The sequence below is a fragment of the Pseudomyrmex gracilis genome, unplaced genomic scaffold (genome assembly GCF_002006095.1).
Source record: "Pseudomyrmex gracilis isolate BER0280 unplaced genomic scaffold, ASM200609v1 scaffold_119, whole genome shotgun sequence".
In the NCBI taxonomy this organism is placed as follows: domain Eukaryota; kingdom Metazoa; phylum Arthropoda; class Insecta; order Hymenoptera; family Formicidae; genus Pseudomyrmex; species Pseudomyrmex gracilis.
The window spans coordinates 438,209-504,194 of record NW_018020703.1 but is presented as its reverse complement, the minus strand read 5'-3'; the positions used below and the strand labels follow the sequence as shown (position 1 = coordinate 504,194).

Sequence of the window (65,986 nt, the reverse complement as noted above, 5' to 3'; positions counted from 1 at the left end):
AGCCTTGCGACGAAAGACCGGTGACGCGAGACAGCGCGATTAGGCCGTCTCACTTTAAAAGAAGGACGGAATAACTTAACCACTGAGGGCGCCACTTTCCGGGCAGGGACCCCAGTGCGGACTTCGGGTCTTACTCCAGGACCCTCTTAACTAACCCACCAAAACGTAATCGCGACCACAGAAAGATGGCTGGTTCTTTCAGCCCTGTGAGAGGAATTCCGTTTTGCTTAGCGGCGCGAATTTTACTTTTCTTTCTTGCGTTTCCCTCGCGCGACACTCGTTTCGCGCGTCCCGTCTAAAAATAATTCGGGATCTTATCATTTGTACTTTGCGCTCGTCTCGCCTTACGTCTTCTCGGGACAGGTTCATGAACGGGCGTTAACGAACCGCGGCGATTAAAAAACGCGATAGAAATTTAACTCGAGTTTTTCTCTGATGTTCGCGCGCATCGAAGAGATCTTTAAATTCTTTTTAGACTGCGGTATAAATTACAGCTCCAATTTTGCTCATTACACACAATTTTAAATAACGCGTGTGCTTTAGTCAGTTTTTCTTTAGTAAGATGTGCTATCTTTTATTTTAGTATCTAAATAGCGCTATTTTTCATATGAGAAGACTGTGTCGTTTTTTAAATAATTGGTTTCTAAATAATTTTTGGTATTGGTCTAGTATTTTATCGTAAATTAATTTACAAGTAACAGTAAAATTAATCTATTTTTTATTTTACATAAAGTTCCATTTTTTACGTAGAATTTTCGAATTCGCGAGATTTTCTTGTCAGAGGTAGTAACAGTCGCCAATCGAAACACTCGAAATTTTGAAACTTTATGATCAATGGAGCGGTAATACTCGCGAATATCAAGATACCTTTGATCCAGCGCCTCAAGATATGCGAACACACATCAATGACGCGGAGTGTGTGCACGCATAACTAAGCCGAGTTTATCGACATTACATACACACAATCCGTGACGTCGACAGCAGCAGCGGCGGCGGCGGCGGCGGCGGCGGCGGTATCGCGCTTGATACTCTCTCTATCTCTCTCTTTCTTTCTTATTCTCTCCGTGATTCGTGATGACGTCAATGGATCGCGAGCCAGACAGCAAATTAACGCGCTCCACGTCATTGCCTGGCCCCCGTGGTCGCGTGCGTATTTGCTCGTTCGCTCGTTCCGCGACAAGCTTCGTATTTCGCGCGCTACGAAGCAGCGGCGAGCAACGACGTGACGTCATAGGTCGAAGTCATGGGACGACAACGCGCGCGCAGAGAGGTAAATGACCTCGTGGACTGAGTTCAATACACCGCGGCGACCACACAGAAAGAGAAAGACAGAGATATGGGCTGCGAAAGAGACAGAAGAAGAGAGAGAAAGAAAGAATGAGAGAAAGAGAGAGAGAGAGAGAAAGAGAGAAACCACGACGGTGAGTTCCTTCGTCGTTATTTGTAATGTTTCGCTTCTGTCTTCCTTCCCGTGTGGAAGAAAGGAATCTCTCCTCCTCTCTTCTCTTGCGCTTATCGTCTTCTTTTTTACTCCGCGTTACGCACGAAGTGTGGCACCTTGCAACGAGGGATGAGAGCACTTTAATGAACTCTCTTTAAATTTCTCAGAGCGATTCTCTCTCTCTCTCTCTCTCTCCGAATAAATGAAAATTCATTTTCTTTGTGTTAATGAAAATACTCCGAATCGAAGTATCAGTATTTTAACTGTCGTGGCGTGATTTTTCATTCGTTCGGAGCAAGGTTTGTTCCGAGAAGTTTAGGAAGAAGTTCCTTCGTGAAAATCATTAAAATACGCGATTTTAAAACGCGGTTTTTCCCAGTGTTGAAGCACAAAAAGACCGCTTTGTTATCTTTCAACGTTTAACATTTCAGGAATTAATCTTGCGCAGAAGTGAAATTAACTCGTAAAAAAAGCCACTTCGTAATTCTTACATTAGCGTAATTAAGCGAGTGGTTGCGAAGCTGCGGAATGGCGGTATAAGCGGTATTAATTTAAATCTGTTGCAGAGCAGCCGACAGCTCTCTCCGGAGAGAAAGAGAGAAAGAAAGAGAAAAAAAAGGAGAGAGGAAAACGAAAAATCACAAATTTCGCGTGTGTATTTTAGTTACAGAGCTCTGATGGTTTGCAGAAACTTTTGTTGTCTCCTTCTTGAAACACAGTCGTGTTTATTTCTCGCGATGGTTTCAAATACCGCTTGAGTTTTAAATACCGAAGAATTTAATTTTTTCTATAGAGCGCAATTTTAATTTCCAAATCCGGCAAGTGTATTTTATTACTTCGAAGCACGCGAACGTTATAGATTATTTATTAGATATCTCTTGGTTTTTTTTATTTTCAAGACACACGTACACGTCGCGATAAGGAAAACTCTTCAAGCCGTAGATTTGCATTCAATGTTAGCTTAGGTAATCAGCAACTAGGTTGACTTAGAAGATTGTCTATGTATAGAATAATAGTTTATTTATAATTTCCGTGCGTAAATAATCATCGATATTAGATCAGACAATTTGCGTTATCTTCAGTCGATTATTTTATCGTTGTTTATTACACGATTGAAGAAAAAAGATACGAGAGAGGGGATAAATAAATAATTTTTCATCTGTACATAAATGTTTAAATTTCTTGCGCACAACATTAACGAGTATTTTTTGTACGGCGTGACACGTCGGTTCGCAACTCTTCGGTAATTGATTCGCTCGTGATATGCGCGACACGCGCGGCAAGTGCACATTCTTTTTTTTTTCTGCTCAACGTAAAGTTCGTTACATTGCTATTCACGTTATTTATAGATTCGTGATTAGCGTAAGTTCGAAATGGAGTGACTGCACGTGCGTGTTTGCGCTCGCATTTTTTTTTTTTTATTTTTTTTTTTACATAATTAACCTTCGCACGCGCATACATTCGACGCTGAGTGCGCGCTTCTTACACACACAGGTATACGTTGCATATATACTCGCCGCTTACGCGATAACCGGCTTTTCTGGGATAACGGGTCCTCACGCGGCCGTCGCATTAATTCATAGCGAACGATGAATCGTTCTGTGTCCGAACAATCTATTTTTTTCGCACGCCGCATTGTCAAGCAATTCGTTTCCTGTTTTGCAAATGACGATTTCGATATTTTCCTCAGGTTTGACGCACATGTTTGTAAGAAAGATTTTCCTCAACCGCGCTTTGTTTGCGCATTACATGAATGTTGTTGCACTGTTTTTTTTTTCCTTCGCAAGATTTCCACACGCCAGAGTGTTTTGTAAGTCAAAGCGAGAGATCGAAAATAGCGGTGCTTTAAGCTTATCTTGGTGTGCGGTTTTGTGCGTAAATTGCTGTAAATTCGCGAGTTTGTAAATTTGCAGTTTTTACGATATTTCTATTATTTTTGTCTATTTTTAATCGTCGCGTGCCAATTTTCGAGACGCTCCTGGTCTCGATATCATGTTTTATGTTTTTATGCCACGTATGTTTTTTAAGCGAGAATTGTGTTATCCGAAGAAATATTTGTGCTACCGAAGAAAACAAAATACATTTGAATACTGGGGCACATTTAAATAACTGAAATGTTTCGCGCCACAATAGAAAGTTTTCAATATCGCCGAGAGAGCTTGGTGCATTACAATGCATATATATAATTCGTACGTTATTTAAATACGCTTTATGATGATAATCGAACAATCTATAAATATGTGTACACATGTAATTTTCTTCTCTCTCGCGAATAATAAAATGTCAAGTAGCAAAAACAAAAAAAAAAAAAAAAAAAAAACTATACGTACTTTTATATAGAATAAACCGACGCGAATTTATTTGCCATCAACTGGCAGTCGCGCCATCCAAGAGAAACAAAACCGGAAAATACCGTTGTGTGTATTTCGGTAACGACGGTTCCGGTAACAGGGGAAGAGAAGACGGAAAAGGGTCGAAGAAAGAATCTTAGAACCGCTGCAGAATTTTCGAGCGCCGTCTCTATCGCTGCAGGAGTAGAATTTAAACTCACACGCGCACCCATGCGCACAAACACAGAGTAGTTTCACGAGAGGAAGATTCAAAACGCCTTTTCCCCTTCTCCACGTGTGTATCAGACGTATAATCAGACGATACTCTCGTTAATAATAGGCTCGAATTCCACGTAGAAATTCCAATTCGCTCTTGATATCCTCCGCCTACATTGTCTACGCGCGCGTAGTCTATAAGAAATTTCTGGCAAAAACTTACCAGCCCATTTTGATCGATTATTTTTGGGGGAGACAAAGAGAGGAGAAAGATAAAATATAAAAATTAAATACACAATATATCAATACACATCTCAAGACTAATTTTTAATTGCGTGTAGTTTTTACTTGAAAACAAAATTACAAGCGTAGCCTTTTCTCATTAGTACCACGACTGTTACCATCTCCGACAAGAAAATCTCGCAAATTCGAAAATTCTACGTATAAATGGAACTTTATGTAAAATAAGAAATATATTAATTTCTCATCGAACATTTGTATTTATATTTTTTTGCGTGTTCTGTATGTGAAAAAAATCCCAAAGTTCGATACTAATGTTATAATTTTTTGACGGATACAAAAAATTGCGCTATATATTATTTCAAAATACAAGGATTTAAACCTGACCCGAATTACAGGCCACGATCCGTGCTCATAAGTTGCACGTCAAACTGTTATGGCTACAGGCGGTCTAATAGTCACCCTGCGAGCGGGTCAATTTCACGTCCTTGTATCCCCAAAAATCGCCATTCTCGAAACAAAAAACAAGAAAGAAGAAAGATTTTTTATCACGTGATTCTCCGGAAACTCTTTTGTCGCGCATACAATAAAACCAAAAAAAGAGCATCCTGTAGTTGAAAGAAAATATCTGTACTTTTGTGCGGAAAATTTTCAAGTTTTCGATTTAGGCACAAATTGTGTGTCGTTAAAATTCCAAAAAAAAAAAAGTGTCCCAGCATCATTTTTCGCGATGCATTCGCTGGCTCGCGTTGTGTTGCATCGCGAAGAGGGTGAAACGCCGCGCGTCGGGCGGTGGCTCGGCGACGAATGTCGCCGCGTGCTGCTCCAAAACAGGGCCGTTACGCATGCGCGTTTTTCCTCTTCGGCTCGCCGCCGTTCTCTGTTCGCGTATCAGCCCGCAGTGACGAGTCTCGCGGCGGAGGGAAGAGAGAGGCGAGAGACGCCTCCTAATCCCAACTTGCCCTACGCGCTCGGCCGCCAGCCCGCGTCAGTCGCGCGAGAGCCTTCAACGTGTGGAGGTATTTTATATACCCGCACAATCGCGGTGCCGCGTATCGCCGCGGTTCTCTCTCTTTCTCTCTTTCTCTTCTCCTCCCCCGCGTTTTTTCCCCAAACATTGTGTGGGACGAATAAAAAAAAAAAAAATGCATCACTGCCACTAGGGTGTAAAATAGTAAAATCGCCAACACTGCCCGACGGAGTTGTGGGTGCCGACGCGTGCCGATCGTATAATAGCGATTCCGCGATATATATATCGTGAAACGGTAAAGAGATCATCGTTCGGAGTGCACTTCACGTCTCGCAGCAGTAAGCAACGAGTGGACGCGAGTGCGCTCGTTCATACTGCAAAATACTCGTGCTTGGGCCCACGAGTACTGCCCGCTCGGTTCTCCCCGTGGTGTTTGCGTGTCTTTCTCTCTCTGTGCTGTGCTATTATAATAATACATATACACTGCCCGCGCGTATTCGCGCAACCCGCATAAACGGCACCCGACGAATGCGTTTTATCGGGGCCATGAGGCGTCACTGAACGTCTCAACAACGTCGTCGCGCGCGTTGGAGGAGGAAAGAGGAAGAGTGCTGCAAACCGCAACAGCAAAAGCAGACTTCAGCATCAGGAAGAGGACAAGAAGAGAACGGTGAGAGAAACGGTGAGAGAGGGAGAGGTGTGTGTGTGTGTGTGTGTGTTTGTGTGTATATGCGCGCGCGCGCTTTATCGGAGCGTATTGGAAAGAGGAAAAGCCGGAGACTAACACTCTCTCAGAAACTCAGGCGTATTGAAATTTAAACCAGCACTGCCGCCGCCACTGCCACCACTGTGTTGGGCGATTTAAATGGTGAGTGTGTGAAGGCAACGGCGCGTCTCCCCCTCTTTCCTCCCTCGAGTTTGTTCTCTCTCTCTCCGCGCTTAGCTCCTCGTTTATTACCGTCGCGCATCCCGCTGCAATCACACAGTCGTCGGACATTTTACTCCTACATAATGTATATATAGCTCCTTTTTTTTACAACCCCTCTCCCTCTTCTTTCTCCTGCTCGTTATCTTAGGACGGACCTGTGCGCGCGAATTTTTGGTTAGTGCTCCGATCGATGTTTCGGGGGACGACGCTTTCGTGTACGCCCTCGGCTCGCTTCCTCGCTCGTTCGTCCTTTGACCCTTTCACCGTGCAAGCGGCATGCGCGCAGGGCGCAACTCTTCTTACAGGGCTCCGGTCGCCAAGCGCCGAAATATCTAATCTTCCCGTCTCGTTCTGTCACGTATACCTACCACACTTTTATAAAGGATGCGGGACATCCCGTATCTATTCGCTTGAAAACGAAAGTGATATTCTTCGCGCCGCTTAATGACAAATTTATATGTTCCGAATATGTTGTATTTTTTATACGTAAAGCATAAAGTAATCTTTTCAATTTGGCTCAAATTTCATATTTTGCTGCGAACTGTTCGATCATACTTGTGACTGTACCTATCGTTGACAAACTCGAGGAGACTTTCTCTTTGTTTTTTTTTATTTGGATGTTCTAAATTTTGTTTATGGTTTTAGTTTTTTGTTTTTTATAATTAATTTTAAGAGTCGCGCGCGAGTGTATGTACATGTGTGTTTTAGCGCATTAATTTTTGTCAATTATTTCTGTCGTGACATAAATCTCATATATTTGGAGCGTGAGATTTTTAATTTTACACATGTATTATATATTATTTTGTATAAATAATTTTTGTGTGCACATCACACAAAGAGCGAGTGTTTTGATATTGTGAAAGCATTGGAAATAACGGAATTTTTTTACATTTATATACATAACCCTTTAGCGCAACCCTTGCACTACTGACCTTGTAATAATAAAATTCGTGTTGGATTTTTATCTTATTTCACGAACATTAAATTCGTGACTTGTGTGTATATTTGAATAACAATTCAGAAAAAGTCGTAATAGCGAATACGTTGTGAAGCGGGCACACGCGACAAAACACGCACGCACACGCGCAAAACTAATGTTTTAAACACACTCCGTTCTCGTTTGTCGTGCAAATTAAGTTAGGAAATCGGTGAAAAATTGAATGGGAAGAGGAACTAACTTTATATCTCTGATCCTCCAACCGTTTTGTAATTTTAGTCGCCATATAATCGATAGTTTTGTTTGCACATGTTGAAAACTTAAACACTATTCCTTTTTATAGTATTACACTTCTGTTATAATTACAAATTTAAAAACTGTCAAAGTTTTTTTTCCCAGGTTTTTGCTTTTTTCTACATAATATGAATCAAGTGACGTGTAAATTTATTTTATCGTAAATATCTTTTTAAGAAAAATGTATTATTTATGGCGATACACTTTAATTGAAAAGGACACGAAAGTAAGTTTGTCAAAGTGATAATATCTAACTATACTCAAAACAAGTACAGTGCCATTTCATTGCCGTGGCATTAATTACTATGTGCGTTTTGTTTTCAAGTATAATGCAACAAGTTGTGGAAGTATCGCACGTATTCTCGCTGATAACGCACGAATAAAGGTCGAAAACTATCGGCAACTGTCAATCATTTCGAAACGGCGGAGGTGCATATTAAGTCTTTTTTTTGTTTTTTGTTTTTTTGCGATTTGTTCGCTCGACTTTGAAATAATCAAGCAACATGTACAAACCAATGAGATAGCAATTGAAGAAAGCTCGGAAAAAAAAATATTTTTTATGTGTAAATAATTGTAGTTCTGATAAGTACGCGCGTTTAATTTAAAGCCGATCTCGCGTACCAACGTCGAAGGAGAAAACGATCGAAGCAATGCGCAAATCCCGCGGGAATAATACACGTGCAATTACTTTCATACAGAAGAGGAGGAGGAGGAGGAGGAGAAGAAGGAGGAGAATGAAGATACGTTTGTACTCAATTGGTAGTAATGCGCTCGCGCGCGTTCCGTCCGAAGCGAAGAGTCGAGGATGATACAGGTACTAAAGAGGAAAGCGAGGCAGTCGTTGACCTTATCCTCTCCGGCGTGATACACGTACACGTGCATACACAACACGCGCTGCGTTCAAATGTATTTTCGGCAAACATCTTATCGCTTGTGCATTATCGCGCAAAGCGGACGCAGATAAAATATAACATTTGTCGCGCTCCGAAATTGTATAAAATTTCACAAAAACAAGTGGAATGTTTTTTATTTATTCTTCTCTTTTTTTATTATACAAGAGAAAAAAGCTTGCGAAAACGTTACATTTCTCGTATAACATCATTATTATTTAGAAAAAATGATTTTTCTTTGTTGAGAAATTTTTTTTATTTAGTTTTTGCTGAGAAAAAGAAAAAGTAAATGTTCTACAAAAAAGCTCCGCGATAAGAAAGAAATTTGATAATTTTGTGACATTGTTGTTACGTGAACTTGAGGAAAACCGCTAAGCGGATCTCGCGATTTCTTGAACTCTCTCGCGGATAAAAACAATGAAAAATAAAATAAAAACAGCTCTCGCGTTGCTTATCTTCGCGAGCTGTGAACGCGCGCGAGAGACCCCGATCTTATCTCGATTTTATCAATTTTTCTCGTCCGCGTATACGCGTTTTCGCGTGGATAACCGACAGTTTCCGGCACGTTCGCGGAATGCTGTTCGCACTTAGTCATCGACTACAGTTAACTTCCTGCTCCGCCATCCTGTCCGATTGCGCGCGTGGCTGTTTCGCAGATGAGTGCCGTGAAACGTGCTCGCCTTTTCCGTAACTCACAAGAACTCGTTTTGTGCACACATGCGCAAGATCGGCAATTTCTGTAACTCGCAGTTGGTTTTTTCTTGTACCGATAATAATAACAAAAGACATTTAACACACCTACATAAGTAAAATAACCTTTCTCGAACTCATCATCTATTTATTCACGTTTTCCGCCATGGCGGTACCAACATGATGCAAAAGGTTAAAATAAAAATGAATCCTCGTTTCACATTAAAAAGAAAATACAAGTCGCGAAAATGAATTTTGCCTCGCAAAAAACACGGTGTAAGAACTTCGTGCCCGAGGGTCGTTATCGAACACGTTTTCGTGCAATTTATTAATTCTCGGGCACACATTCTCCCGCGCGCCTCGCTTTAATGCGCAAAGATGTGTGCTATAAAAGTAGGACGACCGAAAGTGAATCTCCCGGGCGCAGTCGCGCGACCCTGACTATTTCGCTGTCGTTCGCCTGTCGACACCGCACCACACACACGGGGGGAGGGGTTCCTGTGCATCCCGAGTCCCCGATAAAAGAGAATTCGACGAAGGTCCCGGAAACTGGTTCCGTGTCTCGCGTATGTTCGAGCAGCAGCGCACGTCGAAAAGAACGTGTACGGTACGAAGGACCCGTCTAACGTTTCTACGGGGTCTCCTCGAGTGAGCTCTATGTCGGCCACCTTCCTCCACACTTGCAAATTGCTTAGAAACGTCTTGTGCTCGTTTTTTCGTTCACGCAATTGTTCATATACTTCTGTTTTATTAAAACAGAAGTATTGTTGTTGCAGCTACGTCGGAGTTTATTTGTAATAAAAAACATCGGACACTGCGAATTTTTATAAAACGCTCGCGGCGTTTACGTTGTAAGCGCGCGATTCGCGTACGGATTTTATTTGTTCTCACGAAAACCACTTACAAATTCAATCACTGAATTGCAAACGCACACACGCGTTACTTACGATCTTTTCAAATCATTCGTGGAATTCGTTTGCGCACGATTCGTTCGGATTTTCACATTCAATCCACCTTTATCCATTTCGCGAACACCACTTGATTCATGAACAATAACAAGAAAAAAAAAAAGAAAATTCTCCTTGGCTGATCGTTGAATTTATAAGATATACGCTTAAGAAAAAAAAAAAATGAAGTTTTTTTTTATTCTTCTGAACAAGAACGCGAACCGAGCGACTGGTCGGTCGACAAAACTCGCACATTCTTAAACGTGAGGTTTTAGAAGTGAGTTTTCATGTCAGGTCTCAGGTCTGGCCCTTTTTTCCCCTCTGTCCTTTTCTCTCCCTCTCCCTTTATGTTTCTTTATGTCCTCTTCGTTTTCCTCTCGCTTTCTCTTTTTCGCACGCGACGGGCCCCGTGGAAGTGACCCTGAAAGTTCAACAGCCCTCCCTCCGATGGCGCTCTTCCCTCAGCCGTGTTGCACTCTCTTGCGCTTTCTCCCTTCCTCTTTTCCGCCCCGCCGTTCCTCTCACGCTTGTGCCGCTTCTTCCCTTTGTGTTGCTCGCCTGATGATACCTAACTTCGCTTAGACTGGCTCCGTCGCTACGCTACGTTGTGCGTGCGATTCCTTCGCTATGAGCGTACAGTTTCTAGAGCAAAAAAACTGCACAAATAAAAACCAATTTACACCGTACAACGATAAAAATATTATACTGAATTTTAATAACTTTTTATGAGACAGACATTACGTACGCGTGTGTGTGTGTATGTAATAATTCGAGTCGATTTAATTTGCACTTCGTTTCGTAAAATATTTATTTGAATCTTTGCGCTAATTAATCACATAATTTATTCTAAACGTTCACAGTTTGAATATTTTACTTCGGTAAACACCGTTTCTGTTTGGCACACCCGGTACAGGTGGCTTGTTCGATAACAGTCGGCTGATCGATATTCTTCGTGCTGTGCACACACTCGCGAGTATCGCATCTAAATTCGGAATGAGATTCGTCTCGACTTCGAAACCGACGATCGAAACCGTTATGATTCCGGTGGAGAGAAGAGTTTTGGATAACGCGCAGAAACGTGGCGGAGAATTTTTAAGACCTATTTAACAACCTCACAGACGCGTAGGAAAAAAAAAAAAGGACTAACTCACCTGACATTTGTCAATCGGTGTACGGTAAAAATCAGTGTGCGGTAAAAAAAAAAAAAAAAAATATTCGCCTTCAAACGTCGAGCTTCTCTGCCTGAGTCAAATGTTTGACAAATATGGAAGTAAAAAAAAAAAAAAAAAAAAAAACGCGAAGCATTTTGCACAAAGAGGTTTTGCAAGTTGTTGCAAAATTTTTGTGAAACAAATCTTATCAAGTAATTCTCGTCTCTCCTTCTCTCTCTCTCCCTTCTTCCGTTTATGACGACATTTCGATGGAGCAAAACTCTTCCTGTTTCGTCTGGTTTTTCTTGTCAGCTGATGTGATGTCGCAAATGTGTGTGTATTTGTGAGCGTGTGTGCGTGTGTGTGTGTATAATGTGTGTATATACAGCCGTTCTTTATACGCGCGTGATATGCATGTACTTGAAGGCCTCGTCCTTCGCTCTTGTGCGCGCGCTCGATGCATGCATCTCGCATGTAACACACGCTCACATACACACACCGCACACACGTACACGCGGTACATTGCCGCATTCTACGAATGCGTCGCGTTGCACATGCAACGCGAGTCGTCGCGCGCGGCGGGGGGAAGACTTGTCATCGCAACGACGACGCGTAATCAGCGCTTACGTCACCTACGTGTGCGTTACGCGTTGTGCGTGCGCGCATGCATACAGGCAGGAGGAGCACGCTTTTCATTGTTCTCCGTTGTCTTCCAAGTGTGCTCGTTGTGTTCGTTACGTACAATATCGCGGGTCGAAAAATATATTTCGATATATTTTTGCAGACTTTCGTCGTTTAATTCAAATTTTTCATTTTACCAAAATTGTAATTATTACGAATTTGGACGTATTTTTATTGTAACATAAATTATATGGACGTGTATATTTTTCAAATTTATCTGAAAAAAACTTGCGCGAGTCTAAATCTGTCGAAGGAGTTGAGAAAAAAAAATGTATTGTTGACGTTATTGTGTTCGCTATTTTTGCGGAGCAACATTCGCAAATTACATATTTATCAACCCTTTTGTTATCAGGGATTATTACCCGCCACAAAGCGTTACATAGTTAACTATGTAATGGCGGGTGCGTCCCCTACGTTTTAGCCTGTATCCCCTACAGACCTCTTTTAGAAAGCAACATCGTGCAGTAATTTTGTGTAGACACGATTGACAGAGAAAATACCACCTTCTTTGAATACGTTATTTCCAACTCGATAACTGAATTTCTATGAAATGTCTCAAACGTTTGTATTAAATTACGAAGTAATTACACAGGAAGAGCTCATTGCCGCGCTACCTTAGCGTAGAAACGCTTCATGGTCAGGTAATGTTATAGCAAAAGAGTCGTCTGTCTCTCTCTCTCTCTCTCTTTCTCTCAGAAACGAGGCCTTTGCTCCGCATTTTGTCTTGGTCGTCTTTCCAGTTTTTTTTCTTAACAACCCCGATAATTATTGCGTGTGCCGCTTGCATAGCGGCAATAACGTGTCGTTTGCGGTCGATTAAGAGACACGGTCGTGTCTCGCGCCAAGTTTACACGCAACCAAGTTCACGTGCAACGGCTGGACGGTCCGTGACTCTACGGCGGAGCTCGGAATACCCCGGGTTATACGGGTGCCCGGCTCGTTATTCATTGCACATTCAAATCGAATTCGGACATTCATGTTCGATTCGAGAACGAATAAACGGAAAAACGCAGATAAAATTATTTAATAAAATTATTTAATTATCGGTATATTTAATTGCAAGGTATATCTTCTCGTTATAAATTTTTTTTCCTTCTCATCCAACGAGCCGGATGTTTTTCCTCGGTAATGAGATTAACGGACACGTTTTAATTGACAAAGCCATTACACACGTGTGAAAGAGAAGGATAGGAAAGGGAATGTGAAAAAGAGGAAAAAGCGAGAAAAAAAGAGAGAGAGAGAGAGAGAAAATTGCGTTCTATCGAATAAAGTTTGCATTGAGCGTACACTCTATTTTTTGAGATACGCTAATATGAAAGTTGTCGATAGATAGTTGCGAATTGTCCGTAATCTCCAATAAAATTTTACCGGCGATAAAGACTTCGTTTTCAAAACAATTTAAGTTATATGATACGTCAATCTAATTTAATTTCTAAAACAACATGCGGAGAAAAAATGGGAAATTTGTGTCCGATGGGAAATTAAATTTTCACGTATCGTTTTCAACCAGTTTTTATATTGTTTAAAAATTTTTTCCAGCCATCACAGTTGTTCCCCCGTCGCCAATCGAAAGGGAGGATGGTGATTTTTTCCGGTTCGTGACCGCGAAGGGGTGAACATCCTCTCTTGCCCTCGTCGAGGCTGTTCGTCTCCCTCGGCGTCGTCGGGCGTTAAAGCCGATATGGCATTCTGAGTATTGACCCGTTTATGTGTCGCCTTTCGGCGCGTTGTGTCTGGAAGCTGATTCCGCGTAACTCGATAGTTTTCGCAACACACTTTTTGTGTTCAAACAATTTGCTGCAATTTAATTTCCTTTATCTTTCCGTTCGCGTGATACAACACAATGTCTAAGAATAGTCGAAATTCGAATTGAAACAATTGTCTCTGATCGACAAATTCTTTTTCACAAAACGAAAAAAGACGTTGCATCTAATTTATATAAAATCGGTAAAATTTACGTGATTTAATAGTGTAACTAACCACAGAGATGTCGCGAAATAATAAAAAAGAAAATGTATTATTTGCATATTTTCTTTTTCACCGCGAATTCAGAATACACGAAAGATCCCGTCGCGTATTTCAAAATGGGCGGCTCGTATTTCCCTAAACTTTAAAGTTTTGAACGCGAAACGAGAGAGAAATGACCGCGTTCCTCGCGTAGTTGAAAGTGCACAGCGAAAACGCGAAACTTACACATTCGCGGGGAATTCATCCGCGCGCGACACACGCGAAAATCGATGATATTCCCTCCAGTTATCTCTACCTACTCTTCCTGCAACCCCCCCCGTCAGACAGAGACTCGCGAGCGTCCCCCTTCCCACCGAGTGTGTGCAAGTTGGGCTAGGTTAGGTTAGGTTGTGTGTGCCGCCGGCGGCGCATTTGGGGTGTTACGATATCATAATTGTCAGTTATTTACGCCATAATTGTCACTATCTTAATCGGAATAGTTTAAAAACTCTTCCGGAAACAACAACAAGTTTTGTGACGTTACTTAGGTCGTTAATTTATGTTTAAATCATTCTTTGTATTTTTGTCGATTAAACTTTCAGATCAGATTTTACAGAATTATATAGGATCTAGACGACGGAGTTTAGAACGTCTTTTTCGTTATGTTTCACAAACAGGCTCGGAGCTAAAATTAGCGTTAACTTAATATCGAATTTGTGATATAAATCAGACTTAAAGTTTCGGGGTGCAAAGTTACTGCACGAACAAGTTAGAAGCGTGGTCTTCTTCTCCGTCCTAGGTCCTATCTTCGCGGCACTTTCGAAAGGTACAAAGAAGATCCGATGAACCATGTGAATCTGCCTTCGAGATCCGTTAGAGGGATTCTGATCGGACAGAAACCGAAGGTGGGAGGAAGAAAGGAAGGACGCGAAATAAGACAAAAACCAGACAAAAAAAAAAAAAAAACAAAAACTTAACCACCAGGTCCATTTTGTGAAGGTAGCCTTTCGAAAAGATCGTGACGAAAAACGACCGGTTCGTTACCAGAAGAACTCTTTTAAAAACGTTGTATTATGAAGAAGAAAGAAACCGCAAGTGAGAGAAACTGGCGCGTTTATCACGGCAGATGAGAGAACTTCGGTATTGGAAAACTTCTCTTCAGTCGCGCGCGCGCGCTTAACAAGTTCGTAATTTTTTTTCTCTCAGTAACAAAAAGATCAAAAATTTCTCTCCTTCATGAGTATTGTTGATATGTACAAACAAAAGATAAACAAAAAGTAAACTTATCGAGACAAAAACTAAGTTTTCCAATTTAAAGAGGAAAAGTGTGCGATAAAAATTTTATTAACAATTATTGAAATTATTAACGCAAATACGTATGTGGAAAATAAAGTAAGAAACGTGGTAATTGCAGCGACACACTTTTGATAAAAAAAAAAAGAAAAAAAAAATTCAATATATGTATTTCTCTCTTAGCACAAAGACGAGAGATCTGAAAGTCCACCGCGTACGTAGGTTTCGTAAGCGCGCAAAACACACCGCGGTGTATCATCCTCCAGCTGGTAAACAGCTGCCCACATCCTGTCTCGGGCGCTTCCTGCGTCCCGCTCTCACCTTTCTTCTTCCTCTTCTTCCCTCTTTGGTGTCCTCTGTCCTGCCGCGCCGCGCCGCGCCGTTGCGGCGAGCTCCGCGGAGAAATGCCATACGGGGCCCCGGAGAATTGGCCCAAGATGGTGGACAGGTGCATTCCCCGACTCGTTGCGCTCTGGACGCGCTTGTGGCACACGCTCCTCTCTCCCTCTTCTTCCCATTTGCGCTTAAACGCTGTGAGATATTTTAGTACCCGCTCGTGTAAAAGTGCACAAAGAGGGGAGGCTGATCGTCCTCGCTTATTATATTACGATAAATTCTCATGTCGTGCAATTCGCATACGATATAACGAACTTACGAAACAACAAATAATGTTTATTTTTTTTAAATACTTTTTTTTTTTAAACAAATGAAGTATGTGAACTTTACTTTTAGTAATGTTGTTTAGAGAATATCAAATTTTAGATTAATTTTATATCTTTGCAGCTTTTATAATATATAAAGAGAAAGCTAGTAGTCACACGCGCACACGCACGTCGGATCTTTTTCCGTTCGATTATATTCGAGACGTAACTGTAAATCGCGATGCCGATGATCGTCGTCGCACAATAGGAATACATTTGTGCCGCCGTATCCATAAAAGCTCGCATCACCTGCCGCGGCTTCACCATTCGAATCGGTGATCAAAGTCCGGATGTGTGCGAAAAATAGCATTTTTGAATCGAAAGTGCGCGTACAAAGAGCATTATTAAATTCATCCTTTGCCGCAATGTGAAATGAAATTTATCGCAACTGACAAAAAAAAATAATGAATAAAACGCGAAAAAGCTCGCGAAACAATTATAAAAATAACGAAAAACACAAAAAAAAAACACACATACGAGCGAATAAAAGCTCGAGAATTTTTATACAAATATCTATTAAAATTTTTGTGTAAGAGAGAAAGAAGAGTACATTCTAGAATTAATTACATTCCATTCTTGTTTGCTCGTAGACGCGACCTTTTATTTATTTCTACCGTGAAAAGAAATATTGTACACCGTTACACACGAACTCGTTTAATACGCGTATGTGTATAAAGAGAGATGATGCGTCGGATAAAATTTGATTCGATAAAGAGATTAAATCGCAAATTGCATTGATTAAAAATACGCAATCGCAGCTTTGCGTTCTTCGTTGTACGTTCGCGCGAAAATCCGAGGAAGTCTACAACAAAACGATTTTACGCACAACACTAGTAGTAAAAGAAATCGTGTTATTTCCGTTTCTCCAAGAGAGCGGACGTCCGCTCTTTTCTTTTATCTGTTTCGAAATCGTGTATATTCTCCGTATAGAACGCCGATCGGCGCCGCGGCGCGCGACGAGCCACGTTGCGCGGGCGCCGCGTTGTGTTTGGTTCTTCTTCCGAAGAGAGTTCTAGTTACAAAAGATAATGCAACGATCTGTGTACCTTATATTCCAACGCTCTCGAACACGAGGCTCTGTTATCTAAAATCTTCAAACGGGTCTTGCGCGCGCGAGCTATCTCGTTTTTCTCTGTGCTCGCTCAACGCTTTGGTATTCAGCTCGGCTGTTTTTTTTTTTTTTTTTTTTTTTTTGTCTTGACGCGCATTGTTTATTAATTACGAGTTTTCAATTTTTTCGTTCGAGAAACAACATTAACGAATGGCGATATTTTTCCGTTCGAACAAAAGCAAAATTCCAGGAGGGAACATATTATTTTTGCAACTCGCAAATACGTTCGATGTGATCTTTAATTAAATGATAATATTCGAATGATTTAGACGGAGCTCTGTTTAATTAACCGCTTGAGAATAGCGCTCTCGCGACCTTGTAATCTTGCCAAGAGGGTAGCGCGATTCTCAGAATGAAATGTGCATAGATTTCGAGCCCGCGAGCGAACATCCGTGCGAGAAATGACCGAGTTATCGGGGGTTTTTTTTTTTTTTTCTTTATCGAACGTCCTTCTCTATTGTAATGTAAAAGCTTGTGCGATATCATGCGCGCGTGCGTTAAGTAGTTGTAAAAATTAGAATGGTGTGAACTTTGAGAGCTCGTAAATCGGTCTCGGTGTCTTTGTTTTCGCGCATGGAGAGAGCGAAAACATGAGAAAAAAAGTGACCAAAGAGAATTCCCGGTATCATTGGCGATCGACGGACACCTTGTCCAACAAGATTTAGTTGTACCGCGTGTGCGCATACACCTGCGTGTGCTGGTTTGGCGCGTGCTACGAAAATGCATCTGTTGCTCCGGTGCACTCAGGTGCATGCGTTCCCGTTTCGTTCGGACGTTCAGTTTTTCGAGGATATAAACAACATTATTATTATTATTATTATATTCCGCCGATATTTTAAGTTTTGAGAAACGAGGGAGAAAAGCGCATAAAATATATTCGTTGCGCTGCCGCACACAGTATAAAAATGTCACAAGACAAAGTTTTAAAAGTTAAAAAACACTACGAGGAGATAAAATTGATAGGCCTGCGAATAAGAAAACTAACTTGTATAAAAAGTAAGACGCGTAGAAGACTAAAAAAAAAAAAAAAAAACTAAAGAAAATGTAATAAATCGTTATCAGTAGTGGGAAGAATATCAAAGAGAGATAAAAAAAAAAGTAACATTTAAAGAACAGTTGATAACGCCGAGTTTCGTCATTGTTGAGAAAATGCAGTGCGCAAGTTAAAGAATATACTTTATCGGAGGATACTGTTTTCGAAACAGAAACGGAGTATGGATTTTCGTGTGCGTATTTGGAAAACTCTATTGAGTATAAATTTAAGAGAACAGAATTAGCATTCGCGCGCAACGCGAATCGAGAGCGATGAATTTGCTCTATCGCGCTATATATCTCGACGTGGTCTCTTTAATTTTATCTCTCTTTAAGTTTTGCCTGTTTGATGTGTTTTATATCTCTCATTTATTGTATTTCCTCGTGTTCTTTCTACGTACTTTTATTCTTAACACAACATGCATTAATCTTCGCTGTAAATATTTTTTTTTTTTTTCATTTCTAAATTTAAATTTGATTTTAATCTAAAGTTTTCGAGAATTTTCTAGTGTGTGTGTTTTTTAAGTATTTAATTCAGCTTCGGAGAGCAAAGCTCCGTCTCGCAGTCAACTGTGTACGATGTGTCTAACTGATGTTAATTATTATTGATATTCACTAGAAAAAAAGAAGGAGATCGATATTCAATACTTTTTCTCGCCAATCGCAAGAGAAATACGCACACGCTGTGTTTGTGTTCGCCACATTTGTTTGATGAACGACTTAACGCGCGGTAATATTTCGAAATATAATTTCCAGCTGCAAATTCATGACCTTCTGTAAGTAGGCTATGTACACGTCGCTTATCTGCACGTTCGCGCAGATACTATCTTCGTTGCGCGGCAATATCGCTTTTTTTCTAAACATTCGGGCGCTTCCTGATCTATTTTTAAGTCGCGTCCAGAGATAACGCTCCGCGTATTCGGGTCATGAACTGTGTCGGTTGTCTCTGTTGTTCCGGCGCGAGAATTAGATCTCGCATAGAGTCCGTTACGCAACTCGCGTGCTCTGCACAAGCGGCGGCGACGGCGGCGGTGGCGGCGGCGGCAACGGCGGGAAGCGATGATCCCATTGTTCATCACGCTGCGCGACTTGGCTCGTCTCGGTTCGCATCGGTTTTCACGATGCAGCAGTGAAATGAATAGGGAAGTCCGTGTGCGCTATCTATGTTGCACTTTGAAATAAGTTGTTTATTTTTTTTTCTTGAGTACTATCGAGAAATTGAAGAACAAAAGACAGGATAAGAACGCTGTATAATAATAAACCGCAGTTTCAAAATCATTTCTATTACAGAAAGAGCTGATTTTGAATCCAAGGCCTCGTTTCTCAGTAATACCGATTAGATTAGAAGGTTCGAAGAGAGAAAAAGGGAAAATAGTTGCGTAGTCACATCTTTTTTCCATTATCTTTATACTATCAATTTGATTTGATAAGAAAATATATATATATATATATATTTTAGATATCTATATTTATCCATGTATCTATATATATATATTTTAGATATATATATATTTTAGATATCTATATTTATCCATGTATCTATATATATATATTTTAGATATATATATATATATACATAACTTACAATTAGATACATATATATATAATTAGAAAAAAATATATATATATAACAGGAAATTTATAATGTCAGTGTGATATTAAATTTGTTCACGTACTTGCGATCTGCGTATGTGTTTTGAAACAGTTAGACGGTTACTGGTAAACAAAAGAAAGATGGTGTTAGATAGTGGTACGTACTGAGGAAACAACTCGCTGTGAATACAAATGCACCAGACATTACTGCATCTCGGTGTACCGTTGCACAAGCCGCATCGCGCGGCGCGCAAGCCTGTACTTGTGTGCGTATGACTGTCGGTATTTCTAGTGATGACGGTACGATAATGCACATTGCAAGAGCCTTACCGAACCCTCTAACTCGCGCCTTCTGTCACAATGCGCAATCTTATTCTCGGATAGTGCTGACTCGTAGTGGTACTTTGTTCGAGCGGAATAAAACAAAAGAATCTTTTCGTGTGTGTGTGTACGAAGATGAGAAAGAAAGAAAAAGAGGGAGAGAGGAGAGAGGAAGAGAGTACTGATAAGATTTGACGTAAGTTCTGTTAGAGAGAAAGAGATAATAATATCCGCCTTAAACGCTAAATAATCCGCGATTCTAAAATCTTATCTGAATTCTAAATCGAAGGAGGAGCGACCCATCGGTGTCGCTCGTGTCTGGAAAGTTGTGGTGTGGGTCTCTCTTAACGGAGGAAATTGCCAACAAACGGACGAGTCGCGCGCGTTTTACTCTGAATCATACTTGCATGCGATTAATTTATGAGGTGCTAAATGGCCGCTTGCTCGCTCGAAGGGTGCATTAAAATGCACCCTAATGCGCCGGAGCTCGCGACGCGACACACCAACGTCTCTCTCTCTCTCTTTCTCTCTCTCTCTCTCTCTCTCTCTCTCGTGTCCAGGAAATTCGAGGTGTTACGCGATAATGAGAAGGTCCCGGACTTTGCGAGATCGTCCTTAATGATATCGCAACACTCTCTCTTTTTCTCGCCACTCGCACGTCACATAACCCTAACGACTCCATTTGTAAACCCCCTCCCTTTCTCTCTCTTTCTTTCTGTTTTACGTTCGCAACACTTCACGATCGTGTTTCTCGCGCCTTCCGTATTATATTTAGGGCGCGCGCGTACACACACACACACACACACACATCTTTGCCACGCAAAGTCGCAATCTGGGTTACCCCCACGATTTCTCCCGTTTTTTATAATATGCAGAGCGTAAACTAATGGAAAACTAACCAGTTGGAATTCGAATTTCGATGACACTTGGTTGTCCGCATGTGAGATTGGTGGCCGTGTATCGCTTTGTGAAAACTCATACTCGTGCGATTAAAAATGTTTCGCGCCTTTCAGTTTCCGATAAATAAAACTCTGAAATATTTAACGAAATTTGAAACATCGAACATCTCGCATTTTTATATGTACATTTGTGTATTTTGTAAGTACGTGGTTAAAAATTGAAAAATACTTAAAGTATTGAAAATTGTTTGATTGTTTGTTTACACTCATCTAATAATTGTTACTTTGATGAAAGCCTCGTTATTGGTGCGTGTCCGATTGTTGGAACATTTGCCTTAACGCAAATATCAATTCGACTGAATGATTTACTAGCCGGTTTTTTTTTTTTTTGCAATCTTCTCTCTCTCAGCATCTCAATATCTCGGTGCAATCGATTTATAGCACCACGCGCCAGTTTTGCAAGAAGTGAGCGAGTCACTGACATTTCTCTTTCCGTTCGGCTCTCGACGCGCGCGTCGGCAGTGACTCATTGCCGAAGACAACAAACCCCGAAAGGAAACGAAGTGAGTGAATGAAGCGATGAATGAGCTTTCTTGTGAATGAATTTACCACCGCGGTGGTGCTATCTGTTCTTTCGCGTGAACGACGAAGACAAACGACGGAGGCGTCGATGACCGATTTCTCTTTTCCCTCGGGTTTTACTGTTTTATCTCATTTCGAACTTTTTTTAGCCATTTAGATTTTGAACAAAACGTTTACAACCGCGCGTCAACTTCTTCCTGATGGAAGTACATGGATCTTCATAGTTCGACATAAAACGCTGACGCTTTTAAACACCGATCGACAATGCGACCTCATGAAAACGCAGGTCGCGTTCGGCGAAAGGTGACGGCGTGGGCAGCTATTTAACCTTTTCACAACATTGAAAACTTTCGATGTGCCACGCATATGTCATACCCTTTGCACTTAATGCGATAAAACGCGTTGAATCGGATACTGTTTTTTTATTTTTTTTATTTTTACTCGCTTGTTTTTAAATAACGGAACTCTTCGAAGTTCGTTTGAGTCTGACACTATCCCGGTATCCGAGTTATTCGAGATATTCGAACGTTAGAACGTCAGATCAAAAAGTTTGGCCGCAAACAAATAAAAATCGTCGAAACTCAAAGCAAGTTGAATAAGAAGAACGTAGAACAGTGCGGTTCACATAGATCTTAAACACGAAGAAGTTGCGGTCAGATTGGTTAGATTGATTAGATCGAGTTAGATCGGTTAGATTAATGAAAAAAAAAAAAGAAAAAACAAACAAACAAATAAAAGACCTTTTAAAATTAAAAACATTGAGAAATTCGGTCACGTTCACTTTGATTGTAAAAAGGAGGAGGTTATCACTTCGGTTTCTGAGAAGGTTTTTACAAAACCTGGGAGTTCGTGAGGGTCGAAAGGGTGGAAAGTTCATATCGAGCGTTGATATACGGAAACGCTGTTAGACACGGCGGCGGTAATCGCACGCGGCCGCGCGCGCGTTACGTCGCTCGTGTTTCATAACCGCTCGCGTAGGATAGGAAAAGTGTGCCATAATCCCACTCTCTGTGAAAAGTGTGTCGCGCACATACAAACATGCGAGGTTTATATAACTACGACACGCGCGTGCCCGGTTTAGCGGTGCATAGACCAAAGTTGGAATGAGGTTGTATTTTATTTCTTCAAAGGTCGTATATTCCGCGTCCTGTTTCCCACTCGGAAACGCCGCGCCAGTTCTTTGTGAATTGATTCTTATTTTTTTTTTGGTTTTGTTTTTTGATGAATTTTTTCTACGGTTGTCAGCGTGACCGTGCGTCGGTCACTCGTATATATAATGATACGTGTTGGTTTGTGCCTAGCGTCGTTTGAACTTTAATGATCTAACGGGACCGGTGTTTTCGAGCAACGTTGGCCATATTGCAGCCGATATAAACGCCGCGGAAAAAGTGTGTAAAGTTACAGGAATATCTGTAAAAATTTACACATAGAGAATAATAAAAATGTAAATGCGATTTTAATGTATAACGGCGAAAATTTTACGAAATTATATCAATTTACGCGCACGAATATTTATATATATTTGAATAATATCTTTTGGAATGTGGAGAAGAGAGGAAAAAATCAGGTTTTATACCAGCAAGATATATAAAATTAATATTTTTTTAATGCGATTGTTGGAAAATAAAAGTGGCACAAAAAAAAATGAAAAAAAATAAACAGCGCATATTTAATAAGTTGGGAATTGTCGTAGTAGGGAATGTGCGCAGGATTGTTTTTTTTTGTATAAAAAAAAATCATATGGCGAAGACACTTTGCAAGGGGGATTTTCGCAAGGGAGAGATTTTCTCAGGAAAAGTTAGCGAAGCGTGTTATATTAAGAAACAAGCTCTTGTATTATATTATACCGTAGCTATTGTCCGTTCATTGTGGCACATATCACTTGGTTTTTGCACGCATATTACTCGTTTCCTGCTTTCCGTGTATGCACTCATGCAATCGATACCGGCGTGGTATCGATTGCAAGTGCTGGCTCGCGATATATCATTCACAACAATTGCTGTTATGCACATTGCCGCGCCTCCTCTTCCTTTTCTTCCTTTCTTTCGCCGGGGAGTTTCGTTGTCGCGTGACAGCGCTATATACTAATCACTTCCGGCGTGTCCACCTTCGCCACGTCGCGTGAACAGGGTGGCAATGTTCCGAGAAACGGGAGGGCGCAGAATAATGCGAAACAATCTCGTTTCGACAACCGTAACGTTTCGAACAAAATAAATGCGCTTGCGACAATTATTATTACAGCTAGATCATAGAATTTTTGACAAGTTGCAATTTACTCGAGCTCTTTGCTCTTATTTTTATTTATTTGCATCTTGTATAAGTAATTTGAATGTATATATTGTGTTTTTGCAGGGCAATAAAAGCATTCCGGCAGGTGCTATGGGTGGAACCGGGATTTCCACGGGCCTGCGAGGTTCACCTACGGCTCGGCTTGATGCTGAAGGTCCACGCTGAGTTTGAAGCTGCCTTAAAGCACCTCACCCTTGCTCTGATCGATGCCACCACACCTGCTTCTTTCTCTAAACTCGAGAGTAAGTAAACTCCGTTTACTCTCTCTCTTGTACTCTTTAATCTAGAAAGCACCCCGCAAATTTGTAATTTATTTTTTTTTTTTATTTTTTGAGTTCGATTCTTTCCGACCGATCTTCGATCAACTTTCTCCGTTCGCTCTTTTTAAATTTGAAGTTAAGATTTAGAATCTTTTATCTGATAAAAAAAATCTGAAGAATGTCGAAGAATGAAGAAAATGTTTTTATCACATTTGAAATTTTCCTGAACCTGTTTACCGTAATGTCGATGTGATTACAAATGTGTTAATGACTAAGAAGTTCAAAAAAAAAAAAAAAAACGCGCAATAAGATGATTTTCCGTTTTGCTGACGAAATTGACGACTGTGAATTACAGTTTTTTTTATCGTTCAAATTAAAGTCTCAACTTGTGAAGATTCCACGTGCTCTTCAGTTACACATCCGATTTCTGATGACACGAAAGTTTTTCGTAGATGATTCACGTTGATGACCGCGACTGATTCATGACTACTAAATTGCCCGCGTTCTCCGCGAGAATGATGATTCGTGAAGTTTCGTGAAGTCGTTCGTCGTACAGATGATACTCGGAATTGAAAAATACGCGGGAAGAATGATTCTTCCCTCCGGAAACCGCGCTTTTAAATAACGTGCCGCCGATCATTTTCGCACCAGTTGCGCGCACATCTCCTCCGCGCTTTGATGTGTGCCATTTGAGTTGCGAGAAATTTTAACCCCGCATCGGACGCGTCAATTTTTAACACCGATGTAAGCGCGTGTTGCGCTCTCTCTGCAGTATTGCATTATGAAATATATATGAAATCAACTGTTGCGCTCTTTTCGAATCTAAATATATCTTCGTTTCTCAGCATCGATTATGTATCCGACGTGTGTATATCTCACCCAAGCGGTGCAATTTATTTTTCATTTCGTTTAATTAGCAGTTAAATTGAACTTTATCGACGAACGTCGTTCTCTCGTGTTTCAGTTAAGTTTCACGTCGCGCATTTGTATGAAGTTCAGGGCAAGTATCGGCTGGCGAAAGAGCGTTACGAGGCGCTGTTAAAGGAGAAGGTCCTTCCGTCACACTTGAAGGCCGATATTTATCGTCAATTAGGTGAGTTTTCCGCTTATCAATAATCGGGACACTGAATAATTATACTGAATGAGGAGATACATATATTGCATATGTAAATAAATTTAATTATTTATTTTACGACCGATTTTTTAAACATATATCTGACTAGAGAAGTTCTAGTGAAACAAACACAAAATACAAAATTTATTCTACTTATATAAATATATATATATTATTTCTAAGAAAAAAATTATAAAAACTTAAAAAAAATCGTACAAGGAGAACATTAATACTTGCATGTATGTAGATGCGTGTAAATACTGGAGCAACTGAAGTGTAAAATAGTTAAATGTGTTGTCGGTGTGTCACTTTGACCAAGTGCACTCTTATTTTTTAAAAGTGCCCAAGGGGGGTTTCGATACGCGCTACGGGGAGATTTCCTTTAGCATGTACTCACTGTACCCCCGTTGCGAAACAACGACGGTACATACACGCATAGGAAAGAAGGAGAAGCGAAACGTGGAATAGAGCAGGATACGAAGGTCTAGGATAGTTTTCCCACAACTCGGTAGTCGTTCTCTTTCTTTTCATTCCATTCACCGGGGGCCCTTTCCTACCCTCTCTATCTGTCGTTCATTCAATCTGTCCCTCCTTGGCTCTGCCTCCCCGACTCATCTCAACCCACCCTAACCCCGGAATAAATCAATACACGTGCCTGCTGCTACTTGGCGGAAGTGCAGCCGGCCGGACGGGAGTCTTAGGCCGAATTTTGAAGCTGAATCGCGACGATTGAATCGAACAATTGCTGTTTGCGGCTCGCATTATCTTTGAGGATGACACTTTGTTATCTACCTTCGAGAATCGCGGGCAAATCACATCAGATCGGAGTTGATGATTTATTCGTTCGCTTCTTGTACCTGTGATAGTAACAAAAATATTTTCATGTCTCTTCAGATTGGTTTCTAGAAACGTCTCAGATACAAACGTATCTCCAACGTTCCTTGCGCTTTTAGATAGTTTCGATGTCCTCGTTGCTTTTCAAATGACAAAACCACAAAAAACGCTTTTCACAGTGTTAGTCCTGACATTGTTATTTTACTTGAAACGAATTAGTTCTTAGGAAATCTGGAACGTTCCTTTGCTCGAAGATACGTTTCAAACGCATTTTTCCAAGGATGCAGTGTAAACATCGATATTACTATATCGCCTTGAAATACTCTGAGACGTCTCCTTTATAGCTTGTTTATGGGTCTTGGCAGATCAGCCGACTGTTCATTGTTTATTCTTTTGTGAAAATTTCGTTTTCATGCCTTACTTTGTCCGTTGCGTCCTTTCTTTTGATTTTTTCAAAAACGGAAAATTTGATTTTCTCTATTCACAGACCAAATAAGTTACATTATATTCCACCACTTATTGCTAGCTAAATTTGCACAAGCGTATGTGAAGTAAAATGTAGTAAAATGTAATAAAATCGTGAAAAAAATCATTTCTCTGAAACGAACTTTATTTTACATGCAGTTAAGTAGAACTTTGAATTAAAAATATGCGATTTAAAAGTAAAAATCAAAAGTCACAGTAGTGAAACGGAGATTCTTCTACGTTTTTCGGAGAGAAAGCGTGTCTGATGTCTCATATCCTTTGGTTTGAAAAAATATTACGAATTGTCAAAAAAAAAACAAAAAAAAAAAACAAAAAAACGATCGTGTCTAATAAAACTTTGTCCAAAGGAAGGAATTTCGTAAAATATTTAAGTATTTGTCAAGGTCAAGTATTTGTCATAATCCTAGCTGTTGTTACCGTAGCTCTTATTGTTTATTTAAGAATGTATCGATAATTTAAGTTGGTTTCGTGAGTGAGCGTCGGGAGAGACTTTATCGCACACATATAGGCATTAGATTAGATTAGGTCGCAACCGAGGGATGTGTACAATACAACTCTCTGCACCTTTTTTTCTACGCAAAATTTGTTTTACATCTTTTTCTAAGAAACATTCTTTAATTTCACATTACACATTACATTTCTTTTTGTAAAATATACATAAAATGTGTTTTCTTAAAAATATGTACATATTTTTGTTATTTTTTATTTGATGTCACATCAATGTCAAGACAGAGATAAAAAGTAAGAAACGATTCGTTTTTCATGAGAAAGCAAAAATTGTGTGTTTTATATTTGCATTGCTGCGCCTATGTTCGAAGGGGAGTAGTACGTAATTCGAGAACGGAACCTTATAGAGAGAAGGGACATAGCGAATAGGAGCTGTTGCTACCCTAGGTGGTTTAAATTCTACGTCTTGGGATCATACCTGAGGATCTATTCTATCAGAGTTCAGTCACTCGTTGTCTAGCGTTCAGGCACCGTCTAGTCTCGTCGCGTCGGGTGTACCTTTAGTAGGAGTGAGTGTGTGTGTGTGTGTGATGCGTGTGTGGTGCGTGTGAGAGAACAGATGGAGGTTTAAAAAGAAGTGTAGTCAAGCTTGTTCCACTCGTTGCTTACAGGATGGATGTGCCACGTGGTTGAAAGTACAGTGCTGGGCATTAACAGACAACAAAAACAGACTATAGCTATTCTTTACCTACAAAAGTCTATCGAAGCGGAGCCCAAGAGCGGGCAGAGCCTTTATCTTCTGGGACGTTGTCTTGCTGCTTCAGGGAAAGTTCACGAAGCTTTTATCGCGTACAGGTGTGTAATATACATCAATATGAAGTGTGTATATATATTTTTTTAATTAATATTTCGTCTTTTTTATTATATAATTATCTTACATAACTTGATATAATTATATACAGGGTGTCCCAGAATAGCCGTACAATCTCTCGTAGGCAGATAGAAGGAATAAAACTGAGTCGAAAAGTCCTGAACCATTTTTTTCTATTATTTATAATAAAGGAGTAATTATTGAGTAAATCAGGCCAATCAGCGCCGATCTTTAGCCAGGCGCACGTCAGTAAGCGCTCACAAACACCAGGCGCGCGGCTCACTGACGTGCGCGTGGCTAAAGGTCTGCGCTGATTGGCCCGCTTTACTCAATAATTACTCCTTTATTATAAATAATAGAAAAAAATGGTTCAGGACTTTTCGACTCAGTTTTATTCCTTCTATCTGCCTACGAGAGATTGTACGGCTATTCTGGGACACCCTGTATAAAGCTTCTTAGAATATTTTTAAATTTACCGTACTCTATGTATAATTTTTATATTTTTCTTGATAATTATATCTTTTACATAAAAAAAAAGTTAAAGATTTAAGTGAAAAAATTTCTATTGTTTTACGATTCATTGTTTATTTGTTTGACAGGAATTCTGTCGAGAAGTCGGAAGGCAATGCAGACACTTGGTGTAGTATAGGTGTTTTGTATCAGCAACAGAATCAGCCTGTGGACGCGCTGCAGGCCTACATATGCGCCGTACAGCTCGATAAATCCCATTCGGCCGCTTGGACCAATTTGGGTATACTGTACGAAAGTGTCAGTCAACCAAAAGACGCGCTGGCTTGTTACATTAACGCATCCAGGTGTGTGTGAGTTGCGTTTTAGAACTTACGATATTTTAAGAACTTTGTTTTTTTTTTTTATAAAAACTACAGATACTGTTATCTGTCTCTTTGACATCAAATTAACATTAATAAGCACATTGTCTTTTATGTTTATAATGATAGTTTTGTAGGTGTTCACAAGCTGAGACTACACTTGACAATTGTGAAAACCTAAATTGATCGCATACTAAATCATTTCCGGTTTAACTTTCGTCTCTTCTTCGCATAGAGGGAACAACGCCGCAGCGAATTGCACGGGTGCACTGGCGGGTCTGGGTGGCGTCAAGTCCGACGGCAATAACCCGATGAACCCGTCCCTCCAACAGCGCATCAACTTTTTGCAAAGTCATCTAAGCCAAGCACCAATGCCTTCTGTTGCTACTAAGTGAGTTCTCTTATTTAAAAAATCAAATTCGACAAAAAATTACACTAGCTCTTTGTATCAGACTACTCCTTGGTTTTTTAAAGAAAATTTGATTATAGTTAACAAATTGTTTCTGAAAAAAAAAATTCTTATAAAATAGAATTTAAATTTACAACAGAAATTAACAGAGATTGCAAAGGCTTGTTTAATTAAAAATTTACATGAGTCTCTAAAAATTTACAAGTCTTTAAAAAAATCGAGAGTTTTCTTTTAACAATCTTTGTTATTTTTGAATTATCTAATCTCGACTCTAAAGAGATAAAAAATGCGTTAGAAAAATAGCTGTTAAATCACTGTTAAATTACTGTTATTAAATCCATATTTGTAAACAGTGTTGCTTTCGACAGATTCCAAAGTTGTGTGCGCTAAGAGATAACATATAACTTTACATGTTAGAACATGTATTTTATATATTTTATATGTATAAATTTTATTATAAAATATTATGTATTTTTATACTGTATAAAATGTTTTATATAGTATGCTGTAAAAATATATAGAATGTTTTCTATTTTAATCGGCTTATATTTCTTTGAAGTCAGAGGGATATCAAAATGAACTTTTATAAAATTATAGAGTACGTGATCTTTATTTTTAGTCATCTTGCTTTTTGCAATAAACTATAAGTATCTTCACAGAAAAGAATTCAATACGATGCGACGTTCGACAATCTAGGCCAGTTTACAGAGTGACCTATTCTAATCCGAGTTTCTAGAAATATTTCACACAGAATATTTTACAACTTTTATAAGTTGACACTGGCGCATCACTTGGTTCGAGACACGCAGTTTATCTCGACAAAGGTCCAACGCAAGTAAAACTATCGAAACCGTCAAGTAGGCATTGATATTATTTATATTATTTCATTTCATGTATATACGTGCTCATTCAAGTCACGAACACACTAAACGTCGATGTCCTTATTTACCTGTCAATAACAAAGACCGTTACGAATTGTCAAAATAAATACCGTATTGGCTAAATCAAATCAGCCAATACGGGAAAAGTTCGTTCCACTCCGCGTTCTTTCCGCTCCGTACATCGTTCTTTCCTTGATATTACATTTGAACGGATTCAGTCGCAGAAGTGTTTACAGACCGAAAAGTTGTATTTATGGATGGTCGGAAGACACCCGAGTAAGTGCTTATAAAGAAATCAAATCCAAAGAAAATCGATGCACAAGAACAGCTATATTTACAATAATGCTATTTCAGTTGATTCTGAAGTTTATTTTCTATTTGATTGTTTATTTATTTGTGAGAAAATAAAATGATTAATACGCAATGAAGTAAGAATAAAACACGTACATTTCTCGTGAAAAGTTTGATACGTAAAGAGTAAATAAACGTGTGTTTATAAAATTAGAATAATATACAAGCAAACTGTGGATTTTACACTTTACCGTTACAAAGTTTAAAAATAATTTTTTTTTGTTTCTTGTTTTTATTATAATTGTTCTTTCTTTGCTTAGGAGACGGCAGTTGCCGTCGATCGAAGAAGCGTGGAATCTGCCGATCAGCGCAGAAATGTCGAGTCGGCAACAACAGCAGCAGCAACAACCCGGTGGACAATCGTATAAATACGGAGCAACTCCCACTGGCCCGCCGCCGCCTTACCCACAAAATCAGGCGCAGACCACTAAAAGATTTAAGGTGAGTTTTTTTAAAAAAAAAAGTATGTCAGAAAAACAGAAATATTCTATTCTTCAGAAATATTTGTGAGTTTTATTACTTAGTTTATTTATTTTATTTCTTGTGTTAATTATTTTAGAAATACAATAGTATAGTTGATAAAGAATTTGAATTGTTAAGAAAAAAGAATAAATATATACAAACTTAATCAAATTCATAAGGTAATGAAATGTCTTTAATTTTCTCTTAACACAGAACGATGACTCGATTGCGACCGCGCCTCAACAACGGCCGCCGTTCTACCTTACGTCACAGCAACTACAACTGTTGCAATTTTTCCAACATAGCAATGTTACTCTTACGCCTCAGCAACAAAGCATGTTCCTTCAACTCCAGACTCAGTACCGTGCGATGCAGCAGCATCAGCAGCAGCAAATCAGGTTACAGCAGCAACAAGCAACGCAGCGGGGTTTGAGACCCGGTCAACCCGGTTATCCCACAATCTTCGGTGGACATCCTCAAAACATCGGCCAGCCGTCAAATATTATCAAGAACTATGGCATACCTCAGCAACCGGTAAATAATATAAATAATAATATCTTTTTTTTTTAAAAACGCAAGACAAGTATAAAAATGTTCAAACGCAAAAAACTTTGCAAAATATCCACAGACAAATAATAAATATACTCCTACTTAAAATAAAAAGTTAACAGTATATTCGACACAAAAGAATTTTCAGAATTGATGTTTGACAAATTTGATTTTTAGAATTTTAGAAAGGAATTTTTTGAAAATAGATAAAAATTTTTATTAAAAAAAATTAAGTTTTACTTCCAGAGAATTTAAAAATTGTAAATTCTACATTGTTAAATTTTACATAAATACGCACATTTTGTGTTAAAAGTATACAAATAGTTTGACGTATTATAATTCAGTTTCTTTCTAAACTATCTTGTTTACAAGTTACAACAAGGAGGTACCGTCGCGCTGCAGACGGGCTTCTCTGATACCAATGTCGGCTACAACACAGCGGCGACCGGGAATACTACGCAAACACCAGGAATGCCTTATAAATCGGCTTCTGATCCCACCTATCCGGCTCAGAGGCAGCAAATTACTACCGGCGCTCAATACGGTAGTCAGTATCAGCAACAACCGAATCAGTATACTACTCAGGGCTATACACAAGTATCGTCAGCGACTAGCAATTTTCAAGAAAATTCCGCAACGGTCGCGACGACTAAGGACAATCTAGGTGTGACCGATCAGGAGTTGCAGGCATTACTGTCGCAGAAAGACATCGCCACGTCGCTAGCGGAAGATCTTCTCAAACACTTCGGTTCTGAGGATTTGGATACCGTTGTAAAGGAAGAACCATCGAACAGCGGTGTCACCAATGACACTGGTACACTAAGTTCCGGTCCGTTCTCACCATCGAATCCCGAAGAGGCCGCGGCTGACAAGATGAAGGAAGTGGTGAAACTAGAGAAGCCAGAAGAAACTTCCGAATCGACACAGCCGACGACGGAAAATGTAACGACGGCTGCTATAACGACAACTGTGACAACAACGACGGTGACGACGCAGCCGACGATGATGATGACGGAGTCACCTGTGAAGAGCGAAGCGACGTCATTGTCTTCCAACATGACAACAACAGTGCCGGTAACAAATAGGAACGAGGTAGCCGCTGTCCCCAAGACGGAACCTACGATGAATTTGCAGCTCGAGTCGTTGTGCGAATCGCAACCGGAGCAAAAATTCAGCATTACTATGAGCGCCAGAGAAGTGGTCGAGGCGTGTAAGGGTCAGGGACTCAACGGTGTGCCGAACTGTTCGATACTCAGCGATCGTTCGCCACCGCCGGCGCCTCCCGATCCGCCCAGTCAACGGTTGACGAAGGAGCAACTTTCGCCACCCGCACCGAGTATCTTCTTGGAGAACAAGAAGGATGCCTTCAATCCGCACTTGCAGGAGTTCTGCTTAAAGCATCCGATTGCTGTGATACGTGGTCTCGCTGCTGCTCTCAAGCTCGATCTAGGTCTTTTTTCAACTAAAACTCTGGTCGAAGCGAATCCTGATCACGGCATCGAAGTACGAACACAGATGCAGCAAACCAGTGAGGAAAACTGGGATCCGATGCTGAACAAGAAAGTTTGGGGTTGCATAAGTCATCGCAGTCACACGACAATCGCCAAGTACGCACAGTATCAAGCTTCTAGTTTTCAGGAAAGTCTGAGGGAAGAGAAAGCGCAGGGTAGCTCGCACTCTAACCTATCGGACTCTGACTCAAAAGACAGTACTGGACAAACTGTAAGGCGCAAGAAGAATAGCTTCGGTCTGACTGGTCGACCGGGCACCAAGATGATCCGTTTCGGTACTAATGTGGATTTATCGGATGAGAAGAAGTGGAAACAACAATTGATGGAATTAATGAAATTACCGGCATTCACCAGAGTCGTGTCAGCTGGCAACATGCTCAGCCACGTGGGACATGTGATCTTAGGAATGAACACTGTGCAGTTATACATGAAGGTATATATAGCCAAAATATTAATGTAATAAAGTTTTCATACATAGTTACGGTAGAACGAACTTTACATGTAGATGTATAAGTTATATATAATTGTATATAATCGTATTTAGGTACCTGGTAGTAGAACACCTGGTCATCAGGAGAACAACAACTTCTGTTCTATTAATATCAACATCGGACCGGGCGACTGCGAATGGTTCGCAGTGCCGGACGCTTATTGGGGCATAATATGTTCGCTCTGTGAACGCAACGGCATTAGTTATTTGCACGGCAGCTGGTGGCCGAACATTGCGGATCTGCACGCGGAAAATATCCCGGTGTACAAGTTCGTTCAACGACCCGGTGATCTCGTATGGGTGAACGCTGGTTGCGTACATTGGGTACAAGCGATCGGTTGGTGCAACAATATCGCTTGGAACGTCGGTCCGCTCACCGCTCGGCAATATCAACTCGCGATCGAGCGTTACGAGTGGAACAAATTGCAAGCGTTCAAATCAATCGTGCCAATGGTACATCTATCGTGGAATCTGGCGCGTAATATCAAAGTTTCGGATCCACGACTGTTCGAGTTGATCAAGAACTGCTTATTGCGGACAATGAGACAGTGTTGTCTGATTCTGGAGTTCGTTCGGAGTAAACGCATCGAAATGCGCTTTCACGGCCGTGGTAAGAACGAGGCTTCGCATTACTGCGGCCAATGTGAGGTGCGTTTCACTTGGAATGTTTATGTTTTATTTATAAGCAAAAGAAGAGATGATAATATAAACTCAAAACTGTCGATATATTGTCGCCAAAAAATTATTTTTATTTTATAAAAAGTCGAAAAAAAACCTTTTTTTTCAGATTGAAGTGTTCAACGTCTTATTTATCCGCGAGCAAGAGAAACGCCATGTAGTGCATTGTATGGACTGTGCTCGAAAGCAGGCTCCTTCGTTAGAAGGGTTCGTCTGCTTGGAAGAGTATAGTATGCGTGACTTGATGGATGTCTACGACGGGTTTACTCTGTACACACCTGTGACGACTACAGCGTCCACTTCCTCGTCGTCGTCGTCATCGTCAACGTCGCAGGCGCAGATTGGCCAGGTTTCTTGAGGTTACATGCAGCACAGATATTTGGACTTCCTGGCCACGTTGCAGCAGCAGTAATTTTTGCTAGGAAGTGCAATTTCTGTGTCGATGATGAGAAACGAGAAGACGCTTTATACGATAAGCATTATTCGTGTACCTGAGAGCTACTTGAAAAAAGCCGAAACTGCTTTATTCAGAGCTCCTCATAGACGATCGTCCGCGAACATACTGGTTGAGGCAGCGTCAGAGCGTGACAGTAACTTTTTTTTTTTTTTTTTTTTAAAGTATCGATTTTAAAGAATGATTACAATTTTTACTTATACACAAAAGTACGCGTATAATAAAAGTATAATTTCTTAACACATCTATCGGACACTCGTCATTTTGGTCTTTAAAGAAAAATGTGAATTACTATTCTATAAAGTATTCCGTAACTGATGATACAGACGACACAGAGGTTATTTTATATAATGAAAATATATAAATCGAAAATATAGAGTAAACGTTTTTGTAAAAAGTTTTGTTTTCCAAGAATAATCGCTTTTAAAATCAAATTCCAAAAACGTCTCAGTAAATTTCAATTTACTATACAAATATGTCAAAAACAATTTTTAATTTTTCAAGTTATTTTCTTGAAAATATACGTCGAAAAACGTTTATAAAACGTTTTACAAACTTATGTGAAAAAAGTTTTATTCCAGGTTTTTGATCTGTTTTCCAGTTACGGGATACACGGAATGTTATAATACACATACGTACAATGATTGTACTATATACATTTAAAGATTAATCATTTTTTTGTATTTAAAGATCAGAAAATTGCGAGTGATCCTCGATGTAATAAATGACACATAGAACATTATGCCGACTAAAGTTATAAAGATGATATTTCTTATTCTTAGATCACGTCTCAAAAAGATATCGATAATCTTGTTACGTAAGTTCATTGTTAATTCGTATCGATCAACGTTTATTGTTATTCCAAATTTAACTTTCGATGACGATTTTTTGCTGCGCTGTGCTTGTTTTGCCTCAAGAAGCTATCAATTGCGCATTCTTCGTGTGTGCGTATAAACGCAATGGATTTTTGATACATCATTTTTCTCGACATATACACACACACGCGCGCGCACCTATTATAGTCACTTCGAAATGCTTCTCTTCTCTTACGAGAATCGATATCTTCTGAGATAAATAGTTTGGGCACGCTTTACGTATGCGTCATCCTGTATATTGTGTATAAGTTCTTACCTCAATTTGCGTGCGACAGCCTTCAACGTGCACTCTTAACGTGCATTATAGTGAAATTAACGGGTAATCGCATTTTAACTCGAGAGTAAAGAACGCGATTATCGAGATAAAAGCTGGTCTTGGAAGAAAAAACAGAATGTCCCCCTTCTGAAAGAGAGGGAGATTCTCTTATTACGTGGTGATTGCGAAAAAACAAAATTGTTCTCTAGAATCACTAAACCTTCTGCGACTCGCGCTCACTCGTTAACGCTATTTGTACAAATCTAGTTCGCGCCTACATTACGAAAACGAAAACAAAAAACAAAAAACAAAAAAAACACCACCGATTGCGTTTATTTCTTTCTGTAAATATGTAACGACTTTATTTTGTGTATAGCTCGCGCGTGTTGAGACTAGAGAAGACTGTTTTCGACTGTTCGTGTATTATATAATAATTATTATAGCATGCAATTGTGCGATCGTTTCTGGGTTTTTGTTTTTTTTTTTTTTTTCGTGCACATCGCGCACATCTTCTCTTGTCGGATTTTGACCAGATGTTTATCAGTGTTGTATCATTTGTAAATAATTTTGACTCGTGATATTAATCAAAACTATGTGTTTTTTTTTTTTTTTTTATTTTTTGAAAAGAAAAACGCGCGTTTTTTTCGTTGTAAGATCAAAAATTTAAATCTCTCACCGAACTTCATTCGGTTTTTGTTCCTCCTTTTCTTTGCGCTTAGTTCTGAATACAAGACTACGCGGCAACGCTACTCACTACTTACGAAAATGTTCAGATAAAAAAAAAAAAAAAGAAAACAAGTGGAAAACTGGGATTTCCATTTATGTATTTATGTGTATATTAAAAAAACGCAAGATATACAACTTGTCCTGAATTAATCGTTGTTAGAGAAAATACGTATGACGAGACAAATTACTCTTGTATGCAGAACTGCTCAAAATATTTATACGTGTTTATATATACAAAAAACAAAATCGAGATTACGCGGCGGAAAGAAAAACGAAATTAGCGAGAACGCCGTTAGAATGACCCTCACTGCCACTCGTACATGTCATCTCCATTCGATGAAGTGTTTTATCGCGTGAAATCATTGAACTCTCGATTTTAAGCTGAATTGTAGAAAAAATTAATTTTGCGTAATAATCGGTATCATCATAGATAAAAAAAAAAAACAAAAAATCCATCATTGTAAAGTAGAATTAGATATTCGCTAGAATTATTCCGCTATCAGTTACCAAGACAGGAAATTCCTCGGTCTCAAACGAGGTAATCTAGCCGCTAATCGAATCGTTGGCGTGTTCTTTTTTCGTAATTAAAAACAAAAATCATTAGAGAGCATATCGCGATCATCTTGTCAAATTCGCGATGACTGTCTAGTTAGTGATGACGAAGACGCATTCAAGCTGTGAATAGGTCAATATTGAACGTGGCCGCGTTCAGTGATATTCGGCGATTTGTGCTTATTGTTTGTGGATTGGTTTTGTTTCTTTTAAAATGCAAATGTAAAAGCGGGATGCCAATGACAAAAACGATAATCACAAAGCGTTTATCACCGAGAGTCGCTCGCAGTTCTGCCGAGCGTGGCCAGTGTTGAACGACTTGTGTTCAACGTCGAGCCGATGAAAGAATTTTCGGCTGCGTAAAGATAAGAAAAAAAAAAAAAAAAGAAAGAGAAGTGTCCGCGCATTTTATGTTTCTGTTTATCGTGAATAGATAAGACGCAATAGAAAAAGACGCAAATTCCGAAAGGCCGTACACACAGTTTTCAAATTCAACGAGATAAAAAGCATAAAAGTTGAAAGCCGAATCCGGTGGCTAAGTACAGGTGGCTGAATTTAACATCTTATATGATAAAGAAAAATCACAATGGACCACTAGCGATCTAAATAAAAATCTGATAAACACACCTGCTTAAAATTTTGTTACATTCGCGTGTGAGAAAATTTTCTTCCGAAAAAATTAAACTGAACATCCTCGTGCTATGACGAATAATGCGTGAATGAATACGTATTGGTGGAACTTGTATTATGAAAATTTTTATTGTTAATAGAATTTTCGCAAACAAAAAAAAAAAATTGCGCCGTTTGCGAAAAGAAGCAACGATCACGCGATACGAGGAGAATGTGAGAAAAAAAGCTTCTGTCTTTATCAGATAACCACGTATTTAAGAAAACACAACGTACCTTTTATTCACAATCCTCCTTGTCAATTGATCACGGCGTTTTTAGCCAATTATATATTAGAGCGCCACCTTGTATATTAACGCAATTCTCTTAAGGAACTTGAAGATTAAGAATAGCCATTTTTGGTGTGATTCAAGACGAAAATCAGAGAGAGAGAGAGCAGAACAACAACACGCTTGAGTGGTCTCTGTCTTTCTCATCGGCTAATTAGTTTACTAGAGTTTGTTAAAAATTTCACTGGAAAAAAAAGTCGTGTATACAGGTTTACCTCGCGCTGTAATAACAGTCAACAGTACAAATTGAAAGATCGCTTGAAAAAAAAAAAAGAAAGAAAATAGAAAAAAAATAGAACGGTGTCGGCACTTTGTAATGGAAGTCAAGAAATAGAAGAAACTAGGAAAAAAAAGCGCGAAATTATTGACACGCGATGTAATTTATTGATTGAAACGTGATGTAATTTAAAGTGTAATAACGCTCACACAAAAATTAGTTACGAATGTATGATCTCATCTTCTTACATACGTATACTTTGATTACTACTTCTCTTTGTCACCTACGTGATCAAGGGAAACGCAAACGCAAAATAAAAATAACGGAAAAATTGCAGAATTGAGAAAAACTGACATAAATATATATTACGTTATGAAACGAAGTATATTATATTTCACTGACTGTAGTCGGGTAGTCAGTCAGACAATAAAAAGAAACAATAGGTTTTCGAAATATGTTCGACAAATGAGTAAAATTCTCGATCAATTGCGTTTTCGGAACTTAGAACGCCGAATAGGTTTCAAATAAATTTTGTTTTATCATGATTTATATCTTGTGCGAAATAATATCAAGAAATTTAAAATCACGAAAGTTTTTCAATTTAAATCCTTATATGGAATCGGATTTAAATTTCAGGATTGAAATTACAAATTTTTTGTTTTGTAAATCGGATCAGACATTTATTGTAATCGGCTTTTTTATATGTATATATATATATAAATTAAAATTACACATATATAACTAAATATACATAACTATTTGTACGTGTATATTTATGTATATATTTTAGTTACATATATTTAGTTATATACGACACGAAAATATGACTGCTATCTTTCTGTGCGTTGCGTTTTTTTGCCAAAAGTTTATTTAATTGATCATGACTAATTTATTAACCAATAAAACACAAAAGTCCTACAGTTGCTAAGCTTTTAATAAATGATGATTTTATTGTTTGAACAATATGATTTGTCTATAGTGCAATGTATGTTTTTATGTTCTTTACGTGTAAAGATACTCTCTCGGAGATAATCTAACTGCAATATGTAAGAGTAATATCACCAGACGTGCTCGTGTCTTGTGCCAAGTGTACGGCAATTCGAGCCGAGCAATTCGCGCGCGGCTCGTGCAATTTTGTGAAAGGTATATCTCGCACCGTCAAGTATTTGAGAAAGACTCACAAAAAACGGTAGAAATCTGCACACTCGTGCTTTATTTATTTGCTTATTCGAAACTTAGACAGAGACAACATTTCAGCTTGTCCGATAGATAGATTTGATCTTTGTTCTGCTTTAACCGCGTAAAACGGAATACATTCAACTTTCGGAACCATGAAACTTTTATAACAGCTTTTACAAAAGAGAATGCGAGATGAGATGTATCTCTGTGTCAAATCTTAATTGGCCTTGAGTCTCTTCATTCCGCAATCTTCGCTCCGAACAAATTACGCGGAATAACAAAAAAAAAAAAAAAAAAAATTAGTATTAACTCCTCGCGTTACGGGAGATCATTCGCGAGATCAGAAGCGATGTATTTTTTATTATCTAGGAAACGTTAGAGTCCGCGACAACGGAGCGAAGATTTGAACAAAAAAATAAAACTGCCGTGTATTCCTCTTAATTTTTTCTACACGACTGCGTCGTTAGATAAGTCATAAATGCTGTAACATTCACTGAACGCTATCTGTGCGCTTTGTATTTAGTCTCGTGTTCGAAAGGACAAATCAATTCTCAGCGCTGCTTTCGTCGCACAGCGGCCGCATGAATTGAGAGAGCACTAAACACGTTCAGAGTGCCAAATTCGAAAAGATTTTATTATAATCTTGTCTCAAATGTACATAGAAGAGGGTGAAAGAAGCAGGATCTCGCGTTCCAGACTGAGAAGGATGAGTCAGTGTGAGCTGTGTAAAAATAGAAGAGAATTAAATATCGCATTAATAAACAGTCTGACACAGGTCCTTCTCTCTGGTTGTATAAGATCGAAAAAAAAAAAAACGTCCACAGAAAAATGTTTAACTCGATGTGTGAAATGTAGTCGAGAAATCGTAGAACTTTATCCGAGCTTGTTCGATATTCCGAAGTTACGATATCGAATGTTTACACAATTTAGAGAAGCACCTCTAGAGAGAAGAAGAAAAACTTATTCTGTATTTAAAAAAAAAATTGATGAAATTTAGGAGAAAAGAGCTGTAGAAAGGTTTTCGCGTGAAAAATGAGAACACACAAGTCAAAAAGGGGGAAGGGAACAGACGAAAAATTATTATTAGAATATTGGCATTGTATAAAAAAAAAAAAAAAAAAAAAAATGTAATTTCAAAGAGATCTATCCAATGAAAGAAGAGAACGGAGAGGAATGTTAAAGCATTTTTGACGTAATTAGCATTAACGATAAATAATAATAACGATAATAATCACACGCGCGACTTGCAAAGCGAATTTCACCTTTGGAAACGAAAAAAATTTCGAGAGGAAGAAATGAGATTCACACACAAGTCGAGATGACGATAGGCAAATAAAAAATGAAAATATCTTTATCAGGAAAAACGTGTATAAACAGCTTTTGATATACTTTAAAATGCAAGTACACTATACAATCTACCATGATCTCAACATTTGCGCGATGCCGATAGGAAAAAAAAAGTGGAAAACTATCGATATGTACATATATATGTACATATATATGTATATATATTGCGTATTATTAATATATTCCGCCGGCAGAGCTGCAAATTATGTGAACTGATTCGACATCTTTCTTTTTAACGCTAATTTGTAAATTATATATGCATATATAATTGTGTATATATAAATATACATATATATATATATAAATATATTTAATATAAAGAGGGTTAAAAAGAGGGTTAGGCAAATTCACACACAAGTAGAGAAAAGCTTCTTCGTAGTTAATGAAACAATTATGAGACCGACCGTTCTGTCGCGATCGTGCGCGTTTGCTCAATAAATTACCGTACATTTAAAGCGAAATAGCATGTACGCGAAGAAACATGTTATGTGCACCCTGCTTTGGATTCTACTCGCGTATTAGTTTCGTTACGAGCCTCTCAATCGCGATTCTTGCAAAACAACTTTTCATATCGCATTAAAAATATCAAGATTAATTTTGCGTTCACACAGCGTGTACATGTGTTTCTTTCGTATGCGTGTTTGTGTGCGTGTGTGCGCGTTTCGCGCGAGATGATGTTTCTTCTTCGACATCCATTGGATGTACGTCATTGAAATTCGTCGAGTCGAGAAGTCGTAAATTATTTCCTGTTCTGTGTGTGTATTTTGTTTACTGTTAAGTTATAATTGTTATTTAAAGTTTGGCTGGATTTTTTGGTCAAAAGCCAGCGTCGCTTTTGAGGAAAAGATGTTACTCGTCTAGAGCCGGTGTAATTACGTGACGCGAATGAAGAAACGCTTCTCTCTCTTTATTACAAAACCGGATTCGGAAGAAATACAAACGCGTACAAACGACTCTGAGTGTTCTCGACAAACGCGCACATATAAATAATTTATATATACAAAACAACTAAATCCTCCATATATGTATATATATATACACAGTGTATACATATATACAGAGAGTCTGTAATGTGATTTCAAAGCGAAACTAAAAGACCTGCAATAAAAAAAAAAAAAAAATCGAGCATCGCTTCTCGAAAATAATTTCTTCCATGGAGGATTTTAAATCGGTCTCAGAAGAAGAAGAAGAAGAATAATGTATAAGAACATATTTTCGCTATAAGCTACAACAACAACTACTACTACTATTAATTTTAAGTTACACATCACCCCGTAAGGTATCGAGTCGAAAGAACAGATGCAGATTTAAACGAGAACTTATTTTTGGTCCGTGAAATATAATATATAGCGAATATATAATATTTTTCTCATCGATCCAACACAAGTGTGTATATGTACTCAAATCTCTGTATAAAGAGCATGCGTGTGTGCGTGTTTGAGTTCGTGCATGTGTGTGCACATGTGCACAAAATATATGTACACACATACGCATATATATATATAAATATATATATATATATATGTGATTATGTATATAGTGAGTCATTATAGCTAGAGCAATCTCGTAAATAAGTAAAATATAGGTGTGTATAGCTTCTGAGAAAAGTGGTCGAAAAAAAAACACTATGTCACTGTAAGTTATATTTCTTATAACGACACCAACAACGTAACAAGAAAAAAAAAAAACGTTCACTGCCAAGTTGTGATAAACGTGAGAAATCCCACCTTTACTCCAGGAACGTTTTCTTGACTTTTAATCGCTGACGACCAATCCTTTTCGCGCATCATCCCGCGTTTTTCCTGTCCACAACAATCTCCTCCACGAATCTTTTCCCCATAATTTCTCTCTCCCCTTGATAATAATTATACGATACACACAGTTACCGCGCGCATCCAATCCCGATCATAGTCATCTATTTTTCCTTAAAACAAGAAGCTAGACTAATTTAGATAAAAGTGAAAAGAGAGAAAGAGAGAGAGAGAGAGAGAGAGAGAAAAAAAAAGAGGAGAAATTAGTCTCGACCAATGCAGCTAGAAATGAAGGAAAGACCATTCCTTTATTTTAAGAGTCGTGATTTAAACAGTCGTATTTTAAACGACGCACACAGATTATTCTTTAGAGCGAAGCGATATTTTTCAACAGGACGCGTTTTACTGTCGCGAGAAAAAAAAACAAAAAAAAAAGAAACGGACGAAAGGTAGTAGAAAACAAAAAAAAGGGGGAAAGGAAGCATCATCCAGACCGCCTTTTTAGCGCTCTTGTAATTGTATATTCATTACGTGTACAGTGCCTTTGTATCTTAATAGAAACACAAGTCCCCCTTCGTTCCTCGGTTGAAGCAATAAAAATTTGCGCGCGACTAGGAAAATTTCTTCGAAACGATTTTTCGAAATATCTCGACGAGTAAAAAAAGTTTTGTCCTCGTTTGTCTCAAAGGAAGACCGCGTTTGATATATAATTAAATATAATATTTATGAAATCGAATTGGTTAGATCTTGTGAAATGTTTTTTGAGATTAACGTTAGAAATTATTCTAATTAAAAAAAGTGTACTTATATATATATATATTTTAAGGAAAAGATTATTTATATATTATATTATTATATTGTATATTTTTTACTCTCTTGAATAATATTTATCTTATTTTACATAATGAAATTGGAAATGTTGATCATGGATGTGGTTATATGAGAAAAACATATATAATTTATCTTTGTCTCTCTTTAATAAGTGTTCAATTTTTTATCATCCCGCTGTATTAAATGTGATGTAAAAGTATTTTTCGTGATGTTTTTTTTTTTTTTTGACTTTTTTAAGGTCGAAGAGTAACGAAATTTTTATTGACGATAATCGACGCGAAACGAAAGAAGCGTGTGTGTATGTGTGTGTGTGTTATCCGAGGGAAAAAAGGGGGCGGTCCTTCCTATATATGTCGTGACATTCTTCTGGCTAGGTTCGTAATTATAATGAATTATATCTCTAATAATTAATATGTAAAATTAGATTAATTATTCGAGTATGTTGTAAAAGTCGTGTACAGTCGAATCGGCCGATGGAGGTCGAGGAAGCAGCGGCATCCTCGAGATCCACGCGGCAACGGCAGCCACTTTGTAGCTAGCCTTATTATAATTGTCATTATATTGCCATTATTATCATGGATTATATTATTACGATTATAAATATTGATTATAAATAAATTGTGTTTCCCGTAATAATGTAATATACGAAGTTACATGGAGCCCCATCAAAGTGTTTTACATTCTTACCCATCACGAATTACCGCAACGATACGAACAAAAGTGCAAATATGCTCGCTTCTCTTGTGTTCACTTTGTTTCTACTTTATTTCCACATTAACAGATTCTCATTACGTCGTGTTCATTACGTATGTGAAAAAAAAAATATTTTTAACCTTTTCTTGCACGTTTCTTTTTAAAATATTATCCAAGATAATAAGATATTTTATTTTTGTGTGTGTGGTACGCGTATACTCGATCTCTTTAATGTTGTTTTTTTTCACACGCACTAATTATTTATGTCATTATCTTATATTTATCGGTATGCTGCTATTTTTGATGAAGTAAGTGGCGCGATTTTATAATAAAAGTTGCACACAACACATGTGACACACATTTTGAGGAACGATAGTCTAGTAATGAGAGAACAGATATGTAAATCATTGACTCTGTTTTTTTTCTTTTACAGGTTTTTTAATGTGCTTTTTAGGCGAATATAACACGCAGAGTGCAATTGAGCATGATCAAAGACAAAATTTACAATCCGCTTACATCGTGATGATTAATTTAAGTATCTTAATGTTTATACAGTACAGTCGCGGGGTTTTATAAGTAATTTATCTTCTGTAAATTCTACGCAAATATATCTATGGTTTAACGTTTTGTCTTATTTTCTATCACAAAGAGCACACTAGAGCGACACACAGTTTGGTCCGGGAATTACATCCTGTACACACATACACATATACATATATATATATATATATGTACATGTATATTTAAATATTTTAAATCTCTCTCTCTCCGTATGCATGTTTAATAAGAACGGTAATTTTTATTATACGAGAGTGCTATATACATTCAAAACATTTTTTTTTTTTTTTTTTAATATTAAAATGGGGAAAAATAGAATACAATCTTTTTTTCACAGCGAATATTTAATTATAGTTGTACTGATTTTATGTTTGCGTGTGTATGCAATATTTTTTATTTTATTCTATATTAACGTTATTACGCCTATAATTAGTTTTTCTTTTTAGATTTGTTAAAAAGAGAGAGAATGTTGAGAGAGAAAAAAGCTCTCCCTGAATTGTATACTCACTCGCACGTGACTAGCAGTTTGATCGTCAGAAATCTAAAAACTATCAGTGTCATTTTTTTGATTCTTTTCGCACACTTCCACTCGACTCGGATACGACGTGATTGCTCTGCACCGGCTCGTCTAACATCAGTGGCGCGCTATACGCAATCGTAGTATCCATTAATAGATTCTCGAGTCTCAGTAAATTCTACGTTCTCCGCATAGCTTGCTTTCTAATCTGCTTGCGGCGCGCCTGAACCACCCCGTAGACCACCGCGGCGAGACTGCGACAAGTGCTCCTGTGTCTCGGGGTGCCTTCCTGTTGCACGGTGCTCTTGCCCAGCACGAAGTACGTCTCCATCGTGCCCTTTCCCTTCACCTCGATCAGTCCGCGTTTCTGCGTCTGATAGCCCCGTGACTCCAAAAACTGCGATGCAATTTGTGACATTTATGTTTTAGAAACAGAAGATTGAAGGAAGGAATATTTATTCAGTTAAATGTTAACCGAGAAACAAAATTTGGAGCATTTAATTTAGGATTTGTAAAAAACAAAACCAAGTAGAAAATTGTTATTATTACTCTGGCAATATCGTGCGGGACTTGGATCTTTCCCATCACGCCGGTGGAGTCCATGCGGGAAGCCTCGTTCACAGTATTGCCCCAAATGTCGAAGACGGGCTTTCGAGCCCCGATCACACCGCCCACAAGCGGTCCGCAACTTATACCCACTCGCAAGTCGAAGTTGTTGAACGAGTGAACGTTCACGTCCTCAAGACGATGGCGCATTGCCACCGCGTAATCCACCAGTTTGCACAGATGTCCCATATCATCAGCTTTGTCCTGTCATGTTAATTTGATTTTTTCTAATCTCATATTGTCATATAGAAAGAAAAACTTTTTGAAGTTATATATAATTGATATGTATTTTTTATATTAGTATATACGACGTAATTTTAATGTATTTTTATTACAGTTTGACTGGGGTTCAGGCCTGACGCGGCCATGTAAGTGGCGCCGACCGTTTTTATCTTTTCGATGCATTGGAACGGCGTCTCGTCCAGCAACTCGTCGAAATCAGCTGTAGATCCATTTCAATATATTTCCGATTATAAAATTATTTTTTTACATTTTGCCTTTCAATATATTTAAATGTTCAATATATTTAAATCAAATTATTGTTACCAATTATCTCGTTGAGCAATCGAATGCACTCCATTCCCTTGTTCACATCCTCCGAATAGAACTCGGTGAAGTTCGGCACGCTGGCGAACATCACGCCGACCTTGTCCCGCGATTGCGAGTAGAGTTCCTATTAATAGATCGACGATTTATAACGTGCGCAAAAACATGCTCCCAATGTATTTATATGATTTATCAAGTAGAATAAAAACGACTGTATACTTCCGGCGCGCGATCAGCCGTGAGGAAGTGATGCGCCACGTGATCCGGGAGGATGTTCTTCAAAAGCTGCATATTGTTGTGTCGCGACTCGATCATGTCGCTCAGCTCCCGCTCGGCCTGTTGTTTCCACAGGAAGTCCAAACGTGACGTCACTTCCACCAGTCTACCGTGATACGTCACCATCACGAGGAACACCGAGAGGAACGTCAGCATCTGCGCCGGTAGAGATATCGCCGATCTGGAAGAAAGATTAAAATCAATCCTACAAATCTATTGTCAAATAAACAATATCATAAACATCTCCTCTATCTATGTATTATCATATATATTATCATTTTTATATATTTGTGTACATATTCTATTATTATTAAATATCTATTTTTATACCAATGAATGAATATAAGGCCTTACGAGCCGTTCTCAAAGTGTTGAGCGAGAACTTATACATGTATATATATATATGTATACACATGTAACGAATTCACTTGTAAATTTTTACAAGTGAGTTTTTCGAATTGAATTCTNCCCCTAACTAATTATTAAAATATTGCGAAAAAAACTCCTCGGCCAGGAGTCGAACCTGGAATCTCCGGCTTACCGTGCCCTCGCCTTCCCTGTTAGGCCACCGAGGCACTTTAGCCTTAAGTCTTTATTAATCTATTTTTATAATGTCATATGTTATTATATTATACATCATGTCGAATTTCATATCAAGTGATTGCGACACTTACGCGTTTCTCTCCTCAGAAAACATGTCCTTGCACACGATCAGAATCAGCACCGCGTATACAAGGACGATCACAGCTGCCAGCGCTGTTTTGATAAGATAGTACAGCTTTAGAGCTGAGGCAAGTGCAACCAGACACAGGATCCACGTGAACACCATGTATTCCGGCCGGATGCAACTGGTCTCGTACGAGATGGGCTCGTCGATGCTCGTCAGAGGCTCCGAATTAATTTTCTCTTCGGCGACGGAGAGAATCTTCCTCTGGAAACCCCCGGTGTCACGTTTGCGCGCGACTCGCCTGTAACGTCGATTTCCAGACTCCGGCTGGTCGTAGTGTTGTTCATATCTGCAATATTTCAATAACGTTTTTTTATTATTTTATTTTGAATGGAGATGGCGATCTGTTAACGCCATTACACCGACCTGTAGAATCTGAAGAACTCCTTTCTGCTTCTTCCGGGCGCCCTGTCGTTCACCACCCGCGTAAGCTTCAGCTCGATATTGCTGGAACCTTCCAGAGTGTTATTCTCCGCAGGAACGGTCTTCTGCTCCTCGGCGGGCTCGTCGCTCAGAGCAGCCTCCAGGAAGGTCAACACCAGGTGGTCCATGTGTGACTTAGAGGTGGTTCCGGTCAGCTTCTCCGCCACCGGCAGAGCCATCGTGGTCGGTTCTTGTTGCTGACGTTCCAGCACTATCATTTCCGGATAAAGACGCACGGGAATGTAACACGTCAGCACGCCGATAATGGACGTCATTGCCATCAGGCTGATAACGCTGCAGATAAACGCGGTGCGATATTTCTTGTTGTGCACCAGCATGGACGACGTGTGTTGCAGATACGTCGGCATGCCCTTGAACTCTTCCGCCATCACCAGTATCGACGATGTCACCAGGATCACCGTCGTCACCAGCAGGGAGATCAGAAGAATTATGCAACTGTTAATATTGTAGAGAGAAAAAAAAACATTTATAAGTTTCCGTTTCAGCGCACACGATTGAACTTGAGAGATCGTGCACTCACTTGGATAGAATTATGGCCTGGCACACGGCAATGAAGAGCCAAATGACGAAGCAGCATATCATGTTGGACTTGAACATGTCTTCCCGCAATTGGTCGAACTGTGAACACACACAATGTACGCGTGATTAATCACATTTTATTTAAGATTTATTTACTTATTCTATTTAATGTAATCTGTTTTGATAAATTGAAACAAAGCTGCTACTCTTTTCGAAGATGATGGTGCCGATGAAATAAATGCAACAGATTTTCACCTTGGATTCCAGACTCTCGTCGTTAAAGCGCAAAGTCCAGGCATTTATATTCGCCGATCTCATGCGTTTGTTACTGGCAGTTTCGATGGCGTTCTTCTTCTCACTGGGAGTCGTCGCGGCCGTTTTGTTGCTCGGCTTGACCGGTTGACCATTCTCCTCCTCGAGATACTCGGACTCCAAGTTGCTCACCGACGTAGCCGTATTCAACTGCGCGCGCAAAAGCACGATAGAAATTATTTTTAAACACGGAAATTACAAAGAGAGTTTCGTAAAATAATTTTATTATATATCGGTAAAATAAATTTTGCTCACATTCTCAAATGGGATTTCAGGTGTCCAATCGATTCCGATGGTGTCATCTTCCAAGCTGGTGTTCTGAGGCGCGTTCGCGCCCGTGTGGGGGTTGTTCAGCTTGAAGCTCTTCTTGTTTCTGTTCGCAGCCGCTTCCTCCTCCGTCAGAATCTTCGGTTTCGACGAGGCTCTTCGTCTGGATTTGAGCGGCTCCACCTGTTTGATGAGATATGTCACAACGTTTCTGTCTTTGAGATAATTGTCTCGCTCGCTACCGTATCCGGGCTCCACCTCGTACGCGTCGTTCAGGCACTTGAGCGTGTCGGCGGAAATGTGCACCCTTCTGTAATGACAATTACTCTCGTTTTATGAATATATGAGTATCTATCGATTTATGTTCTTATTTATATGATATTTATATAAAAATTATTTTCTTTCAGATTTCGAGTCAGTCTGAAAAAAACTCGATTTTCGATAAAAAAAAAAAAGGATATATCGTACAAATTATTACGTATTTACGTACGTATTAAATTATTAATTGTTTAACAGAAAATTATATTATACCCCGGTATTCCTCCGCTCTCGAGATGATTCGCGAGTGTGACGTCGTACGACCACACGTCAAATTGCCACTTTCGCAAACCAAGAACCCCGCACAGCACCGACCCGCTGTGAATTCCTATTCTCATATTTAGATCCACCTGGGTTAAAAATAAAAATTAGAAAATTACATATCTCGGCACAAGGACGTTAGGCGTTAAAAAAAAAAACGAAACGTCATTACCTTCGTGGTGTATCTAACATCGCGTATAGCTTTTATCATGTGCAAACCCATTTCGACGCAACAATGGGCGTGATCGCTTCTGGCGATTGGCAAACCGGAAATGCAATAGTAACAATCGCCGAGTAGTTTTATGCGCAGACAGTGGTTTTCCGCCGACAGTTTGTCGAAGCGAGCAAAGAGATCGTTTAGCACCTTGACCAGCTCCTGGGCGCTGCATTGACTCGCCAGAGCTTGAAGGTATTAAAAACAAAATCAATTTTGTGAACGTTCGTTATTTTCGAAAAAGAAGTTTTTTTCTCAGCAAACAAAATATGTACCCGTGAATCCCTTGATGTCGGCGAACAGAATGCTGACGTTCTCGTAACGATGGATGTATATCCGATGAAATTGATTCGGCGTGAATGATATTGTACCCCCTCGGGCGGTTTCGCGCGCGATGTCGCGTATCATTTCTTTGGCAACAAAATCAGGTAACACTGTAACACAGAGATCAGAATGTATTACAAAAAATTAAATATTTTGTTTTTCAATTATACATTTTTTTTCTTTATTCTTTAATTAATATATCTTGCGCGTAAATATAATAATTCTCTCAAGTAGAAGGGAAGAAGTTTATTAAAAATTTATCGTATTTAAAACTATCTTACAACTAAACAACAAGAACTCAATTTTAGCGTCAATCCGAAGCTTGCGATTGCCAAAAAGTTTTCGTCTCAAGTTTAATGATTCATACTTTTACGTAACGAACGAACGCGCGTTGCAACGTTATACATGTTGGTATCAATCTCTGCAAAAAGAAAACATTCGTGCGACACGTCACGAACGAGTGATAGTGTGGGTCAAGTGGTATTTATGTAATCCAGTGTAATCTATTCGACGACAGATATTTTCGTATCGTACTCTACGAGGAGAGCATATAGTGGATCGATATATCGGGTGTGAGATCGGCGCGGTGTTGGCTTGCGACATAACGCAAAAGGCTATCGGAAAAACGTGCGTCCAGCGACGCAATCGGCCGAGAGAGTGTCTAGTGACCCTTTTTGACACTCGGCCGAGCAAGTTACACGGGCGAGCTGTCCACCGCGTGTTACAATAAATATGCACATAAATATCCCCAGGTACGACCCCACACAACAACTAAAGCTCTTCTCGCGCGTCGCTTTTTCCTCTCTTCGAGAGTTCCGAGAGCGAGAACTTGTCGAAGCGCTTTTCAATTTTAGACGATTTGATGAAAGACAATCTCAAGATTGTCTTCTTAACAATGCGCAATCGCGTGTATGTTTTTTTTTAAACTCTGATCGGAAAGCGTCGTCGGTCCAGTCGCATCAGTTTTTTGCGAATGTTAATTTAGTTTTACTTGCTCTTAAAAATTTTTGCGCACCTGAAAGCAACAATTTTTCCTGTCGATTGTTCTCGTTCTGCGTGCGTTGACGCGTCTCCGTGGAACGTTGCGTCTCCAGGAAGGCCTGTCTTTGTCCCCGATCTGTCAGATACTTGGTGTACATACCGGCCAGATTCACGGCCAGATACAGCAACACGTTCGTCGTCAGCATGCGAATGATGCACATTATGTCCTGCAGCTATATGGGAAAATTGAAGGAATTTGATGAAACCAACACCCAAACTTAAGAAAAATCAGAGAGTCGTAATAAAAAAGAGATTGAAAGTAAGAATTAAAATTAAAATTACATGTGTCAGTAATTAGGAGCAAGCAAGTAAACGCGCGTGCGTATGACGTAGAATAATAAGTATAGGATTTTATGTTGTGAAAAAAAAAAAAAAAAACAAGAAGAAACAAATACGTTGCATGTGTGGGTTGGAGACGCGTCAGCGATGTATATTTGAACTACAAAAAAAAAATCTTCTAAAAAACAAACTACATTTTTAGTCAAAATAAATACACAGTTTTGAATTTTTGAAGGGGAAGAACAGCGTTGAATTCGTGTTCTATTGGTTTTTTTGCTGGTGCGTCTGAAACTTACACACATTAGACGATAAACACACAGAGTGCTCGGTTTACCATTGACGAACAAAAGTAAACCTCTGCCAAAAATTAAGAAAATTATTAGTTTCTCCTCACATATGTGGAATCCCGCAAGAGACTTATACCGGCCATAACCATGTGCGTAAGCGCCGTTCCGTAGCCGGCGAGGACGCACCACCTCAGTGGCAACGGCAGCATCGCGTACGGCGCGTACACCACGAAGAGTATGTACCACATGAGTCGCTGTTGCGTGATGAAACTCAGACCAGCACTTATGAAGCCTGCGGACGATCCGGAACAGACGTAGTAGAAATTATACTTCAGGAACTTTGCCAAAAATCTTGTCATTTTCAGAAACAGAACGTTATTATTTTTGCCTCGGGAACTTCATTAAGTTAACGGCTTCGGTCTTCGCTTTTTGCTCTACGCTCTGCCGAACATTTCGCTCGATTTTAGCTGATCAGTAGAGCAAGACGCCATGCAATTCAACTGTGCGAAATTGATAAAACTCAATATATCGATTCTCACCGGGGAAGTTAAACTGGTATACACAAGTTTTTTTTGTTGTTGTGAGCGAAAACAAAAGAAAATTGTTGTCATCAGAACGGGTGATTTCTAGGTGTTGTGTGTTTTTTGTTTTTTTAAAAACAAACGTTCTAAACAAAGGAGAGCGACGAAGAAAATATTTATTCGATGTGTAATTCAAAGCCGGGAGTGATTATTAAATTACACCGGGTTTATAATTACGTGGATCGATTACGTCGAAAAGAGATGGTCACGTGGGCCTTACCTTGAGAATTTATTAATAACCAAGTAAATATCGAGGCCCAGTACAAGTAATTGTTAGAAAAGCAACGCCACCAGCCGAGCACGCAGACCATCAGATTCGCCGCCATGCAACATACAGCCCACGACAGACCCTCGATAAGACCTCCGCTATTTGGGTCCCGTTGCGAAAGCCAGATTGCTGTTAATGTAATCTGTGTCACGATACAACAATTTTCAATTTAAACAATCTGATGAAGCACACTTCTTTTAGAATGTTTGTGCTTTGTTTCGTGTTTTTGTGTCGTTTCTTGTGTCGACACATAGAGAGAATATATATTTATTATATTATTTATTTATCAAGTACATATAAAAAACATCATATAATTTTTTTTTAGATTCGAGATAAAAAATTACAATCTTCTGACGAGTTTAATTTAGAAAAAAACAATTCACGCAAAGCGTGAAATCACATCTTGTCAATTTATTTAAAGAGAGATCCCACACGCGATCCTACACTAATCTAATAATTGTTATCGCGTACGTAAATTACTTTTTGTGTCTCTCTTTAAGTCTCACCTTCAGGCCGAGATCCACGATATTCAGCATCAGCAAAGACTTCTGTCTCTGCCGATTCGAATAAAGAAGATAGGACGTTTCCAGCTGCTTGTTGTGAAAGCTATTGGTCAGCGAGGGCAGAAATATTCCTTTGTACAGCGTTCCTTTCTTGAAGACATCTAAAAATAATCACGCGATTCGCGCACATTCATTTTCGAGGAAAAACACACATTTGCGGCCGAGATTGACGGATGTGACTTTCGTACCGCGTTGCGTCGGAGCCTCCTCCTCGCTCACAGCCTGCTCCGCGGCTTCCGGTTCCGCTTTCGCGGCTTCGACATCCTCGGCGGGCTCCTGACTGGTGTCCTTGGGTTCAATGACGATCTCGGGATCCGCGTTGGACTTCCGATCCTCCCACGCCGCCAGCCCTTCCCGACCCAGTCTTTCGGACGTTAACTTCTTCACCGCCTTGATCCATAATTGTTTCCTCGGTGAAATTGCCGACCTGTGCTCGTCAAAAATCGCCACAACATGTCGATCGTGACAAATGCGATAACGTTGTAAAGTGCGAAATTCGTTTTCGGCAAAAAATGATCTGATTTAAGCGCGTGTTCTAAACTTTTAATGTCACAATTGTAAGAAGTGATTTAAGGAAGTAATGTGTAAACTTGTTAATTATGCGCGTACTACGCGCGCAATCAGATAAATGCATCTCTCAACACATCTCTTTTTTATAAGAAAACTATTCTGATTATGACGACTTCTTATATTTGCTTTTTGCCGGATCAAACAAATTTCACACTCTTCAGGTGGGGGCAAGGTGAGAAAAAGAACCGGCCACTCACTCGTTGATACTCGTAATATCGCTGTCCAGCATCATGGTCCAGGTCTGTTCTGTAATCATTATCTCCCCGAGATGATCCGCGGATCACGACTGACTGCTCACGTTGTGATCGTCAGTGAGGCAACAAGTGCCTTACTAGTGTCATCCGGCATTGTTCACAGACACCTTGAATGAGAACTGACTGCGAAGAGGCGACGATCGCGATATGTTTTTTCTTTCAAAAAACAATCGTCTCAACGAGACTGGCGGATCGCGGATCACGCGAGAGAAAGACAGAGAGAGATCCTGGCCCGTGAATCTCTCTTGCTTTTTAAGACCGAGGTGAGATGCAAGAGGCGTCTGGTCGAAGTGTTGTGTACCTCTTCCTTTCTCATCGGCGTATCGGCTCGTGACGAAAACGCCTCCACGAGAACCGCCTACGTGATGTTTTTTTCTAATACTTTCAAGACTTTTCATGGCTCCGGATTTAATCAATTTCTTTATCGTCATATTATAAACTTTGTCAACATTAAATCGGGCAGCGTTACGTGAAAAGATATCGCGAAAACGAAACGGTCTCCAAAACGGATTAATATTCGGCTCGAGCGATTTTTGTTTAAAAGTACGTGGATTTCAAAACACTCTTTTTCTACGATAAAAATCGAGAGAATTGAATTTTTATTTTTAGTCTAAAATAATATTAAAAAAAAAAAAAAAAAATCATTTGAGAAAAGACGAGTTTATTTTGTTACGACTGTGGACGAGCGAACACTTGTTGTTCGCGAACGAATCAAAATCAGTTATAAAATTTGCATTGTTACATTTTCGTCATGGCTCGATGCATTTGCGTGAGAAAGGAAACAAGGTACCTAGTATTTGATCGCGATGCCAAAAGTAAATTATTTATCATTAAGTTGTGAGAGTGTGTGTGTGTGTGTGTGTGTGTGTATGCGTAGTTTAATCATAATTGATTAAAAACGTGTAAATTTTTTGTTATTACATTTTCACAAGTTTCTCAGTGGTGAAGAGCTTCATCTCAAAACAAAAATAAAATAAATCTCAACTACGTCACTAGTTTTTCTTCTACGTTGCAATTTTATTAAAAATGTGTGTTTTAATAGATAGATCACGAGTGACTTACCTTAATCGTGGGTCTTCTCAGCAAACGGGAAAACAAAATTTTCTTTTCCGTAGCGTTGTAGCATCGAGGGGGGAGGGGGGAGAGTGCGAAAAGTCGCGAGGTGAACTCGAAAATCGCGCGCGCACACTTCTCTCGACGAGCCGATGAGCGCAATCTACGAAATCCGTCTGCGATGTTCAGTCTCCATTCCCCATCATTATTGGCGTATCCCCCCACGGTTGGATATGACAACCCGAAGGAGGGACGCGATCGCCCCCTCGCTGGTGCGCGCTGACATCTCAAAATAACGACGCTACTATTATTGTAAATCGAAGGGTGTTGCGTTAAAAAAAAAAAAAAAAAATAATGTTAAGTTGTAACAATTGCATTTTAATATTCTCTCGTTTGCTGATAACGCAATTTCGATTGTCGTCATACCGAGTCATGTTGCCGGAGACCGAAACAAAACATGTAAGTGACAGATTGATCATCAAACTGTGTATATTAATTAAAAATGAGAGAGATTAATTAATGAGAGAGACGAGACGTTGAATAAAAGATTTGCTGTACTTATTATCGATTTGTACTACTATTTAACACGAAAGTAGAGACGGCGATGCTGGCGCGGCGCATGTGCTCGAACACGCGCGAGTTCCGTTGAAAAATTAATAAAAATTCTTTAGATTAGTTGATAAGACAGATATATTTGCGAAAAGTAAAACTCTGCACGCGGCGATTCGAGAAAATTATTAGTGGACAACTTTATTGTATATAATTAAATAGAAAAATTAATATTTTAATTTCCGACTACATTTTTCTCACATGTTCTTTTCTTATGAGAAGAGTCTAATGATGTTTTTTTTATTGCAACACGAACTGTATACGCTGTTGTCTAATATCGATATCTATTATCGATATCAGTGGACTGATAGTCTATAGTTTGTGTTACACGTATTATAGATGCCGGTGTTAGTGAAACGCAGTCTGCGCGGTGTCGGAAGTGAAATGTCAGTCGCGTACGCAAAAGAGGTATCTTCAGATCCTTTATACAAACAAAAAAATAATGATAATATTTTTATAAAGTAGCATATTTTTTTTTTTAATACAACAGATTTTACATTGGATTTTTGCATAAATGCGCGACTTTCAATCAGTACAAACTCAAAGTTTCGGCAAAGTTCACATAGTAAAATAATGAAATTGATATTATCCTCTTGGTCAATGAACTTTCTTCATTACACGTGGACTATTACTGATCTATTACACGTACATCAAAGTAATATACGATTCGTGACTAAAAATGCAAATATAATAAAATAGTAGTTGTCAATTTTATATTTTATTATTGAACTTTGCTATAAAAATTGAGTTTAGATATTATATATTAATAATATATTAATTAATTATATATTAATAAATATTTATACATGTAGAATATTAATGCATGTCGGAAGGAACATAGTGGCTTCTCTCTCCTCGCGCCGACAACGCGCGTAGAGGAGGAAGAGCCTCTGCTTCCGCTACTGAAAGTATTAATGCATCGCAGTGTGTACGGGATTTCTCTGTCGGTTTCAACGAACACTCTGAATAGCACACGATGCTATTCAGAGTGTTCGTTGAAACCTGCTATGTTTCGAGACTTTGCTCACGCATGCGTAGGGTAAACCTCGTGAAATGGTTTAATAGTCCAAGCAAGATGGTCGACTGTGTGGTTACATCATACATTTCTTTGTCGCAATATGTTAATCAATTGAACAATCGCAAGCGAGACTTTGTCAATGACAAGCAACTTAGAATCAGAAGAAAAGGATCATGTCGGAAGATTTATCTCGGACTGACACGTGAGCGGATTGTTCCGAATGTTCGGGGGAGAGTCGTTAAAAACCAAATCAAATCTTCCATCTTCATGTGTACACGGTTTTGTATAATATTTTTTCTCGCTAGAGTACGCTAGGATTTATCATTTGTAATCGAGTTTTCCTTTCTACGATGTTTGAGGAAACTTTGTCTCGCGATGCTGTGATAACATCATGTCTTCGGTAACAGAGATTAGTTTAGCGCAAATGCGCGTACGAGCATGTATGTGGGGGTGTTGCAACTTAGTTGATTTTGGTAATTTGTCATTAATAACTTAAGGTAAATGCAGATAATACATAAACAATTGACCGAATTAAAATCTGAATACATGTGTAAATTAAATAAGCGCGCGCGCGCGCGCACGTGTGTAAAAATATATTTAAACAATTTTTATAAGTAAGAGAAATAGAAATACAAAAATCACAAGACATATTTTTCAATAAATTCCTAACAAAAAAAGAAATCGTATAGTATTTATTTTTTTTTAGTACGCGTACGTAACAATTGCATGAAAAATATATAAACTTTTCAATGTTTTCAATTTAAATAAATTTAAAATTAAAAAATTCGAATAAATTAAATTTAATTCCTTCGTACTTTTGTTTTCTTTTCAGAAACGCACCAAACACTGTTCAACACATAAAATTTGTAATTTCTTTTTGAGAAACTCACTTTACACACTGATAAAGCAACATGCATTGGCTCAAAATCTCGTGCATTTTGTGTATGTTTGGATGTTTTAAGGACTTCAGACCTTCGGAGTCGTTTATCACAGATTATTTAACCGGTCCGTGGAAAGGATTCACACCTGAAGAAGTGAGTTTTTGCGAAAGATTCACAAAAGTAATGTCTAATATAATTAAGAGATATTCTAACGTCTCGGTATTTTTTTGTTTCGACAGGTAAACGAACTAATCTATCCTGTATCCACATACAGCTACATGGCAACTTTGATACTAGTGTTCCTGATCACGGATCTTGTCAGATATAAACCAATTATCATTCTCTGTGGTCTCTCCGGCATAGTGACGTATATTATGATAATAGTTGGCAAGTCTGTGTTGATATTTCAGATTCTAGAGTTCTTTTACGGTCTATATTATTCCACGGAAGTGGCTTACTACACTTACATATACGCCAAAGTAGATAAAGAGCATTATCAGAAGGTGACCGGTCATACCAAGGCAGCTGTATTAATTGGACGTAGTATGTCCGGCCTCATAGCACAATTAACGGCCTCTTTTAGAGTATTGGATTATCATCAGCTCAATTATTTAACTCTGACGTGTAAGATTAAACAAGCAAATGTTTTTTATTGTATTAAAACGAATTTGATATACACGTAACTTCACACGCGTCATCAAATTTTCACATAAATCGTATACTTCAAATTTAATTTAATATTCCTTTTAACACATTTTGTTGTCTCTAACGAGAAAGAATCTGTGATTGTTAAGTGATTCTATATTCTAGCTATCACAATTGCGACTGTTTGGGCGCTATTCTTGCCCTCCGTGGGTCAGTCGATCTATTTCCACCGTGCGAACGCTTGCGAGGACGAGCGAAGAAAAAGGTCGCTCGAGCTGCGAGGAATCACGGTGAGCGTTTTACCGAATGCAGTGTGCAACGGCGAGAACAGCACGACTTTACATCATTCGTTCGCGCAATTGAAAGCGCCGCTGTTCTACAAGATCAGAAACGCGTACGTGCTGCTGTGGAAGCACTTTGTGCAGGCCTACGCGAATGATCGAGTGCTCAAGTGGTCCGTCTGGTGGGCCTTAGCCACTTGCGGCTATTTACAAGTCATCAGCTACGTGCAACTGCTGTGGCAGACCGCGGTCGGGCCCGATGACGAGATATACAATGGAGCTGTGGACTTTATATACGCTATTCTAAGTAATAATAATAATAATAATTGCCCTGCTAATTAATTCTATTTATTGGAATAATAATAATAATAATTTTTGAATGAATGTGACAAAGCGTACAGGCTGTATCCGTCATTAAATTAATTTAAAAAATAACTTTTCTCTAGGTAAAAAAAATAAAAATATAAAACACAAATTAATGTAATAGATATGGAATGTATTGTGCAATATCGGTACTTTTTGTGATTTTCATGTTCAGTAACATAACATAAATTGCACTCTATCTTTGCCAACGATATCTCGCGTAACTATCTGCGTCTCTATAATCGCAGACATCTGTGAGAGATAAACTTGATGGAGAATCTGCTGATAGTGATAATGAAACGATAAACATTTCGATCTGATGTTTTATGCATACAAAGTGGAATGCGTTAAAGAAATGTTTTTTACGTATAATACTTTTTTGCTTTTTAGAATTAGAATTTAAAGGACTATTTAACGAAGAATTTAACTATTTTACCACGGATATACAAAACGATTTCTTTTAATATATTTCTTCGTTATCATCAGGTGCAGCAATTGTATTTTGCATAGGAATGATGCGATTAAACTGGAATTTATTAGGCGACATCACATTGTTCGTGTTCTCTCTTCTGGAAGGTCTCATATTGCTGTTAATGTCGTTCAGCGACAACATCTGGTTCCTATACGCCGGCTACATCATATTTGGCGTGATTTATCACACCATGGTCACCGTCGCGAGGTAAATTAAAACGTGCCATTTGAATCGACAAATATATTTTTCAGAAATCAAAAAATAATATCATGCTGAATTTTAAAGAGAGTTTTTTCACGCGTTTTTTCTTTTTTGCTCGTTTGCAGCTTTGAGGTCGCTAAATACATATCCGAAGACAGTTACGGTTTGGTATTCGGAATAAATATGTTTCTAGCCTTGGTGGTGCAGAGTTTGCTGACGTTTGTAGTCATTAATACGCTCGCAATGAGTATTAGACCTCAGGTGAGGAAGTGTGCGTGCGCAGAAAACGACATTAAAACACGGTCTCAAATAACGCTGCAAACGCTTTGTATTTTCAGTTTTTTGTCTATAGCAGCTATTTTATGGTCTTGGCTATGGTTTACCTCGTAATGGGCGTCGTCAACGTTGTGCAGCTACATCGGAGCGGCGAAAGCTTTCATTTTTGGGTTAACGATAACAATAATCCATCCGTTACGCAAAACGCCAGCAACTCGAGCAACGAGACAACGACGTCATCCAAGTCCGAACACAACGACAGCTGATGCAGTAGCGTTTTAGTTGAGAATCACACTTGTGTCAATGGAAGAAATAGTTTAGAAGATTTTGACTTAGTCAGATCTCTCAGAATGTATCTCCGTAAAAAAGAAGATATTTTTTTCTTGTACATATGTCGTATACGTATCGTATATGCTCTTGTGCAGTATTATATTTTTATTTAACAAATTGTTTTTTTTTTCTACCAAAAACAATTCTATTAAGTAAAAAACAACAGAGAGTACTTACCGAATTGGTGCGAAAGATCTGTCGTTTATTTTTTTTTTTTTACCGAATTGTCGGAGCATTAAAGAATCTAGAAGTTTAAAAAATTTTTTTGTACTTCTGATATATGAGAATATATACATATTGCGCTAAATGTTATACTTAACATTATTCCAAGAGACTGATTTAGATTTTATTTGAAGTGAGCGTGCGACACGCATCTTTTGCATCAATCTAGCAAATATTGTCTCGTTATGAGAGAAAGAGAAGTGAATAGAAATAGTAATTTTAGAGACTGCACACATATAGTTATATGGTATATGATTTTTTGCATTTATTTGTTATAAATTTGTTAAAATAAAAAGAGGAAAATAATAAAAAAAAAAAAAAAATTATGTTGGTACCGTCATTAATGTCTACTGTGAGAAGCGATATACTAAACTACAAAGTGTCACATTCTGATCAATGAAGCTATTGTTTGCTATCATGTTATCTCAGTAGTCGTCTTATCAGACGCATAATCATCGAGTCAGATATCGTGTGAAATCAACAAGAATTCGCAATTAGACATTGGACGCTCATTCGTGAATTGTCAAGTGACAAAAGATAAACAAACATAATTACAAATCTAATAATGTACTTGCATCTTTGATCGAGATACAATAACTTCGTTAATTAAATATTTTATCATTGTTCATTTGTTGGATTTCTAGTAAGTAAATACTCATTTTTTTATCAGTACATATGTATTGCAGTTTTTTTATTATAGAAAAGCTTCGAAGAAACTAACATTTATTTTTAATTGATTTAATCTGTATAATAAGCTTTTTTTTAAATCGCAATTATTAATTGAGTTCTTTTTTACTCGAATAACTCGAAAAAATGAAATTCATTGAAGTTAAGAAAAGGATTGTTGTTCTTCGAAATTTTTTTTAAATTTTGCTGTATCAGTGTTATTTCTGCAATAGAACAAATTATGCAATAGAACTTATGCAATAGAACAAATTGTTCTGCTTGTTTCTTTCCACACACAATCGAAAGTCGCGGTTCATCGGACAATTATGGGAATTTGACTTTGGGATTTTCCCACATCCGCGTCTCGTAAACGTACACGCTCAAAACGCGTGTGTAAATAAATGCATCACACAAGAGCTGCAGTTTACAATGAATTACTATCAACGATGATGTATCGTTTTTTCACTGTAGTCGTCAAGATACATATTTTCATAGTGTAAAACGCTTTTACAAAAGCTATTATTTGTAAAAACATTTGTACTTTTTTTTTTTTATTATACGAGCTTAATTCTCGCTAAAGTTTTACGAACAATTGAGACAAAACTTTACGGATTTGACGATTAAAAAACCACCACATTTATTGCAAAGAGGGGTTAGTCACATCAGAATTACAATCTCTCGCGGTTAGGTTAATGAGATCACTGACATTAAAGCGCTTCTGAGAATCTTTATTTGATAAGTAGAGCCAACACAATGTAGCCGCAATTGGAACTTGACATCGTCAAGTAAGTGGTTTATTTGTGAATCGTATATATTTTATTTATTGTTTAGCATATCAGAACCTAAGAGATCTATTTTTTTAATTACATGATACGCAGTAAATTATATAAGTATATAAGTATTTATCGTTCAATTATATATAATTTATCGTTCAATTATATAATTTATCGTTTTTAATATTCAATCACTGTTCAATTTTGCTGGAGAACGAGGTGAACAACATCCTTCTTGCACACACTTGATTTACATTAAGCCATTTGACCTGTTCATCTTGACCCACTTAATAATCACAGACGGGCAAATATGCAAACTGAGCGGTTGACGCAATACTCGAAAGATAAATTTTATTATCAGTTAATTTTACATTTTCAGATTTTATATCTCTTCAGAGAGATTCTCTTTCTTCTCGCAAACGTCTTTTATATTTCAGATAATTTGCGCTTTACTTGTGCGATAATAAGTCGACGAATTCGATTGTCCTCAAGCGATTGTACTTGTACTTCGTATTCGAAACTTTATCTGACAATGAGGAGATTCACAGGACAAGGTTAAACCAACTTGAAGACCTTCGGAACGACGAAAACTAAAAGAAACTATTCGAATGTAGAACGTGATTCTAATTAAAGTTCGCTAATATCATTTTCTCTAGTAATTCACACTTCATTCACAAAGTGTTTTTCGATAATAACTTTTTCAAAAAAGAAGATGCATAATTTTTTTGTACAAAAAAGCAAATTGCGCAGAAAATCGTAAAGTTTACCTATCGTGAGAGCCTTGAGAAGTGGGTTTCTGGTAATAAAGAGCCGATGATTACGACTGGGCATTTCCAAGACACGAGGAAGTAATAACTGGAGACAAGCGAACAAGCAAATATTGTGTCGTACTTAAAATTTAGGATCGGATTTAAAAGGAGAAAACGAACAAAGTTTAGAGAATCGGATGATGAAGAGGAGAATGAACAAAAAGTAGGAAGAGTTGTACTTTTTTTTTTACGCAGAATAAACGAATTACCGCGATTTTAGACGTTAAACTTGTATATCAAATATGTCACCGAAGGTGACGAGCAAACAGAAATTCTCATCTAAATAATTTATCGTATTTTTACGTCAAAATTTTCTAAAAGCGAAAGTCGAGATCGATTTACTAGCGATGCATAAAATGCAACGCTTTCTGGATTTTCCTGCTTCGCTTAATACGATCCTGACCCTAACTCGACGATGTGTCATGACGTTCTCCACTGTTCTCCACAGCAGTATGACGAACCACCAATAGTAGTAATAAGAAAAAGAGTGGGGTCGGACAAACATTCCGAGAGTCTGTCTTCATGACTGTTCGCCAGTCGCGTCTCTTCTCAATCGTCACTTGGATGTCCAGTCCATCAAGAACATCACACACTGATTGTCACTTGGACCTGTGATCGATCTCGCTGAATTTTCAATTTATCGAAGAGTGTCAATAACGATGTTGTTTCTTTCGGTGAGTGCTGCTTATACTTTTCTAGCGTGTTTTAATAGTTTGTAAAAATTTGCTTTGTAATTTTGGAAAAAAGTGAGAATAAAATTTCTTCGCGCACAAAATTCATTAAAATGTTGTTGCTTTTATCGTACAGCACGCACTTGTGCACATTCTGTAATTTCTCTCAAAGATTCGCAATTGTTATCATTCTAGAAGAAAGATGAGAGTGCGACGCACCGAATTTCAGAATCTAATCTTAGAATTTTGCAATCACGTCAGAATTTGAGATAAAATACTGTGAGATAAAGTAATCTTTCAAAAATGAACATTCTTGCAAAATTCTCTTGTTTGAAATTTGAAATAATTTGGAATTTTATTTTAAATAATATATTTTTTTTTATTTTCTCCTTTTTATTATCGTACAGTGCGATCTTTGATCTTTGTTTATTCGTTCTATAGCTACACGTCGTATATGTTTTATGCGCATCTGAATTTCTAGAAAAATTGAATTTTCCAAGTTTTCAAACTTGCAACAAAGAATGTACAGAAATGAGGAAAGATTTGTTTTAAAAAAGCGGTTTGACGATTTTTCAAATACAATTTAATGACACAAAATTTTCCTCGCCGTATTGCTAACAAATAGTTAGCTTACTCGAATGTGTTTACTATACGTCTTCAAGAAATCACTTCTGACTGCCCTAACCTTATCGGAAGTTCAACCGCGATAAATCTTATCATGAGAGAAAAGAGAAAGATCAAACATTTCGCTCCGGAAAATTAAATTTTATATCTCTTTTTTTGTTTGACTCGCATAAAAAATTCCTTCACAAATTGAATTTAATTCAATTTGAACCAATTTCAATATCGCATTGCAATAACAAATGAACAAGTGAACGCAGTTACAATAAATTGTGTACAGTTAAATCTCGTTATAATTTTACTTAGATACATGAACGTTTCGAATCTACAAGATTCCTCTTCGGTATAAACATCGATTTACAATAGCGAGTCGGTACAAGGTCGAGTTCAAATTTAACGTTCCTCCACATGCGTTTAAAAACCATATCGTTAATACCATCATTTGGTTTTATTGCTCGGTTTACTTACGAGCGACGCGTCAGATTTATGTAACGTATTTATCTTTCCGATATTTATGAATATATCACGACATTGACTACGAGGCAGCGTTAATCCGACTCGCGCTCCAACATATCGTACAATCTCGACATGTGTACAATGAACCGGTGTTAAATAACTATATGAAACCGGTATAAATAAACAAGATAAGGTCACACAATTCACTGTTCTCATTGTCACTGTTCGAGTGCGATTCTATTTGATCTCACCTTCACACGCGAAGATTCTGCCATTGTGTTCGTCAAGATAATAATAAAAAATTCATCCATTCATTAATAAAAGATGAATCTTTCTCTCTTTTAATTGCATCGCAACATGCGAGTTAGTTAACATCACGATCGCGCTTGTTGTATCATGTTGATACAATTCTATTATAAAAACAAAGTCCTCACTTCTCCAAGCGTTCGTACAAGGAGAATTCAATTTTACGACTACTCGCGGAATTTCCCTGTCACTCTTTAATTCATTCATAGATTCTTGCGTCACGAACAAACTGTCTCGAGCGGCTCTCTTGAAAGAGTAAAAAAAGTAAAAAAAAAAAAAATACAAAAAGAGTTTTTTCCTCTGATGAAGCAAGAGTAAAGCAAGCAGAGAGACTTAGCTTCGCGAGCTCACTCGTCATGAATTGTACGATACGTGCTCGACATAACAAGGAGCACGCATGACGTGCAGCAACGGATTTACCAGAACTTGATCCGCGATATATTTCACAACGCTAGAATTTCGAGCTATTAAACCGTCTTGACTTGAGTTTTTAATGGGATGTCGGGCTCCGATTATCCGCCCATACGCCAGAAATCCCATTAGATTCGCGACGGAAGAGAGAAATAACTTTCTAGTTTCATTCTTATACACAAAATGTATTATCAGAGCGTGTTTTTTTGTTTTTTTTATCGATACTATACGTCGAAAATCGCCACTTTATAACTCAGTCGAGTTTTTCTCAAAACTCAAACACTTTTGTTTTAGATTCTTTTGCACATAAGATTCAATTTTTATATTCAACGTAAAAATAATATTTTTTTAATAGAACATTCAATATTAGAAGAAAATATTTTTTTTTTTTTTTAAGTAATAGATTGATTTTTTCATTTTAAGCGTTTTCTTAAGTCAGCGTTTTTGTTTATTTAAGTGTTTTATTTATTTTAGAGCGTTGCTCTAATAGCGTTCTAAGGTTTTTGTCGAGGAAGTAAAGAGTCGCAAGGCAATATTGCAACGTATATGATGTCACAAGGCAATATTGCAACGTATATGATGTCAATGAAGACTTTGTCATATGAGATTGCCTCGTAATTAGTCTTATGCAAATTTTACATTACGTTACGCCCTTCCGAGGCGTTGCGTCCGTGAAATTGTGAGCGGCTAGAATCATGTGTTTTCATTCATCGTTAAAATGCTGCCTTCGTCACAGATTTGATTTCAAGTCAAGAAAGCCTTGGTGATGTCATGTCGCGCTGGCTTTACCCAGCGCTTGCTGCTTTCACTCGTTTCTATAACTTCTCCGATTTCTGATCCGGTCGCAATTTCGCTGCAATCGTGCAGGAAATGACCAATCGAGAAAGAAGGAACAGAAGTCAAGAAACTGAATTACATCACCGTACACGTTATGATTACCCCGATATCTCATCACGCGTAATCAGAAAGCAATCAATTTTTTTCATTCGTTATCGTTTCTAATTTCGAGAAATTAGAAATGCGAATCTCCGATTTCAAGTTTTTAGTTAAATTGATATCAACAGAACAGAAGAAAAAGATTTTTGTTACATTTCGCTTATCCTTCATGTCGCAAGTGTGTTCCTCGTCGCTTTCTCCGTCGCGCCGCGCGAGAAAGTTTTTTCTCTCGACAAGAATATTTCAACGAGAAAATGATGTCACGTGTGATTTCCATGTATTTTATTTTTTTCATAAATTTGATTTTACCATTATTTTCATCCTCTCAAAATTACTAGAACAAGAATATTTCGAGAAAATTGACTTCAAAAAATTGTAAAGTTTGCAACAGCTAAAACTTCCGAGCGAGAAAAACGTTAAATTGCATACTTTTATCTAATAAATATTGTTTCTCCTCTCTTGTTTTGCAGGCGATAATATTGCTGCTGGCGAGCGACGGAATTTCAGCGCAATGTCTGGTAGGAAACGACATACCGTCGATGATGGACCGGATGTCCATGATATTTCTGAAGGAAGCGCGCATCGACTTCGCGCTCGACAGTCTGAAGAAAGCCGCGCTGATCGAATCAAATGACAACATCTTCTTCAGTCCGCATAGTATCAATCAGGCTCTGACTGTAGCGTACTTCGGAGCGCGGGGAACCACCGAACAATCTCTCAAGGAGGCCCTACGAATACCCGAACAGCTCTCGAAAGCCGAG

General features: G+C 38.5%; 4 protein-coding genes across 12 annotated transcripts in view; 3 read left to right on the top strand and 1 right to left on the bottom strand.

Moving 5' to 3' along the window:
* Positions 1-5,679: 5,679 nt before the first annotated feature.
* LOC109856462 (histone demethylase UTY-like) lies at positions 5,680-34,269 on the top strand. Of its 3 annotated transcripts, none has more exons than XM_020431771.1 (11): positions 5,680-5,867; positions 23,547-23,725; positions 24,708-24,836; positions 27,296-27,479; positions 28,095-28,310; positions 28,561-28,716; positions 30,227-30,407; positions 30,642-30,962; positions 31,350-32,921; positions 33,033-33,626; positions 33,766-34,269. In XM_020431771.1, exons 2-11 carry the CDS (start codon positions 23,629-23,631, stop codon positions 34,012-34,014), a joined length of 3,699 nt encoding a protein of 1,232 aa, XP_020287360.1. In that variant the 5' UTR covers positions 5,680-5,867; positions 23,547-23,628; the 3' UTR covers positions 34,015-34,269. The 3 variants fall into 3 exon arrangements, with proteins under 3 accessions (XP_020287360.1, XP_020287358.1, XP_020287359.1); XM_020431769.1 differs by having other exon boundaries at positions 5,781-5,879; XM_020431770.1 differs by lacking the exon at positions 5,680-5,867 and adding an exon at positions 5,896-6,065.
* A 10,073-nt stretch (positions 34,270-44,342) lies between these two features.
* On the bottom strand, positions 44,343-54,465 carry LOC109856473 (adenylate cyclase type 8-like). Of its 3 annotated transcripts, none has more exons than XM_020431789.1 (20): positions 54,288-54,465; positions 53,169-53,348; positions 52,590-52,828; positions 52,345-52,502; positions 51,791-51,980; positions 51,097-51,281; positions 50,398-50,596; positions 49,334-49,492; positions 49,017-49,246; positions 48,797-48,933; positions 48,254-48,575; positions 47,942-48,148; positions 47,688-47,785; positions 47,090-47,602; positions 46,671-47,012; positions 45,940-46,177; positions 45,721-45,847; positions 45,510-45,616; positions 45,118-45,378; positions 44,343-44,965 (listed from the first exon to the last, which is right to left on the bottom strand). In XM_020431789.1, exons 2-20 carry the CDS (start codon positions 53,225-53,227, stop codon positions 44,747-44,749), a joined length of 3,990 nt encoding a protein of 1,329 aa, XP_020287378.1. In that variant the 5' UTR covers positions 53,228-53,348; positions 54,288-54,465; the 3' UTR covers positions 44,343-44,746. The 3 variants fall into 3 exon arrangements, with proteins under 3 accessions (XP_020287378.1, XP_020287380.1, XP_020287381.1); XM_020431791.1 differs by having other exon boundaries at positions 53,169-53,332; XM_020431792.1 differs by having other exon boundaries at positions 53,169-53,217.
* Positions 54,466-55,840: 1,375 nt separating this feature from the next.
* On the top strand, positions 55,841-59,918 carry LOC109856435 (thiamine transporter 1-like). Of its 5 annotated transcripts, XM_020431709.1 has the most exons (8): positions 55,841-56,107; positions 56,211-56,402; positions 56,738-56,939; positions 57,026-57,410; positions 57,597-58,019; positions 58,562-58,754; positions 58,874-59,009; positions 59,087-59,918. In XM_020431709.1, the coding sequence occupies exons 3-8, from the start codon at positions 56,817-56,819 to the stop codon at positions 59,288-59,290; spliced, it is 1,464 nt and encodes a 487-aa protein (XP_020287298.1). In that variant the 5' UTR covers positions 55,841-56,107; positions 56,211-56,402; positions 56,738-56,816; the 3' UTR covers positions 59,291-59,918. The 5 variants fall into 5 exon arrangements, with proteins under 5 accessions (XP_020287298.1, XP_020287301.1, XP_020287299.1 ...); XM_020431712.1 differs by lacking the exon at positions 56,211-56,402; XM_020431710.1 differs by lacking the exon at positions 56,211-56,402 and having other exon boundaries at positions 55,841-56,176.
* Positions 59,919-62,319: 2,401 nt separating this feature from the next.
* Positions 62,320-65,986, top strand: part of LOC109856436 (serine protease inhibitor 88Ea-like) — a 6,246-nt gene continuing 2,579 nt past the window's right edge. The window contains exons 1-2 of the mRNA XM_020431713.1: positions 62,320-62,498; positions 65,696-65,986. The exon at positions 65,696-65,986 is cut by the window's right edge and continues 51 nt beyond it. Of these exons, the coding sequence (XP_020287302.1) occupies positions 62,484-62,498; positions 65,696-65,986 (306 nt within the window). The 5' untranslated portion in view covers positions 62,320-62,483. The remainder of the gene's footprint in view (positions 62,499-65,695) is intronic.

Excerpts from the sequence above, each read along its gene's own strand:
- LOC109856462 (XM_020431771.1), top strand. The coding sequence starts at position 23,629 with ATGCTGAAGGTCCACGCTGAGTTTGAAGCTGCCTTAAAGCACCTCACC. Across the intron at positions 28,311-28,560 it reads TGTTACATTAACGCATCCAG|AGGGAACAACGCCGCAGCGA; the intron begins GTGTGTGTGAGT and ends TTCTTCGCATAG. Across the intron at positions 32,922-33,032 it reads CTGTGCAGTTATACATGAAG|GTACCTGGTAGTAGAACACC; the intron begins GTATATATAGCC and ends AATCGTATTTAG.
- LOC109856473 (XM_020431789.1), bottom strand. The coding sequence starts at position 53,227 with ATGATTACAGAACAGACCTGGACCATGATGCTGGACAGCGATATTACG. Across the intron at positions 47,013-47,089 it reads GAGTTCTTCAGATTCTACAG|ATATGAACAACACTACGACC; the intron begins GTCGGTGTAATG and ends GAAATATTGCAG. Across the intron at positions 45,379-45,509 it reads GCCTGAACCCCAGTCAAACT|GACAAAGCTGATGATATGGG; the intron begins GTAATAAAAATA and ends TTAACATGACAG.
- LOC109856435 (XM_020431712.1), top strand. The coding sequence starts at position 56,817 with ATGCATTGGCTCAAAATCTCGTGCATTTTGTGTATGTTTGGATGTTTT. Across the intron at positions 56,940-57,025 it reads AAGGATTCACACCTGAAGAA|GTAAACGAACTAATCTATCC; the intron begins GTGAGTTTTTGC and ends TTGTTTCGACAG. Across the intron at positions 59,010-59,086 it reads CAATGAGTATTAGACCTCAG|TTTTTTGTCTATAGCAGCTA; the intron begins GTGAGGAAGTGT and ends TTGTATTTTCAG.